The sequence below is a fragment of the Paroedura picta genome, chromosome 3, assembly GCF_049243985.1.
Source record: "Paroedura picta isolate Pp20150507F chromosome 3, Ppicta_v3.0, whole genome shotgun sequence".
NCBI classification, from domain to species: Eukaryota; Metazoa; Chordata; class Lepidosauria; order Squamata; family Gekkonidae; genus Paroedura; species Paroedura picta.
In genome coordinates this window covers 112944347-113016435 of record NC_135371.1, presented here as the reverse complement: position 1 = coordinate 113016435, position 72089 = coordinate 112944347, and the positions used below count along the sequence as shown (strand labels likewise).

General features: G+C 44.6%; 1 long non-coding RNA gene across 1 annotated transcript; it reads right to left on the bottom strand.

Annotated features, from left to right (window-relative positions):
- Nucleotides 1–42035: 42035 nt before the first annotated feature.
- Nucleotides 42036–53706, bottom strand: LOC143831286 (uncharacterized). Its single transcript, XR_013228790.1, has 3 exons — nucleotides 53653–53706; nucleotides 53107–53156; nucleotides 42036–42096 (listed from the first exon to the last, which is right to left on the bottom strand). It is a non-coding gene; the product is annotated as an uncharacterized LOC143831286 (long non-coding RNA).
- Nucleotides 53707–72089: the final 18383 nt, after the last annotated feature.

The window sequence follows — 72089 nt, the reverse complement described above, 5'->3', positions numbered from 1 at the left end:
TTTCTCTATTGATTATTTAGGTTATGTTAATACTAACTATAAAGATGAATATAAATATATTGCATGAAGCAAAGGAACATCTGAATCTTGTGAGCTGGGATACACTGCACTTTGTCAGACCATATTGATTTTTTTTACAACTACAAGCACATTTTATTGAAATTATTAAAATGTTGCATTAAATAATTCTGAAGGATAAAATTCTTTGCTTTTGGGCATTAGGACACATGTGTTTAATATGCAATAATTTCATAGTCATTTGGCTTTTCAAAAATGCTCTGAACAGCTGACAGAGCATATGGTTTATTCGGTAATGTTTCTATTAATTATATGCAGATACAATTCAGAAGAGTTAACAACCTATAATGGTGAATCTCTGAGTGATCACAACTGAATGACAAGGAGGCCAGTAGGGATGGTTCTGATATATGGCTAAGCAAATGATCACAATGTTTCTATATTACTATTATTCCATTTAAAGTAATAGTCAAGGAACTTAGAATTATTGGTGGGGGGGAGGGCAGAGGTATACTGAAAAAAATAAAACAAGTATAATGTGCTTATTAAAAAATCTCCATATCCCTAGCTGATTAACTGTAGATTTTTTTCTGTGATTTCTTTCTGTGATTTGAATGCAGAGTTTATTTAAAATAAACTGTGATTTCTTTCTGTGATTTGAATGCAGAGTTTATTTAAAATCTAACATTTTTAGGGACCTATCCAATGGAGACCATCTGTTGTCCCAGTAGGACAAGAGGATGTATGACATCAAAAAAACCAGCATGTAGGGCTGGTAAGTTTGAGCATCTACTACAACTCATAACCAAGACGTGGATCTGATAGCACCTACCAGAGATGTAGCACCAAGCAAAAGAACATGAGAGATTTCCCTCAGAAACTTCTGTTTGTGCGATCAGATCCCTGCAATATCAAAGGTATCTTGGTGAAACCTCAAGACCTGGAGCCAATACTGTCCAGAATGACTAAAATATTAAGTGGAAGTTATATAGGTGATTGGTAAGATTGTGTTTTTAGCATGGAAGCAATTGTAATAATTTCTTATTGTGCAATAACTGCACCCTGAAAAGTAATAGCCATAGAAGAGCTTTTACTTTGGTCAGGTATATGATGTTACCTTCTGCAGTCCTGGCTGGGAAGTATAAACAGATACCCTTTTATGAAAGACTATGTCCTTGTAACTCAGGACAAGAAGAAGATTTAGAGCACATCCTTATGAGTTGCCCCTTCTATGTTAGGTCTCATGCCAAGTTTATACTTCCTTTGGTAACACTAATGCCGGGGCCAATAGCTGTGAACAATATAGTCATAATTAACAAGCTAACAAGTCAGATGAATCACCAGGAGTTACTAAATCAGTAGCCAGTTTCTGTCTCATAGTTCTTAGAGTTTGTGGAACTAGCTGGGTGTGCCTTGTGAATGAAGAATCTGTTTTTTAAATCTATTTTAAGATCTATTACCCCCTTCAGGGATCGCTGCCTTGTTGTGGCAAGGGGGCTTGCGTAGTTCAGTGAAGCTATGAGCTATACCATGCAGGGCCACCCAAGACGGACAGGTCATAGCTGAGAGCTCTGTCAAAAGGTGATCCACTGGAGAAGGAAATGGCAAAACACTCCAGTATCTTTGCCATGAAAACTCTATGGACAGTTCCAATAGGCATAACGATATGACGCCGGAAGATGAGCCCCTCAGGTCGGAAGGTGTCCAATATGCTACTGGGGATGAGCAGACGGCTAGTACAAGTAGCGCCAGAATGAATGAAGCGACTGGGCCAAAGCCAAAAGGACGCTCAGTTGTGGAAGTAGCCGGTGGCAAAAAGACAGTCCGATGCTGTAAAGATTTTTATTCCGTAGGAACCTGGAACGTCAGATCCATGAATCAAGGCAAGCTGGACGTGGTCAAACAAGAAATGACAAGACTGAACATCGACATTTTAGGAATCAGTGAACTAAAATGGACAGGAATGGGTGAATTTAATTCAGATGACCATCAGGTATACTACTGTGGACAAGAATCTCGCAGAAGAAATGGAGTAGCCTTCATAATCAATAAGAGAGTAGGGAAAGCAGTCTTGGGATACAATCCCCAAAATGACAGAATGATCTCAGTTCGAATCCAAGGCAAACCATTCAACATCACAGTGATCCAGGTCTATGCCCCAACCACTGCTGCTGAAGAGGATGAAGTTGATCAGTTCTATGAAGCCCTACAACACCTTCTAGAAGCAACGCCAAAAAAATGATGTGATTATCATCATGGGGGATTGGAATGCTAAAGTAGGAAGCCAAAAGATAACCGGGATAACAGGCAAGTTTGGCCTTGGAGTACAAAATGAAGCAGGGCACAGGCTGGTAGAATTTTGTCAAGAGAATACAATGGTCATAGCAAACACTCTTTTCCAACAACCCAAGAGACGACTCTACACATGGACATCACCAGACGGTCAACACAGAAATCAGATTGACTATGTGCTCTGCAGCCAAAGATGGAAAAGTTCTATCCAGTCAATAAAAACAAGACCAGGAGCTGATTGTGGTTCAGATCATGAGCTTCTTGTTGCAAAATTTAGGCTTAAATTGAAGAAAGTAGGGAAAAGCACTAGGCCACTCAGGTATGAACTAAATCATATCCCTGACGAATACACAGTAGAGGTGACAAATAGATTTAAGGAATTAGATCTGATAGACAGAGTGCCTGAAGAACTATGGACGGAGGTTCGCAACATTGTACAAGAGGTAGCAACTAAAACCATTCCAAAGAAAAAGAAATGCAAGAAATCAAAATGGCTGTCTGAGGAAGCTTTACAAATAGCTAAGGAGAGAAGGGAAGTGAAAGGCAAGGGAGAAAGAGAAAGATACACCCAATTGAATGCAGAATTCCAGAGAAAAGCTAGAAGAGATAAGAATGCCTTCTTAAATGAACAGTGCAAACAAATAGAAGAAAACAATAGAATGGGGAGGACCAGAGATCTTTTCAAGAAAATTGGAGATATGAAGAGAACGTTTCATGCAAAGTTGGGTATGATAAGGGACCAAAATGGTAGGGACCTCACAGAAGTAGAAGAGATTAAACAAAGGTGGCAAAACTATACAGAACAACTATACAAGAGCGAGCTTAACATCCCTGATGACCACGGTGAGGTAGTTACTGACCTGGAGCCAGACATCCTGGAATGTGAAGTCAAATGGGCCTTAGGAAGTCTGAGCAACAATAAAGCTAGTGGTGGTGACAGCATTCCAGTTGAACTATTCAAAATCTTAAAGGATGATGCAGTAAAAGTGCTACACTCAATATGCCAGCAAATTTGGAAAACTCAACAATGGCCACAGGATTGGAAAAGATCAGTTTACATTCCAATCCCAAAGAAGGGCAATGCCAAAGAATGTTCAAACTACCGCACCATTGCACTAATTTCTCATGCTAGCAAAGTTATGCTCAAAATCCTACAAGCTAGGCTCCAGCAATATGTGGACCGAGAACTTCCAGAAGTACAGGCAGGATTTCGAAGAGGCAGAGGAACTAGAGATCAAATTGCCAACATATGCTGGATCATGGAGAAAGCTAGGGAGTACCAGAAGAATGTCTACTTCTGCTTCATTGACTATGCTAAAGCCTTTGATTGTGTGGAGCACAACAAATTGTGGCAAGTTCTTAAAGAGATGGGAATACCAGAGCATCTTATTTGTCTCTTGAGAAATTTATATGCAGGTCAAGAAGCAACAGTGAGAACTGAACATGGAATCACTGATTGGTTCAAAATTGAGAAAGGATTTTGGCAAGGCTGTATACTGTCGCCTTGCCTATTTAACTTGTATGCAGAGCACATCATGAGAAATGCGGGATTAGAGGAGTCACAAATTGGGATCAAGATTGCAGGGAGAAATATCAACAACCTCAGATATGCAGATGATACCACTCTAATGGCAGAAAGTGAAGAGGAACTAAAGAGCCTGTTGATGCGGGTGAAGGAGGAGAGTGCAAAAGTTGGCTTGAAACTCAACATCAAAAAAACAAAGATCATGGCATCCGGCCCTCTCAATTCCTGGGAAATAGATGGGGAAGAAATGGAGATAGTGACAGATTTTATTTTCCTGGGCTCCAAGATCACTGCAGATGGGGACTGCAGCAAAGAAATTAAAAGACGCTTGCTCCTGGGGAGGAAAGCTATGGCAAATCTAGACAGCATCCTAAAAAGCAGATACATCACCCTGCCAACAAAAGTGCGTTTAGTCAAGGCTATGGTCTTCCCAGTTGCAATGTATGGCTGTGAAAGTTGGACCATAAGGAAGGCCGAGCATCAAAGAATTGAGGCTTTTGAACTCTGGTGCTGGAGAAGACTCTTGCGAGTCCCTTGGACTGCAAGGCGAACAAACCGGTCAGTCCTAGAGGAGATCAACCCTGACTGCTCTTTAGAAGGCCAGATCCTGAAGATGAAACTGAAATACTTTGGCCACCTCATGAGAAGGAAGGACTCCCTGGAGAAGAGCCTAATGCTGGGAGCGATCGAGGGCAAAAGAAGAAGGGGGCGACAGAGAATGAGGTGGCTGGATGGAGTCACTGAAGCAGTAGGTGCAAACTTAAATGGACTCCAGGGAATGGTAGAGGACAGGAAGGCCTGGAGGATCATTGTCCATGGGTTCGCGATGGGTCGGACACGACTTTGCACATAACAACAACAACAAGATCTGTTAAATCAAGCGATTTTTAGATATTTTCCAAATTTACGTTTCCACTTTAATTTGCCTTCCTATGCTAAACCTTTAATCAATTTTTAAACAATTTATTTTTCCTTTGTATTATGTGGTAAGTTATACCAGGCATTCATTGTTTCCTACTTCTCCTGTACTGCTTTGGTGTAAACACGTATATTTTGTATTGTATTTTTATTGCTCTGGTGTGATCCTTAACACTATTTTTGCTCCCTTACATTTCGGAAACAGCCTCCCGGGGGGAGACTATCCGGGGCCCTGTCCATCCATGTCCACCCTGACTGGCCCTCCCCCTCCAGCTCCCACCCTCCCTCCTTGCCTGCTAGAAGCCTTGTGGCTGTGGCCTCCATTGTCACCCATGAGGAGAGAGGCAGCGATAGGGCTTTGTGTCCCACAGGTACACTCCTGCTGGGAGGGAGCCGGGGGGGGGAGTTTGGAGCCTCACTGTGGGCTGCAAAGCCCTGTTGCTGCTGGGAGGTGGGCTTTCCACTCCCTTTAGCCCGGGAAGCGCCCTTGCTGTGGCGAAAGCACTTGCTGGGCCAAAGGGAGCACCCCGCGGCAGCGCCGCCGGCAGTGGAAAGGGCCTTTCCACTCCCTTTAGCCCACTTTGCAGGCCAAATGGAGCCACAGCCACCCTCTCACGCCCTCCTGCCTGCCGCCCCTTTTAAAGCCCATTTTTAAAATGGGCTTTGATACTAGTTCTGTAATAAACTTTCTGCTGCTGCTGCTACAGGGTAATTATTATGATACTGTAAATTTCTCAAATACTTTAGTGTAATCATTCCCAAAGAGTTCTATAGCACAAAGTACTGTATCTTCTTATTTACTAGAAACTTTTATTTATAATTCTTTTTATTTTATACATAAAAGTATATAGAAAAGAAAAATAGAATAGAAAAAGAGTATACATGAATCCATTGTAATATATCCCCATTCCCCACCCCATGACATCCTTCTGATATCTCAATCTTCTGATATCTCAATCTGAATTCATTTGGCAAGATAATCCATGTAATAGTGCCATTGTTCTCGAAAGACTTCCAGTTTCTGTTAACAATGCAGGTAAGTTTCGCCATTTTGAAAAGTTCATTCATTTTGGCAAACCAGGACAATAGAACTGTAATTTCTGATATTTTCCAGTTTTTAGCTAACGCCAATCTTGCTGCTGTTGTAGCATAGGGGGAAAAAAGCTTTTCGTTTGTGGCGGGAAGTTTTCTGGACATATGCTTAACAACATATATTCTGATCTCATAGGAAACTTAGGGCCATTCCACACAATGACCAATGTTGCTAAATGTTTGCAGTATGCAGAGACACTATATTTAATAGTGGAATTTCATCATTCCGCACACCTTCAATTCTAGTGGAATATTGAAATCCCAGTAGCGGTCTATTCATTCCACACAGGTTTCCGGTCTTGCCGGAATCGCAACAAAGGAGGCGATATTTTTCCATGCTTCTTCCCGCCCCTGGCCGTCAGTCGAACAGAACAGCCAATGAACTGTTCTGTTCATGCTCCCAAAAAGCCCTGAAAACACCAGTAGCAACAAGTATTTGTTCATTCAATGTCTCAAGACCTTTTTTGCTGGCGTAGGAGCTGGCACTTAATCGTTTACATGCTCTTCAAGTAAAAAAAAAAAAAATACCTCCCCCACGGGTGCAATTTCCGGCCGAAATTATGGCCAGTGTCGAACAAGGTACTGTATTGTGCTCGGCAACTTTAAAGACAATTGCAGAAGGGAGCTTTGTTTAGTTGTTAAGCATTTCTGAATTGCTTGTGGAGGGACTTCAGCCGGAGAAGCCTCACTTATTTGTTGCTTTCGCCAGTTTAAGGGGGGGAAAATGATGATCGCGTCTCCAGAAGCTCGGGGGCGAGAGCTAGGGAGGGACATTCTTTCAACCACTGTTTTGAGAACGCACATGTCTTTCACTGATGTGTTGCAGCTTGTGTTCAAAAGTGTAGGGTTTTTTTCAGGGGGAATACACTTTTCTGAATTTCCCCCTAAGCTCTATAAATTCCAATTGTTGCTGGAGTTTGGCGGGAGTTTTGCAGTTTGTTTATGATGTCATGCGGAACGTTAAATTAATAGTATTTACAAAAGGTAAGACTTCAGCTACATTTAAGTTGTGTGGAATGGACCTTAACATTAAACATTTCCTCTAATACACCATTAACTTTAATCCAAAATTTTCATATTCTTTCACATCTCTACCACCTATGAAAAAAAGAGCTTAGTTTATAATTATATTTCCAGCACACATTATTATAGCCCTTGGGTATATTACCAATTTATTTGGGTGTAATGTACCATCTGTAAAACATCTTATACCAATTTTCTCTTAAAATTTGACTGTTGGTTAGTTTAGGAATTTTAACCCAACTACGTTCCCAATACTCCACTGTAATATTAGTCTCAAAATTTTGCATCCATTTGATCATACATATCTTTACAGTTTCAGTTTCATATTTCAACAACAATTTATATATTTGACCTTGAAGATGTGGCTTATTAAAGCTTCTTTAAGAATTTTTAATGAAGCATTTTGCTCTTAAATGCAATGTTTTGCATTGTATTATTTTAATTTGTTGAAGCAGAGACTAATCTGATTATTGGCGGTATGAAAATCATACAATTGTCATGGTTGGAACTCTATATGTTTAAGGCACAGATTTTCCTTTTACAATTTTCTTTGTCACAGTAAAAAGCTGGGTTCATCGTGGAGTCAGTTGGATTCCAAGCCTAGCTGGTGAATAACTCTTTGTTTCATGGGAGCATTACTGTCCAATGGAGCAGGTTTACTAGAGCAAAAGGCACAAACCTAAACGTGGAAGAGGGATTTGAGGCATCAGAAGTTTATTCTTTTAGATCAGTTGACAGAGGTTCCTGTTTTTATCACTCTCACATTCTGCTCCTATGAAAGCTGCAACTAGGGAAAATTGATGTTACAGATGGATCCATAGATAGAAACTGATAAAGCCCTTTGGGAAAGAGGGGAGGGCTGCTTAGGTACCCAGGCCACAAAGCTGCTATTTAGCTCTTGAACTACAAGGAAATGTTCCAAACAAGCTTTTGAGGGGAATGGCTTTGAATTAAGGGATGACCCTTCAGCTTTCAAGATCTCATTGTCAGGGTGACATGCACTGAGAATTTGTCTGTGTAGCCAATCCATTATGCCTCCCGATGGACTGGGAACACTGCACCCTATTTAACCTTTTTTGAGTTTTAAGATCTATTTGATATTGCCTTGCAGGGTGGGATGTCCGGGCTCCAAATAAATACGCTCACACGTATTGGCATGAAAGGCCACAACTTTATTTATCGCAACCCTGCGAGGGTTGGCCTGGCAGAGGATTGGGAGCCGGAGCAGTCAGCCGACTGCCTCGTTTTCCTTGGCCAATGGCTTACCCCACCCGCTTGTTCCCCTCCGGGAATGCGGGTTCCCCCAGCCATTGCGCCTCGCTAACCGGGAGGTGTCCCACCCTGGACGCCGGAAGAGGCGCAAACCTCTCCAGCACCCATCCAGGGCCACCTGGCTCTGTGAAAATCTGTGCCGAGCCCAGCCGGGCCTGGCACCCGCTCACATTCGCCACCTCTTTAATGAGGTCCCTTTCCTGGGGAGTGGGCCACGCAGGGCTTACTCCCCCTAAAACCGGCTCCGGCCTCTGCCAACCCGCCACCAGAACGACGGAAGCCTCCATCGTTCCCGCCAACCCTCCTTCCATTCAACCACCCCCACAATGTCGCCATTAGGTCCCCCAGCCAAATATCCATGCCCTGGCTGGACAAATGGACCCCATCCGCCCTATACTGGGCCGCCGGGCAACCTGCCAAGGCCCTATGATCAACCACCAGCCCCCCTAAACCCTTAACGTAACGTGCAACAACTTTATTAACTTTTCGCACTGTCAAATTAACTCGATTTGGTGCTCTGGCCCGCCGCCAACACCTCCTCTCCACTATGCTGGACCACATCAGCACTGTTCGGGGCAGCCGACGAACTAGGAGGGACAGGTCTTGCTTTATCCAATTCACCAGCTCCACGCTCTTGGTAGCTGGCAGATCGTTACCACCCAAATGGATGACCACTGCTTCCGGGGGGCCTCTGCTCCACACTGCATCCGCGACCACGTCCACCAGCTCCCTCCAATGCATGCCACGGCGCCCCAACCAGCGCAGCCGGACTCTATCTTGCAGGCCCAGGTGTCTCCCCCAGTCGGATCCAGCCGCATAGCGTCCTCCCCAGAACACGTAGCTGTGCCCACACACCAGCACCGAACAATGCGTGGAGAAGGATCCTGAAACAAATCACACGTTAGGCACCAAACCAGGTTGCACGTACCCCTTGTACGCCCCAGACTTCCACCGTCCCAACCGCATGATACCCTGGGGTGAAACCCCATCGCAAAACGCCTGGGTGGCCGCCCCAATCCGGAAGGAGTGCGTGCCATATTGACGTGGGTCCAAACCCACCCCTTGCAGGCACAGCCGCAAAATTGCGGCAAACTGGTATCTGGACAGGCAGGTGCCATCTTGGTGTATAAACAAGCACCCCGGCACCCTGGGCCGAATCAACAGATACTCCTTCATTGCTCCCACCGGGCAAACCCCCATGTCCGCCGCCCGGTCCAGGTGTACCAGCTGGCCCTTGCCCTTTTGATCCGTCTTCGCCCTGGGCACCCAAATCTTGAGGCCGTCCCCCCAAAAAGACACGTCCCCCAATGTCAAAAACCCAGCCCCGCGCTGAGACCGGGAGGAAGCAACGACCTCCGAGGCCCGGAACGCCCCCGCGTAGATCAACGTGAATGCGGCCCGTGCCAAAGCCCCTTCATAAGCATTGTGGCACACTCTCGCGGTGCACTCCACTATTGCCCGGAGCACCTCCCTGGTGATAGGCCGTCTGGCGTCCCTGCTGCTGCAGTCTATCCTTCCCCACCCCTTGACTGCTTTGCGAGCCAAAAATGATGTGCCCGGGTCCCAGCCACCACACAGCTTGCTCCAAAATGAAAGCGCCGCTAAATGCAGCCGCATAGTTCTGACGGAAAAACCGTTTTCGCGCATGCCAGCCAGATATCTCAGTGCCAAAGTCTCCTGCATGGGCCAAGACTCCCGGTAACCAGCTGCCGTGACGAACTCCAAGTAGCTCCGTGCCGCTCCCTCATACGCTTTCCGCGTGCCAGGCGCCAGGGAAGCCAATGCCCCTCGGAAGATCAATCTTCTCCAAGTCGCCACATGCCCTCCGGGAACCTCTCCGGCGTTAGGCGTGCCTGGGGAGCCAAACGACGAAACCTGTCTTCCTGACCCCTGGAAAGCGCATCCGCTAACTCATTCCGTGCGCCTGCCACGTGCCTAGCCCGGAATGAAATGTTGTTCTGCAAACAAGTGAGCACCATGAAGCGTACCAACCTCATAACCCGCTCCGATCTGGAGGTTTGCCTGTTCACCACAGCGACGACCGCCTGGTTGTCACACCAAAAAAGGACCTTATGGTTGGCGAACTTCCCTTGCCAAACAACCAAGGCCACGACGATAGGAAACAGCTCCAGGAACGTCAAGTCCCTCCGGATGCCATCACCCCACTCCGCCGGCCAACGGCCAGCCGACCACTGGTTGTTGTAGAAAACCCCAAACCCGGAGCCCCCCGCAGCATCGGAATGAACTTGCAGTTCCCCGCCCACCTCCATGGCAGATTGCCACAGGGAAACCCCGTTGTGCTGCTCCAAAAACGACCTCCAGACCCGTAGGTCCTCCCTGATACCCTTAGTGATCCGGATATGGTGCCCTGGCCTGCTAGCCCCGGCCATGGCCCTGGCCAACCTGGCACAGAAAGCCCTGCCGGGCACTACTGCCTTGCAGGCGAAATTCAAATGCCCGTGTATGACCTGCAATTCCCTGAGTGTGCACTTGGGACGCCCCATGATCCCATCTATGAGGCCCCTCAGGACCGCTAGCTTCTCCTCCGGGAGCCTAGACACCCCTTGCACGGAGTCCAGGGTGATCCCCAAAAACGTGATCTGATCAGTAGGACCCTCCGTCTTGGCGGCCGCCAATGGCACCCCTAGCTCCCCGGCCAAGTCCTGAAAAGACTGCAGCCTGTCCCCGCATTCCGTGGAGCCCCGTGCGCCCGCAAACAAGAAATCATCGAGGTAGTGCGTGATTTCCGCGAAACGCAGTCTGTCCCTAACGGCCCACTCCAGAAACGTGCTAAAACGCTCGAAGGCCGCGCATGCCACTGCACACCCCATAGGCATAGCCTTGTCAACGAACCACTGGCCCTGAAATGTGAAACCCAGCAGGCAGAAGTCTCCCGGAAAAACCGGCAACAGCCGAAAAGCCGACTGGATGTCACACTTCGCCATGAGGGCACCCTGCCCGCATGAGCGCACAATCCGCACCGCTTGATCGAAGGAAGCGTACCGGACTGTGCAGAGACCCGGATCAATCCCATCGTTCACCGATCCGCCTTTCGGATAGGAAAGATGGTGAATTAAGCGGAATTCCCCAGGCGCTTTCTTGGGCACCACCCCCAGCGGGGAGACCCTCAAATTGTCGAGAGGCGGGGCCGCGAACGGACCAGCCACCCGCCCAGCAGAGCATTCTTTCTTGATCTTTTCCCGTACTACCTCTGGCATGTCCCTGGCGGACTTAAGGTTGCGACAGACCGTGGCCACCCTGTCCCCAGAATAAGGGATCCGGAAACCTACCTCGAACCCAGCCAGCAAGAATCCCGCTGCCGCCTTGTCCGGGTACCTCTCCAGCAAGGGCCGCAAGGCCGCCAGTTTTATAGGCGTCGGTGCCATGCCCAAGCTGAGCCTCACGGGACCCTCAGGCGGATTTGCTGGTGGAAGGACCGTTGCCCCCCGATCCTCCATCCTTCCGTCCGGAGGATCGGGCCCCTCGAAAGGGCTGCTGTACATCACTCCCCTTCTGACAGCTGGACCCCGGGTGACCCCCACCACACCCTTCGCAGGTGTGACTGAACCTGCACTGCTTCCTCTTGCAAGAGCGCCTGTTATAGTCCCAGCAGGGTAGCGACACCTCTCGCCTACCCCCACTCCGGCGTTCCTTCTCCTGCTGGGCCTTCACACTGGGGCCCACCTTCACCAACCATGTATCATGGTGCTTTGTGTCCCATCGGGCCAGAGCATTGTGAGAGGCGAGCTCCCTGAAGCACTTATCGTACTCCAGGGCGGCCTCGTCCCCCGCCAACTCCCTGGCCTCCAGGACATGGCCCAGGTACCTGTTCAGGTGCCAACCCCGCTCGGGGTAGGCAGCCGTGATCAGCGCTGCGTATTCCGCAAAGCCTCTCAGCCAATTGCCGAAAGTACGCTCACCCTTAAACGGCTCCATTTTCTTTTTATCTTGCCTCCTGCCCGTGTCCCCGTTTTTATTTCCCGTCCGCACAAATGCGAACAAATCCACATAATAACCTTCAAGGGCCCGTTCCCGCAGCCTCTTAGGCAGGTGGATGCCCGGCGGGGACTCAGCATCCGTATAGCTGCCCGGTGGGGCCTTCTCTACACCTTCCCATTCCGCTGACGCCAGCAAAGCGCTGGCCGCCTCCCGCCGCCTCCGCAGCCAGGAAGGGAGGCCAGGCACGAAGGCCCCTTCGAGCCAATACCTACCCTCCTCATGAATATCATCGCCATCATCCTCGGACGAAAACTCACCCGAGGACGACGTGCTGAGGCGGGAGCCCCGTCGCCTCTGGCCGGAACCCCTTTTGCGCCTCCGGTTCCTGCCCCTCTTCCGCTCCTTGCGCTCCCCAGCGGCGGCTTGGGAGCTACTGGAGCTGGCCCGGCTTCTCGATCGTGATCTGGAACTTGAAGACCTGCTCCCAGCAGCACCAGCCCGTGACATGTCAGCCACCGCCCGAGAATATCCCCTCCAAAAAAGCACAGTTTCAGCATTGGAGGCATCTCCCGCCCGAGAGGGCCCTTCATCCCCCGAGCCAGCACCCCTGCCCCGCCTGGGTGCCCTCGCCCCCTTCTCTCCAGAGCCAGGAACGGCCCTTCTCTTTTTCGGTGGGGGGGCAACCCCTTCCACTTCAGAGGAAGAGCCCTCCCCTGGCCCCTCGCCCCGGTGACCAGCAGCCCGCTGCCGCCGCCCCCGCCGCCTAGCGGATGCCTGCCGGGGCTCATCAAGTGTTGGGGTGCCCTCTGAACTGGAGCTGTACCGCCGAGCCCTCGCCCGGCTGCTCCCCGCACCCCCGTGGCTCCCCGCATTGCCAGGCCGGGCTCCTCGCCTGCGTACAGCACGCCCCCGGCCCCTGCTTCGCCCCCTGGCGTCGTCCTCTGGGGTCCCGTCCCCGCGATCCCTCGGGGTCCCGGGTGCATCCCCCCCAACGCCCGCGGCCCTGTTCCCGCCCTTCTGCGTTGGCACTGCCCCGGCCCAAACCTCCCGGGCCCGCAGAGCACTCGCTCTCTGCCCCACCCTCCGGCCCGAAGCCAGCACCGGCGTCTCCTGCCGCTCGCCCCCTCCCCTCCTCCCGAGGCTCCCTGCCCTCTTCGGGCCCATCCCGCCCCCGGGTAAAGAGGGAGTGAAACGAAGGCCCTCAAACTACCCCGACCGGGCCTCGACCGTCCCGGCCGCGCCACGTGCCGCAGCCGACGGGGGAAGCCCCGAAGCCGCGCGGAGCCGATCGCTCCGAACCGCGCCGTCCGGCCGCGCCCACAAGCTCCAGGGGCTCGCTCCAGCCGCTGCCGCCTTCTGGCCGCAAGACCCCGCTTCGGCGCCGCGTGTCTTCTTCGCGGAGCCTCCTGAAACACGTCCTGCACCGGCTGCGTCCCAGGCCGAAAGAGGGCCAGCCAAGCACGAGGCGCTCTTCTGCGCCTGCGCCAGCCCTCTTCAGCCTATCCCAGCGCTCCACGCCGCGGCTAGCGGCGCGTGCGCTCTCCACCCTTCCCCTTTGCGATTTTCCCGCCCGCCCCCACCCGCCGCGGCAATGGCGGCCTCGGCTTAAGCCGAGCCGCAGATTTTGAGTGCATGGAATTTCATCAGTTACAAGGCTGTTTTTTGAAAGGATTCTGGATGCTTGCACACAATGCTTGGGTTGATTAAGTGCTTACTTTTCTGCAGCTATTTTCAAACTAGTTAAATCCAAAATCATACTGAAGAAAATGGATAAATATCTTTTGATGGCATATGAAAATTAGGTAGAATATATAAAAATATGTATGATTTTTAAAACTGCACTGCTATACTCTGTCAGATTTTGGACAAAAATGTTTATCAGTTGTACTCGAAACAGGAAAGTGTTATTCATCACACCACAATGATTTTTGTAATACTACCTTGATATGTAAAGTGCATGTTGTTCGATCCCTACACCTGAAAGTTTTAAAGTTCATGATATGCACTTAGCAATATTAGCACAAAGCTCAATCACACTACAGGAAAAAGCTGACCTGTGGTATAAGCATTGTATTTTGATCACTGTCTGCCTACAAACTGAATGTCCAGAAATACCGCATACATTGTAGACATCTTACTGCATATTAATTTGCAAGCCCCATAGGGGACAGTCTCTTTATTCATACATATTAGCAGATGCAGTAGCATATGGGTCATCTGCTCATATTTATGGTAATTCAATCTAGATCAGTTTTCAATAAGGTAACATTAATTCTTGGGTTTCCCCCCCCCCCCCATTACATCCCCCGTTTAAGGACAACAGAGCCCAACTTGTATTCCTAGCAGAAGAGAAAAAAAGGCTACATCTTCAAATGAATTTATCATTTGGCATGTGTGGTGCAGTCAGGAGATTCTAGGATTGTCTGGCAACTAGGCAAGAGATCTTCAGAGATATTCTGCATCATGACCCTAGAATTCCTTGGAAGTCTCTCATCCTAATGCTAAGCAAGATCTGACAAGATTGGACTTACCTATGCTATCCAGATCAGGTGTCCAGAAGGAACACACATTACATGAACTTGGATTTATCAGTGGTAGAGCTTTAGTGAAAGAACCGCAGTGTGCCACAAAGAAAGCTTGGCATATTTTTTTATTTATGGATTTACAGGTGGGCAACCAAGGCAGCTAAAAACATAAAACATAAATTAAAAAAAAATTATAGGAGTGGGGGGGATGACAGGCTAGAGGTTGCCTGTTCCATATAGCTGGACCACTATTCTTATAAACGTCTTCCAACATAGCTGCTAGGCTACATGAGTGAGGCTCACTTCCCAGACAGTGTTAACATTCCCTGTGCTCAAGTCCTCAGGAATCTGAGACAATCTACTCCATGCTCTGTTACAATATATGCCTTGAGGCAACACTTTAGCATGATTTGGTGTTCTGATCAGCTTCTCACCAGGCTGAGTTCTGCCAGCAGCAAATTTTGACAGTCATTCTAATGATTCCGAAGGCTTAATCTTGACACCATATGATCCTGGCCATTCTGGAGCAGTGGAAAAAAGTGCCTTGCTTACAGGAAGAAAATTTCCACTCAGCCCTGATGAGACCAGCTCATGCCAGTACTGCCTGTGGAGAAACACTTTCCACTTCAGGCTACATCCCACTATTGGGAGTTTGGGGGCTGCAGCTGTTGACAGCATAGAAAACTGCGTGGAATCAAGAACCTCTCACTGCAGCTCTTTCAATAAAGCGTGTATAGTGGTTAAGAGTAGCAGCCTCTAATCTGGAGAACTGGGTTTGATTCCCTCCTCCTCCACATGCAGCTAGCTTGGGTGACCTTGGCTAGTCATAGCTCTCTCAGAGCTCTCTCAGCCTCACCTACCTTACAAGGGTGTCTGTTATAAGGAGAGGCAGAGAAGGCAATTGTAAGCTACTTTGAAACTTCTTTGGGTAGTAGAAAGTGCAGTACAATAAAACAGCTCTCCTCCCTTTTCTTCTAATCAGGTGGGCTCAGGAGAATGATGTGCTGCTGAGCAGATACCTGGGATAACCACTATCATCCTCTAAAAAGATGCCAAGTGGAATGACATTCATGAGTCAACAAGGCAGTTCTGTGACAAGTGTGCACTTGATCCAGACGCAAAGAAAAAAGTTGCTACTGGCCCCCCATGAGCTCTCCCTCCCAAAATGTGCATGCTTTGTGCCCGGCTCACCTGGCGGTGGGTGGGGCCAGGAGTCTTTTTAAGGCTGCAAGCCACAGCGGAAACCCTTTTTGTCTTGTGACGCCCAGACCCTGCAGCCGCTTCCCACCCTCCCTCCCTTCAGTTTCGGTGAATGTACGGTGTGTTCTGCTTGTTTACTTTGGTTATCGGGGGCTCTCCTTGTCACAGCTAGCGGTGTTGGTGAGGGGAGGATCCTATTTTGGGGGAGCCAGAGCCTGCATGCCGTGCTCTGATGCTATTGGGAGCTTACATAAGAGGCTGGGTGTACGCTGAACAGCAGCTCCTCAATGGGGGAGGAGCTGCCTCGCTGTGCAGGTGATGGTGGGAGCCCTAAAAGAGGCTCCATGAGCTAACATCCATAGGGACTCCACTAGGACCACCCTCCCATGGGGCCCAGCACGCCTGGTGATTGGGGTGTGCGTGTCCACAAGTGTCACTCGGGTCCCCAGAGTTTCGGCCTGCTAGAGCATCGAGCTTTGAATGGGGCATGTGCCATTCGTGGCTGGGATCCGTCCTCTTGGTGCTCCAATGCTCACGTTCACAATAAAGCTATGGCCAGTTTTTTTTTGCCAGAAAGAAATACATTGTTTTTGGTATTTTGATACACTGCATGGCCTGGAATATTCCAGCCTGCTAGTTAATGCATAATGCGAATGAAGAGGGAATAATATGCGGGCCAACTTTTTGGACAATTGGGTCTATGGAACTTATTTTTCCCATAGTCACAACTAGCTGTGGAAAAAGACATTTTTAAAGTCCCCAGCCTGTCTGGACTCAGGAAGACAGCACAGGGAAAAGAGGAGCTTCTTCGTCCAACCAGACCATTTCCCCAAGCTATAAGTGTCAGAAAGATGAAATTTGACCATCTTTGGAGCTGCATGTCAAGCATTTTCTGTATGTGCTGCTTCAAAATTGGAGAAATTACCCTATCACAGCTGTTTTAGCAGGAGTCCCTCCTCACCTGTGTCATAATCCCAAGACCAGCTGGGCTTCTGGGAATTTTTAAAAAATGTCTTTCATCACAGTTCCTGTATGACTATGGGGAAACATTGAGACTGGTTAAACAAGTAATATCACTTTGGCTCTAAGTTGAGCAGGAAAGGGGGGGCACATGGAAAACTTGCAAGTTAAAATGTTCTTAGAAATCAAAGCCCAACATTGAATGTCCTGCTGTACAGGATCTATATCTGAAAAAACCTTTCCCTAGTTAAGGGGACAGGGGCATTCCGTTGGCTTAAACAAAGCCACAGCGTTATTATTACTCCACGGGTGTGTTGGCACAGCAGGGAGAGGGAGCATGACTTGCGGTCGGCAGACCACAAGAACCTCGACCCCAGGAAGCCAAGGCGCTGAGGTGTACTTGCTGCTGCTATCCTTGCAAGTCTTCCAAGGCTGCTCCTGCTCCTTGGATGGTGGGAGCAGGCTTGGAAGGCTTACAGTGGCAGTGGTGCTAGAGCAATGAGCGCACCTCAGTGCTAGGCACCTCTCTGGTACTGCCGCCACTGCTGCGGTCCATCTACTGATGTATTCTCTAGGGTGGAATAACAGATGTCACATCAGTCTACATTTCTGTTTGAGGGAACACACCAGTAGAAGTTCCACATCAACAAGCTTTGCCAGAAACTGAAAGGAAATAAATGGAGAGGGAGTGGAATGTAGTATTTAATAGGTTGGAAAGCTTTGATAAAGTGAGATAAGTCCTTAATATATGACTACTGTATACTATGAATTAATAGGATGAGGAATCCCCACACACATTTTTGAATTGTAGAAACCTGTTTATTATTTCCTGCCAAAATAAATTGAATTATGAAAAATAACTCTGTAACTTCTGTGTTGTGCTTTGTAGAAATGATCTAAGTTTGGAGCAAAGTGTCTGGTTCCTTTATTTAATCCCAGATCAATCTTAAGGTCTTGGTAATAACCTTTAAATCCATACATAGTCTGGGCCCAGTGTTCCTGAGGGACTGCCTCTCTGCCTGTGCCCCTCAAAGAGCACTACACTCAGCCAACTCCAACTGGCTAGTGATCCCTGGCCCCAAAGAAGCATGTCTGGCCTCAGCCAGGGCCAGGTTGTTCTCTGTCCTGGCCACCACCTGGTGGAATGAGCTGCCAGAGGAGATCCGGAGCCTGTCAAAGCTAGCACAGTTCCACAGAGCTCTTTTGCCAAACATTTGGTTGAGGCCAACAAACTGACAACATCTATTGGGCCCTCCTGAACCCCTCCTATTTATTTATATTAATTTTTATTAACCCCTGCTCCCAAGACAACTAGCTCATGGTGTTTTACATTCAGTCATAAAACCCCAACAGAATACAATAAAATACAATATAATATTGGTATTGAGTTCCCCTGTATGCCCCTCCATCCATACCCCAGCAACAATGACTACTACTGCCCCAGTCACTACCCTGAGGGGGTGCTCCTGCCCAGATGTCCAGCACAAAAGGCAAGAGAGGGATCCAGTCTTCTTGGCCTGGCCTCAACCAAATGGCTGGTAGAAGAGCTCTGTCTTGTAGACCCTGCAGAACTGTCAGGACCCTCATCTCTTCTGGGAGCTCATTCCAGGAGTTTGGAGCCAGGACTGAAAAGGTTCTGGCCCTGATAAAGGCTAGGCATACCTCCCGGGAAAAAGGAACAACAAACAGATTCAGACCCACAGAACGGATAGTTCTGCAGAGAGCATAAGGAGACAAGCAATCCCTCAGATAAGGAGGGCCCAGGCCGCAGATGGCCTTAAAGGTAAGAACCAAAATCTTGATCCATAAGCTAACAGGTAACCAGTGTAGCTGCTTCAGCACAGGTTGGATATGATCCCTCCAGGATGACCTTATTAGGACCCTAGCAGCTGCATTTTAGACCAGTTGCAGTTTCCAGGTCAGAGATAAGGGCAGATCCTATTCAGATAAGCCCACCAAACACAACAAGGGGCCATCCCAACCTGACCAGTCTGTGGGGTTATGGTCAAAACATTAAATTAGTTGATTGAAGTTATATTATGCCATTGTTGAATGATGCAGTTACTGAATTTATGTTGTATCTGTTATTGGACCTCATGTTCTCTGTGAACAGCCCTGACCCGCAAGAGATGGCAGTATAAAAATGTAATAAATAAATAACATTTATGGTCTGCTTGCTTTACTGATCACTATCAAAATTCTTTGTATGACAGTTATATTATATTTTATGTATCTCTTGAATCACTGTGTATATAAACTTCTTAAATGATAATAATAATAAATTACAACCAAGGAGTATTACCAAAGAGTTAAAAGATATGGTAAACAAAATTAAATGGAGGCCGCAAAGTAAAAAAACTTAGCACATCAGCCTTTCCAGTTCTCAGGTATAAAGTTAGTGTCATTGGAAACAAGCAGAGGCCATAGACTGCAAAACTTTCAAAATCATGACAATATTACTTCCTACAACCTACTTGTTAAGAAAATTAAGTAGAAGTAAGTCTTGAAATTTAAACAAGTGTTTAAAGAAGAAAAATGAGCACTGAATGACTACAAGAAAAGCAAATAGAAGCTTTTTGTTGAAGTGTACACGGTAGACTTCTTTAAAGTTATAGAAACTAAAGAAGTGTCAGGTCTCCCCAGAACCTTGACTTAAAAAGCCCAAGGGGATGACGCTTGAGGAGGGTGGGTTTAGGGAAGGGGAGGGACTTCAAAGGGGTATAATGCCATACAGTCCACCTTCCAAAGGAGCCATTTCTTCCAGGTGAACTGATCTCTGTCAGCTGGAAATAAGTTGCAATCCCAGGAGATCTCTAATTACCATGTGGGGATTGCCAACCCAAGTGGTGGCAGGACTTCTTGATGTTGCTTCAACTGAGCCCATATACTTGAGGGAACCCCCTTTCAAAGTTTCACTTTTTCTGAAATACTGGCAGAATCCCCAGAACTTCAGGAACAGTAACCCTGGACACAGTTTCTGCTGTACAATTAAAGAAAGAAAAGATGATCCAGGGCTGACTACAAATGTAGTCAAATATGCAGGGTAAACATTCCAGATAAATAGGGCTGTCAACATCCAAGTGGGGCTTAGAGTTCTCCTGGAATTACAGCTGATCTCCAGAGTAGTGGGATACATTTGCCTGAAGAAAATGGCAGGCTCGGAAGGCAGATTGTTGTTGTTGTTGTTGTTATTGATAAAAATAAAATTTCTATACCACCCTCCCAGAACTGGCTCAGGATGATGCACATCAACAGTTGCAATAGTTAACATAAAATAACATAACATGGAATAACATAGTAAAACATTAAACAGTTTAAAATGTGCAACCAGTTGTAGCATCAATTATTGCCACTCAACCCAAGAACTGGTTGCTATCAGAAAGTCTTCCAAATTAAGATGTATCCATGGAGGTGTTTTTTTTTTGGGGGGGGGGGTGGCTATAGATGTTATGAGGCCATTGGTTCCAACCAAAATCTTGGTGGAAGAGCTCCATCTTGCAGGCCCTTTGGAACTGTACTAGTTCCAAGAGGGTCTGGATCTCCTCTTAGAGCTCATTCCACCAAGTAGGGGCCAGGACTCTGAGGGCCATTCCGCACTGGGATCTATGTTGCAAATTGTTTGCGGAACGAAAAATCGCCATTTTAAATTGTGGAATTCGTCGTTATGCATACCTGCCTTTGTAGTGGAATCCAGTTGCGTTTCTATCGTTTCCCACAGGGTTCCGGTCTCGGCAAAAATCGCTAGCCAGGAAGCGCTATTGCTGAGCTGTGTCCCGCCCCTGGCCATCAAGCAGCCAATGGGCGGCCGTTATCATGCTCCCAAACAGCCCCTTTCCCTTTAAGGAAGGTTTAAAACACACACACACACACACACACACACACACACACACACGTTGCTATGAATATGCGTTGATTCGTTGCAACGGAGAGACTCATCCAGCTAGCAGGTGGTGTTTGAGCTGCCGTTTCATCGTTGCCACGCTCCCCCTGAGTGAAAAAAAAAATCCCCCCCCCTCACGGGCGTGAAAACAGTGTGAAAAATAAAGGGAAAATAAACCAGCAAACGGGCCTCTGTGTTGCTTGTGCTTGGTGACTTTAAACAGAGGGACTGCAGCCGGGGAAGCCTCACTGGGTAAATGAAGGCTTGCCGGTGCGTTGATCTCCACTCGCTCGGAGGAAAAAAAATGGCGATCGCTTCGCCGGAAGATCAGAGGAGAGAGCCAGGGGGAGGGACTTTGCAGAAACCGCAACAATGGTAACGCACAGAACTTTCCTGCTAGTGTTGCAGATTGGTTGCAGGAGTGTAGCACTTTCTGGGGGGTGAATCCACTTTTTGGGATTTCCCTGAAAGCGCTAAAAAGAAGCACTTTTTGCGGATCGGTTTCAGGAGTGTTGCAGATTGTCAACGATGTTGTGCATAATGGCAAAACTGTAGTGATTTCAATTAGTAACCATTGTACTATTTTGGACGAATGCGGAAAGGCCTTGAATGTCCTGGTCCTCATTGAGGCCAGACTTTATTCCTTGGAACCAGGTTTGGTTGGAGTTTGCAGAGCAAAGGACTCTTTGGGGGACATAGGCAGAGAGGCATTCCATCAGGTACACTGGGCCCAGACCATGGATGGCCTTATGGCATCACAACCCTGCTGAGCTCTTCAGTCCTACATCTCCAGAATCTTTTCCACTGTGAGTTACAATAAAATGAAGATTTTCCAATGTGTTAAGGGTGATATTCAGTTGTATGTATGTTGGTTGCCTAAATCATGGTACTTCAGATGGATATGCCTGCAGTGGACTGTGACTAATGGGATAAACCAAGCAGTTCTAAGCAAAACAAACATGGAAAAAAATGTCAGTGGCTACAAAGACTTAGTAAGCTCAGAAAAGAATAAGAATAGGCATTTATAGTTACTGCCTTGGTCGTGAGACTATCGGCACAAGGAGGCAAAGAGCCTAAAAATAATGCCTTAGTTTGATTCCTTTGGTCCTTTGCTAATGCTGCAGCATCGTTTCTCTGAAGCTGCATGTCCCTACCAAAGTCCCTCTCCCTGCTTCCAGCTTCATTTAGAAACAAATGCCACTGCTGTAGAACAAACTATGCAAATAGCTTCTCGACTACGTCTGGGTTGCAATCCTCTGTACATTCATTTGGCTGTAATTCTCATTGGAATTTACATTGGAGTAATCAGCACATGCCATTTTTTAAATTGTTGATTTAGGATATTTATTGTTTTATCATTCAGAATACCAAAGCTTTTGTGTAGAATAGAAATATATAGATCTTGGAACCCAGACCTTCACTTCATCCTTGGCCTTAAGTGGAAAGCTTCCAGGTCACGGTTTCTAAATAAGCAGATGTATTTTTCTCTCTCTCTTTCTCTCACTCCTATCACTGAGGTCAGGAAAAGCGAATGGGCAACAAGATAAAATGGATTCAATATTCTGGCATGTACGGAAGAGACTACTGGAATCACAGATGCAGCAGATTAGCTTCGTAATATTACTATGCCATTATTGCTTAATAGTAGTGTTTAACTCATTGCTATGTAAAGCAGTTTCCAATGTCTTCCTGTAAAAGAGCATTATACAAAACAGATATCTATTCTGTTCACTAATCTAGCCAATCATCTCGTGTGCTCAGTAACGACAGACATATTGTGAATAATATTTTTTTTAGTGGATAAAAACTCTGCCATTAGAATCTCATTGCAAATAACAGGAAAAAGGCATAGCAGTTTCTAGTGGAAAAACACACATGCACACCACATATCAAAAGATGGCATATGCATATAGGCGAGCAATCACAAAGTGGTGCAGCAGAAAGAGGCAAAGGACATGAAAACATTTGCTATCTAATTCCCTAGGCAGCATGTACCAGCTGGTTCTCTGAAAACTAAATGTAACGGAATATGAAATAGACAAGATGGGAGGGGGAGAATGATGATTAGAAATCTATAATGAACCAGCTTCCTCAAGTGATCAATAAATTACTGTTTCCCCTTTTCTGATGAGCTCTGGGTGTCTGCTTGTTTAAAAGCTGGAGCACACTAGAAATTCATAATCTGTCCAAATGGAAGCAACTGTTTGTGCCATCATCAGCAGAGAGATATCAGGTTGTATATCTTCACTTGGCAAGAGGTGGCAATTTAATCTGACAAGCTTCCTGCCAATGAGGACAGCTTTAGGAGTTCAACTGCTGTGGTAAAGATTTGACATGTCATTGAGCGATGTTGTGCAGAAGCTTGACAATAAACTGGAACTTGCTAATGCATTTTAGGATTGCTGTAAAAATTTATTAGAAACCAGAGACTGTAAAATTACTATACTCCTCAAGAACTGTTTTCATTGCCTTACTGAATATTTATGGGATGCTTAATGCACTGCACATGTTTAAAAATTTGTTTCCTCGTGGACTAAAAAGTCTATTATAATGCACGCAAAATTGCAAGAAATTCAATTAAATACCTGAGAGAATAACAAACAGCGCAATCCCATTCTTGACTTGTGCCTGCAGGGATAGGACCAGAGTTGCTCTGAAAACCCCATGTATAGCCGGAACACAGCTTTATGTTGGTAGAAGAAAATTAGACCAGCACCTTCATGCCAATGGGAAGTTAGTGGTAGCAAGAACATTATATTGGCAGGATAAAACCAAAACAGTTCCAGCCAACTTTCCTCTGACCTTTCCAATTCCTTCCACTGACACAAAGGCTACAGGGAAAGGTAGCTTCAAAGCAAATCACACCACCGCCCGGTATGTAAGACCCAATGACAGAATACAGCCCACATACGTAAAGACACAGACATGAAACTAGCTAGTGGGAGTGCAGACTGAGTGATACGAACAGGGAACATGCACTTTAATTACAGGCATACAACAAGGACAACAAGAAAGAAGGGCCTTTCCCCCCAGGTACCTGCTGGAGCCTGGGCAGGGCATATGATTAACACATATTCTCTCCAAATCTTGGCATGTACTTTAGCTCAGGACTTCAGTCACCAGTGCTCACTGGAATCCTTACCTCTCTACTACTAGGGTTGCCAGCTCTGGGTTGGAAAATTTTGGGAAGTTATGGGTTGGGAAAACCTGGAAATTTTGGAGGGGGGACTGGGGGAGGTTGGGTGCAATGTCATAGAGTCCATCCTCCAAAGCAGCCACATTTTTCCAGGAGAACTGATATCTGTGGTCTGGAGATTAGTTGGAATAGCAGGAACTCTCCAGGGTCCATATGGAAGCTGGCAACCCTAACTGCTACATCTGGTGTTGCAAGGTCAACATATCAAATAGGTGGGTATAAACGAGGGGAAACTAGAATTTAAGGGAGGCCCTTCTATTTCATTCATCCTCCCAATACATTCATAAACCAAAGTCACAGAGGGTCACACTTGATCACTGCAATGAGTGGAAAATTCTGTACTGATTTAACTACTGTTCCTAGTACATCATGATAGGTTTACAGTGGGTGTATGTATCAGAGCACATATTTTGGGGCACAAAAATTGCCAAATGTACGTATGCTACCAACAGTGAAAGTAATGACAGCACAGCCACTAGTGCTGCATATCTGACACTCCTTTTTATCTGGACAAATGTTCAAGAACACAGAAATATGTTCAAGGGTCTGCTCAAGCCCTGGATGTAATTGTGCCAGTCCCTCTAGTCTAACTGAAGAGCAAGGCACCACTAACGAATCTGGACTAGTTCCCATCCAATGGTGAGATCCTTATTGATAAATCTATAAGCAGGCTCTACCCTTCCCATGCAGGCATGTGTCATGTAGATTGGCCATGTAATTAAAAACATTGCCTCATTATTTCATTTGAGGCATACTGGCACAATCAGATTAGTGGTACATGGAACAGTTCAAACAGCAACTTCATAAAACATTGCTTTTCAAAGGGTAGTTCTGGACCCCAAAATGGTCATGACTCTTTATTGTTAATTATTATTATTATTAATTCAATTTATATCCCACCACTCCCAGCAAGCTGTCTCATGGTGGGTTACAGGTGTAACTAAAGTTAAAAACAAAACATTAATTACTCCATTAAAACTTCCTCAAAACCCCATGGCAGCGGCAAAGTTCTGTTATCATTACCTGCCTTCTGGTGTCCAAGGAGTCCCTATGTGCTGGCTCACCACACAAGCGATGGTCATCTGGTAGAGGCTCTACTAGTCTCTTGTTCTCCTTCCTCTTCTGCTGGGGGGGGGGGCTCAAATCTACCTGGTCTGGCCTCAACTGTAGACCTGGTGGAAAAGCTCCGTCTTATAGGCCCTGGGGAACACCAGAAACTCCTTCAGGGTCCTCAGCTTTTCTGGGAGCACATTCCACTAGGTCAGGGACACGACCCAAAAGGCTCTGGCCCTGGTCAAGGCCAAACAAACTTCCCAGAGGTCAGGAATCACCAACAAGTTACTACCCACAGAGCATGAAGCCCTGGGGGGGGGGCATAGGGCGATAGGCAGTACCTCAGATATTTATTTTATTTTATTTATTATATTTATGTACTGCCCTCCCGGAAGGCTCAGGGGGGTTTACATAGGAACAAAGAACAATACACAAATCAGTCTATAAACAAGTGAATACCATACAATAATAATACTAATAGTTGTAACCATATAACAATATAACAGTATAAACAATATAAACAATACAACAGTGCAACAATACAAACAGGTCCAGAGCATGGGTGAAATTCGGAGCAGGGGCCCTCCAATAGCTGTTGATTATGTCTGGTCTCAACCAAATGCTTGGCGGAAGAGCTCTGTCAGGGCCCTGATCTCCTCCGAGAGCTCGTTCCACCAGGTGAGGGCCAGAAGAGAGAATGCTCTGGCCCTGGTCAAGACCAGGCGGACTTCTTTAGGGCCAGGGATCCTTAGCTGGTTAGTAGCGGTAGAACGCAGAGCTCTTTTGGGGCATAGGCGGGTAGGCAATCCCTCAGGTACACTGGGTCCTGACTGCATATGGCCTTGAAGGTAATTACCAGAACCTTTACTCTGATCCGGAATTCAACTGGCAACCATTGCAGTTGGTGGAGAATGGGCTGGATGTGAGACATCCACGGTGTTGTTGTGAGGATCTTGGCCGCTGCATTTTGAACCAGCTATAGTTTCCGGGTCAAGGCTAAGGGCAGGCCTGCATAGAGCGAGTTACAAAAGTCCAGTCTAGAGGTGACCATCGTATGGATCACTGTGGCTAGGTATTCCGGGGCCAGGTAGGGCGCTATTGGCTTGGCGGAGATGGTAGAATGCCAGCCACGCTACCTTTGTGATCTGGGCTTCCATTATGAGGGAAGCACCCAGAATCACGCCTAGATTCCTGGCGGAGCAAGCCGTAGAGAGCTGTACACCATCCAGGGCAGGCAGATGCGCTTCCTCACATGGGCCCTTCCTACCCACAGGACCTCCGTCTTTGAAGGACTGAGCTTCAGACGACTCTGCTTGAGCCATCTCTTCACTGCTTCCAGGCAGCTGGCTAATGCTTCTGGGGGAGAGTCAGGGCGGCCATCCATCAGGAGGAAGAGCTGGGTGTCATCTGCATATTGATGGCAACCCAGCCCAAACTTCCATACCAGTTGTGCGAGAGGGTGTATGAAAATGTTGAATAGGAGAGAGGACCGTTCCTTGTTGGACTCCACAAGTAAGTTTCCAGCGGTCTGATGTTTTCTCTCCTATTGCAACCCTCTGTCCACGATCCCAGAGGAAGGAGACCAGCCATTGAAGGGCTGTCCCTTGTATTCCGGCATCGATGAGGCAGTGTGTGTTCTAGACCAGAAAAGGCCTTAAAGGTTAAAACCGAAACCTAGAACTTCAGGCTGCAACTAGTAACCAATGCAGCTGCCTGAGCACAGGATGGATGTGGGCACTCCAAGGTATTCCAGTAAGGAGCCTAGTAGCTGCATTCTCTCTCATGGGTGTAAGACCAGGAAGGATGAGGGGAAGGAGGACTTACCTATCCCTGCAAGACATGTAATGAAACAGAATGAAATACAGCCTGATACTTAGTGATACCATATGTTTAGAAATACTAAGCAACAGTATTGCTTTATGTACTTACCATAACGTTTTCCTCAAAAGTTGAAGCTCCCGATATAGACATCATGGAGTAGACAGTGAGGCTGGTATATTCCAGCTGGAAGTTTGAGAAGTGAAACCACCCTAATACTGCCTTCTTGTCTTCCTGTATCTCTCATCTCTCTACAGCCATCGTGGGCAATGTTGCTCGGAGCCAAATATATTCCCCACCTTTAGTGCCATTCAGAAAGCAAGTGAAGACTATAACTAGAGGAGCCATCCTTGTGGAGACTCCCTTGCCCCTGCTTGTATATTTTATATGGGAGAGCATGGACAGGGTACAATGATTTCATCATGACATTTTGGACATTGCCATGTGTCAATTGTTCCTGTACGACCCATTTGAGGATCCTTTGTCAGTGTGGAATATTACGTGGCATTAGAGTTTCTAAGGCTGACTGAGGCTAATAGACATTCTTTCTAATAATCACCAGGGCAATGGCATTCCTCAAGTATTTCTTGAAAGACAAATTCTGAACAATGTATTCCTTTTTACTCATTCAAATTCTGCAGTGTATTAAATTTGTACTGCTTTGCAAAGCAAATTATTTTCCGCCACTTGTCATTATGCATTGAAATGTTGTATTCTTTCATATGTATCTATTAAACCAATAATTCTGTGAAATTCAGATACTTTTATACCCACTTAATAGATGACAATCATAGATATATTGTGAACTGTGCTTCTCAGTCTTTGTCTCTATAACACTAATTGTCTACCAGGACAACATCCTCAAAAGTTACTTGCTACAGTACTTAGCATTCTTTCATGTAAGCGGCAAAAACTGTCCCACAGAAGTCTTTATTTCTTAGAACTATTTAAATGCACTTGCAGATACAACTCTCATGTTTCTAACAAGCCTTCAAATAATGCATAGACAAACACTACATCAAATCCTTTATCGGTAATTTACCATTCTCAAGATGGCTCTCTGTGTCAGTTATGGACAAAATGAACCACATTGCCCTGTTCCCTGGGGCTTCTAAAAAGCCAAAAGCACTGAACAGCAGAGCATGAAATCAACATTTAAATGTTTTCAATACAGACTATTCATTTCTTTCTGAGAAAGAAACACCTTTTGATATTTTTCCCTCTCTAGTTGTTAAAGGGAGATGTGCACACACTGAATAACTATATTAGAAAGCAAAGAAAGGAGACTGATTTACATAGCATTTGGGAAGCTTTTGATTTGTCTGAAATTATATGATAAACAATGGACCATGTCTCCAATGCAGCAGCTCTTCGTAATGTCAAACTTAAAAGGAGCAGTCATGGCACTTTCTAGAAACAGAGAAATGTGCATTCTTTTCCTTGAGATATTTCCTATTGATTCTCTGAATAATTGCTCAAAACAAGCTCAACTTGTTTTCTCAACTCGAAAAATGCAAAATAATTTGGAATATCAATAACGGATTCACTTCACAACACCGTTGTTGATGGTTTATTGATTCCTAATGACATTTTAATTCTTTGCATATTGACTAAATTATAGAGCTGTTACAATGATTCCACTGCATTTTATCTAATTTGTCATTAATGGGTTACAAATTATTTAATTGACAGCTCAGTCCTCAGTTCAAGTAGCACTGAAGCATATGTTACTTGATTTGGTATAAGTCTCCCAGAATGAAGGCGCTTTGTGGACAGTATTGAGTTCAAATCAGTGGCATAAATGAGCAAACATTTAAATGAGCAATGGAATTGCATATGTCGTATGCTAATTTGTTGCTCACCCTTTACCTATATGTATAGACTGGTAACCTCCATTTCACAGCATCTGAAGAAGTGTGCATGCACACCAAAGCTTAAACCTTGAATAACACTTTGTTGGTCTTAAAGGTGCCACTGGACTTGAACGTTGTTCGGTTGCTTCAGACCAATGCAGCTACCCTCCAAAATCGGTATTTAGACTGAGTTTAGCATACCACTGCTACATTTTACACAAGAAGTGATGAGAAGTGGTAAGATGTTTGCTAGAGCCATTCTAAATTTGAAAAAAGGTAAAGATTAATCACTGAGATGTATTTATTCCATTTCTAAAGACATGGTAATGTAATATTTCAAAAACTAAAAATACTGAGCAAAAAATAGCAAGCTGTGAGATGATGCCAAAGTTTGTTAGTAACCTTAAGTGTGGTCTAGTGATGTGCCCAAGCAAGCCTTCAACACCTGTACATCAAGCTTTGAGGCTATCATTGACTGCACATGGATTTCTCTTAAGTGGTGACTTAGTCATTCAGTGACCATTGCTTGTGTTGCAGTGGCCTGTGAGGCTGAGCATTCTAGAACTGCCACCTCAATCAGAAGTCATCAGTATAAGGCCATATGGAGATAGAGGGGACCATCTAGAGAAAACCATTGATCCACCAGTGTCAAAAGTAGCTTTCCCCTTCCCCCTTCTTTCTGCAGCTACAATAATGATCTTCAGAGTATTTATTATTTTATTTATTTATTTTTCACATTTATAAACTGCCCTCCCTGAAAACTTAGGGCAGTTTACAGGGAACTGAGAACTGTACAAAGAACCATATATATATAAATAACTATAACATTAATATTACTAACTGATGATAACAGGGTAACAAAACAACATTAAACAGTAATAATACAAACAGGTCCAGGAGCAGAATGCCTTGATGGATTTCTGGGGAGGAAGGGAGGAGCAAGGGCCCTGCAGATGTTGTTGGTTGTGCCTGTCCTCAACCAAATGCCTGGCGGAAGAGCTCCTTTTCGCAGGCCCTGCAAAAGCTCCGTCAGGGCCCTGATCTCCTCTGGGAGCTCGTTTCACCAGGTGGGGGCCAAGACAGTCTGGCCCTGGTTGAGGCCAGGTGGGCTTCTTTAGGGCCAGGAATCATTAGCTGGTTGGTGGCGGCAGAGCGTAAGGCTCTTTGGGGTGCATAGTTCAAGGAGGCAGTCCCTCAGGTACACTGGGCCCTGACTGCATATGGCCTTGAAGGTAATTACCAGAACCATTAGCCTGATCTGGGTGTAAACTGCATGGAGCTTTTATTCCAACCCCAGGTCGATTCAGTCCCTGCCCTCTACACAGAATGCAATTTCCGTTTGGATTTGGGGCAATTTAAAATTTCCTTCTGCAGCAAGAAGGATTGATCCGGACTGACCCTACCTTTATTCTGCAATATCTTAGAGTGCTTTTAACGCTCAGGGTCTTTACGCACTGGGATATTTGTTGCAAATTGGTCACTGAATGAAAAATCGCCATTTAAAATAGTGGAATTCGTCGTTATGCATACCTGCCTTTGTAGTGGAATCCAGTTGCGTTTTGTAGCGTTTCCCACAGCTTCCGGTCTCAGCAGAAATCGCTAGAAAGGAAGCGCTATTGCCAAGCTCGTCCTGCCCCTGGCCATCAAGAAGCCAATGGGCAGCCGTTAGCATGCTCCCAAACAGCCCCTTTCCCTTTAAGAAAGGTTTTTTTTAAAAAAAAACAGACCCATTGTAACGAATCTGTGTAGATTCGTTGCAACGGAGAGACCCATCCAGCTGCCTAATGTGTTTGAGCTGTCGTTTGATCATTGCCACGCTTCCTCCGAGTGAAAAAAAAAAAATCCCCCCCCCTCTCACGGGCCCGATTTTCGGCTGAATTAATGTGTAAAAATTAATGGGAAAATACATCAGCAAACGGGCTTTTCAGTGGTTTGTGCTTAGTGACTAAAGGTGAAGGACTGAAGCCAGGGAAGCCTCTAAACAGAAAGAGGCTCGCTGGTGCGTTTATCCCCGCTCGCTCGGAGAAAAAAAAAATGGCGATCGTTTCGCCGGAAGTTTGGAGGACAGGCTCAGGAGGAGGGACTTTGAAGAAACCGCAACAATGTTAACGCACAGGTCTTTTTCGCTAGTGTTGCAGATTGGTTGCAAGAGTGTAGCGCTTTCCGGAGGGTGAATCCACTTTTTGGGATTCCCCTGAAAGCGCTACAAGGAAGCGCTTTTTGCAGATTGGTTTCAGGTGTGTGGCAGATTGTCTACGACGTCGTGCGTTATGGCAAATCAATAGCGTTTCCAATTGGCAACCATTGTGCGATTTTGAAGGCGTGCAAAAAGCCCCTCAATATTTCAAGATTTGGATTAGAGAAAGCAGGCTATTTTGAATCTGGGCTCTCCTCCGTGGTAGAGGACCCGTGATTGGCCACAGGTGGTCATGTGACAGACTTGCCTTAGAATCATAGAATCATAGAATCATAGAATCATAGAGTTGGAAGGGGCCATACAGGCCATCTAGTCCAACCCCCTGCTCAACGCAGGATTAGCCCTAAGCATCCTAAAGCATCCAAGAAAAGTGTGTATCCAACCTTTGCTTGAAGACTTCCAGTGAGGGGGCGCTCACCACCTCCTTAGGCAGCCTATTCCACTGCTGAACGACTCTGACTGAGAAAAACTTTTTCCTGATATCTAGCCTATATCGTTGTACTTGAAGTTTAAACCCATTACTGCGTGTCCTTTCCTCTGCAGCCAGCAGAAACAGCATCCTGCCCTCCTCCAAGTGACAACCTTTCAAATACTTAAAGAGGGCTATCATGTCCCCTCTCAACCTCCTTTTCTCCAGGCTGAACATTCCCAAGTCCCTCAACCTATCTTCATAGGGCTTGGTCCCTTGGCCCCAGATCATCTTGGTTGCTCTCCTCTGTACCCTTTCAATTTTATCGATGTCCTTCTTGAAGTGAGGCCTCCAGAACTGCACACAGTACTCCAGGTGTGGTCTGACCAGTGCCGTATACAATGGGACTATGACATCTTGTGATTTTGATGTGATGCCTCTGTTGATACAGCCCAAAATGGCATTTGCCTTTTTTACCGCTGCATCACACTGCCTGCTCATGTTTAGTTTACAATCCACAAGTACCCCAAGGTCTCGTTCACACACAGTGCTACCTAGAAGCGTATCCCCCATCCAGTAGGCATGCTTTTCATTTTTCTGACCCAGATGCAGAACTTTACACTTATCTTTATTAAATTGCATCTTGTTCTCATTTGCCCATTTTTCCATAGTGTTCAGATCTCGTTGAACTCTGTCTCTATCTTCCGGAGTATTTGCCAGTCCTCCCAATTTGGTGTCATCTGCAAACTTGATGAGTAGTCCCTCCACCCCCTCATCTAGATCATTAATAAATATGTTAAAAAGTACCGGGCCGAGCACCGAACCCTGAGGTACCCCGCTACTCACCTCTCTCCAGTCTGATGAAACACCATTGACAACAACTCTTTGAGTGCGGTTCTCTAACCAATTCCCTATCCACCTAACGATCTGAAAATCCAGATTGCAGTCCTTCAACTTATCCATCAGAACATCATGGGGAACCTTGTCAAAAGCTTTACTAAAATCCAAGTAAATGACATCAACCAAATTTCCCCGATCCAGCAAACCTGTTACTTGGTCAAAAAAGGAAATTAGGTTGGTCTGGCAGGACCTGTTGGAGACAAATCCATGCTGACTTCCTTGGATCACCAAATTGTCCTCCAGATGTTTGCAGATCGCTCCCTTTAATATCTGCTCCATTATCTTCCCCACAACAGAGGTCAGACTCACTGGTCTGTAGTTTCCCGGGTCATCCTTCCTCCCTTTTTTGAAGATCGGAATAACGTTTGCTCTTTTCCAGTCCTCCGGGACATCTCCAGTCCTTAAAGAGGTTCCGAAGATGATGGACAAGGGCTGTGCAAGTTCTCTGGAAAGTTCTTTGAGTACTCTCGGGTGCATTTCATCTGGACCAGGGGATTTGAACTCATCCAGTGCAGCTAAATGCCTCTCGACCACCTCTCTATCCATGTTAACCTGCCACCCAGACACTATTCTTTGGCTACAGCCATCTCTAGATGTGCCTAAACACTTTGACCTGTGGGAAAAAACAAATGTAAAATAGGCACTAAGCCTTTCTGCTTTCTCTGCATCTTCCGTTAGAGTTTGTCCATCCGCACCCAACAGCGGGCCTATTGCCTCCTTTACTTTACGTTTGCTCCTCACGTAACTGAAAAATCTTTTCTTGTTACAATGGGCTTCCCTGGCCAATCTTAGCTCACTCTCAGCTTTGGCCTTTCTGATGATTGATCTACAGTGCCTAGTAACCTGTAGGTACTCTTCTTTAGAGCTCTGTCCTTCCCTCCATTTCCTGAACATTTCCCTTTTCTTTCTTAGTTCCTCTTGAAGTTCTCTGTTCATCCAAATAGGCTTCTTAGAGCTCCTGCAGTGTTTTCGTATTTCTGGAATAGTCATTGATTGAGCATGCAATAGCTCTTGTTTGAGTAGCGCCCACCCTTCACATGCTCCCTTCCTTTCCAGCATTCTCGTCCATGGTATGACACTCATCATGTCTCTGAGTTTATTAAAGTTTGCCCTACGAAAATCCAACATCCGCGTCTGGCTACAAGCTTCCTTGGCTCCCCATCTCAAAAGGAATTCTATGAGGACATGGTCACTTCCCCCTAGGGTCCCCACCTCCTTCACCTCATCCACCAACTCTTGCCTGTTGGTCAGTATTAAGTCCAGTATGGCTGAACCTCTTGTGGGTTCATCTACCATTTGATAAATGAAATTGTCAGCCAGGCAGGTCAGAAACTTGCATGACTGAGGACGCTTCGCAGAGTTTGTTTCCCAGCACACATCTGGGAAATTGAAGTCACCCATGATGACAAGGTCCTGCCGTTTGGATATTTTCTCAAGCTGCTCACAAAGTGCAGCATCCACATCCTCTCGTTGGTCAGGCGGTCGGTAGCAGACACCAACCACCACACTGTTTGTTTTCCCCTCGCTTATTTTCACCCAGATGCTTTCCACTGTAGATATGCTCTCCTCCACTAGAATTTCCTGACAGGTAAGCCCTTTCCTCACATACAGTGCCACTCCTCCACCTCTTCGATCTATTCTGTTTTTTCTGAACAGTTCATATCCATCCACCATTACATTCCAGTCATGAGAATCATTCCACCAAGTTTCTGTGATGCCTACTAGATCATACCTTTCCATCAGCATGAGAAGTTCCAGCTCTTCCTTTTTATTGCCCATGCTTTGGGCATTAGTATAAAGACATCTGAATCCTTTTACTTTTGGTTCCCTATGAGCTGGCCTTGCCGGTTGGGCTGCCTCCGATAGTTTTCCTTCCATACACTCCCTATGTTGATCGTCTCCTTCCCCTAGTGGCTTTAGTTTAAAGCTCTCCTGATGAATCTCCCCAGGTTCCTGCCAAACACATTCTTCCCCAGTTTCTCCTTAAAGGAGAAGCGCCTAATTTCTCTCAACTTCTGTAGATCCTGCATTTTTTCTCCCTTCTCTGCCTTTTTTGATTGCCCCCCCTCCAAAAAAAGAAAGAGGCTCCCTGCTTGGATCCTCTCCCACCCACCCTTCAAGAAAGGAAAGAAAGAGGCTTGGCTCCCCCCCCCTTCTGAACTTCCCTAACCACGTGGGGAACACTTTCCTGTTTCGATGGGGAGGGGGGGAAGAGGAAGATCCAAGTTCAAAGTGATCTGAATTCAACAGGATTGACAATGCAATAAACAAAGTAAGTGCAGATTCTGCCCTGGAATTCAACTGGCAACCATTGAAACTGGTGGAGAATGGACCAGATGTGGGCCCCATGGTGTTGCTGTAAGGACTATGGCCGCTGTGTTTTGGACCAGCTGTAGTTTCCAGGTCAAAGCCAAAGGCAGGCCTGCATAGAGCGAGTTACAGAAGTCCAGTCTAGAGGTGACTGTTGTATGGATCACTGTGGCTAGGTGTTCCGGAGCCAGGTAGGGTGCTAGTAGCTTGGCTTGGTGGAGATGGTAAAATGCCAGCCACACTACCTGTGTTACCTGGGCTTCCATTGTGAGGGAAGCATCCAGGATCACACCCAGTATTAAAACTATTTAGTATTAAAAGGTCACTTATTCTGCATTGCACCAAATCTGAATTTAACCCATTTTAGAACTGTATTATTTGAAGCAATGTGATAAAATATATAGCATTAACTATAACTATTTGTGTAGAGCAGAAGCAGGCACTTTGCGATTAAGAAAAGCAGGTGGACACAAGTCATAGAATCATAGAATAATAGAGTTTGAAGGGACCTCCTGGGTCATCTAGTCCAACCCCCTGTGCACTGTGCAGGACACTCACAATCCTATCACTCATCCACTGTAACCTGCCACCCCCTTAAGCTTTCACAGAATCAGCCTCTTTGTCAGATGGCTATCCCATCTATGTTTAAAATTTTCCAAAGATGGAGGACCCACCATCTCCTGAGGAAGCCTGTTCCACTGAGAAGCTACTCTAACTGTCAGGAACTTCTTCCTGATGTTGAGTGGGAATTTCAATTCTCAATAAAGCTATGTATTCTTTAAACAATCAGTGCTCTGCTGCTTTGCATATTTATCTTGCCAACCAGATTCTGGGTGAAACCTGAAATCAAACTTTGAAATCAAAAGTAGATAGACAAAGGAAGAAGAAACAGAAAATGACAGTTTGCTACAACAGAAAATCTGCCCCAAAAGGGACAAAAACCCAACCTGAATGTCAAGTTAAGAACCCAATGGCTGAACAAACAATAGAATAAAATACAGCTATTTCTTATCTAATGTGCATAATTAATATTAAAAACTGCATAAAAAGATATCATTAAAAACATTTTTACAGCATATTTTTACAGCATATTTACAGCAACCAAAAAGATATTGCACATGCAGTTCCAATGCATAACATTAATGGTTACATGTGTTATATCAAGAGACCAAAAAGAACAAACACGTTATCAAAAACATGTGTAACCATGTGAGACACCCTGTGAAGTGGGTGAGGCTGAGAGAGCCCTGATATCACTGCTCGATCAGAACAGCTTTATCAGTGCTGTGGCAATCCCAAGGTCACCCAACTGGCTTCATGTGGGGCAGTGCAGAATTGAACCTGGCTCGCCAGATTAGAAGTCCACACTCCTAACTACTACAACAAACTGGGAAGGATGATGCAATTCCACATTGAGGATTTTATTAGCAGGTTTCTGACTCTGAAAGGGAGATGGGAAGGAGGGGAGTGGGAAGGAACAATAGTGATATAACACTACCAGCTTGGTGCAGTGGTTAAAAGGTTTCTTGCTGTATAATATTTTACATCCGTGTATTGTTTTAATGTATTTTTAATTGGGGTTTTTTATATGGACAACTTGTACCCCACAAGCTGGTCCCTGGGAGTGGTGGGAAAGATGATGATGATGACGATGATGATGATGATGATGATAGCAGTCTCTAATCTGGAGAATCGGGCTTGCTACAGTACAAGAAATTGGTTCTTATATGCTGCCTTTTTTCTACCTGAAGGAGTCTCAAAGCAGCTTACATTCACCTTCCCTTTCCTTTCCCCACAACAGACACCCTGTGAGGTGGGTGAGGCTGAGAGAGCCCTGATATTACTGCTTGGTTAGAACAGCTTGATCAGTGCTGTGGCGAGCCCAAGGTCACCCAGCTGGCTGCATGTGGGGGAGCGGAGAATCAAACTGGGCTTTCCAGATTAGAAGTCCATGCTCACAACCATCATAATATTATATTATCATCATAATATTATAGCAACCTATCAAGTTCTCTGAGATCCCAAGCTTTCTTTTTTTAAAGTAAATTTCTAGCTTTTCATTGAGACGATATGTCTTTTCTTTTATATATTTGCAGTGGAAGTGACTAGATATCTTTAAAAAAAAAAATGAAGCCTAAAACATTGATTGTGTAATGTTATAATTAATTGCTGTTTTTTTAAAGCCCTCTGGTGGCAGGAGCAATGGCCAGTTGCAGAAGCATATGCTACGTTATATAGTTTTGGCAGTCACAGCAGCGATGGGGATACCATACAAACCTATTCCCATGTGGAAAACTCCACAGAGTTAAAAGCCAGTACATAATGTTAACACAGTCAAAATGGTATACACATCTCCAAATGCTCTCTGGAACAAAACGATTTTCTGTGCCTTCCTGAATGTGGCAAGTGAAAACACCTGCCATACCCACAGGTCTGCATAAAATGTCCTCCTGCTCTAAAGATGAACCGGATTCCAATGCTTGGGACCAGACTGTTGACAAATGGAGCATATTGGTTGAGGTTACCACCAGGGTGTCAGAGGAAAACAACTGGCACTTCAGACCATACAGAAGATGGGGTTTGATGAAATTTAAAGGGGCATCTATGCTGTTTTGTTTACATTTAGGCCATGTTTATCTTTGTTCTCCCCCACTCTGATAATCTAAACTGACAGTATATGAGAAACAATGTTGACCTAGTGACCATATGCCGCAGTCATACATGCGTGGAATATTCCACTGCAGTGCTGTACTGAGGATGTAATTAAATCAACTATCCTGGTAAACAATTGGCATGCTTCCTCTGAATTCCATTCCACTGTAAATATATTTCAGCTGCTGTGTGTGAAGTGAATATTTTAAATTTATAACAAAAGAGCATAGACAAACTTTTATCTCACAGAAACTACACAGAGAGGGAAGAAGTTGGCATAGTGATTTATTTCCTAGTGATTTATTTCATCTTTGTTTTTGCCTTGCTTTTATTATGTGTAATAATCTTCTTCAGGCAGCAACTGTAAGCAGTCCTGCTGTCTACTGTAGATGGAAGCTGCGAGCAATGCTTTGGATATCCCTGAGACTGAAGCCTGAGGTCTGGGGTCCTCTAATTAGCAAGCACTCTTGCTGAGTAGAAGGGAGAGTATGGAAAAGAGATATCCCATTCCTACTTGTTTCTTTGGCGAACAAATAGGGATACCTTGGGTATAATTGGACTGGACAAACCGAGGAAAATCCAATGCTCATGGGGCAAGGTGTGATTAAAATGCAGGGAATGTAAATGTATCAGCATATAAATAAAGCAGCAGCTAATTAATTTTAAGCATGGAATTAGCTCCTTAGGTGGGCTACAGAACTCCGGTAGTCCTAAAAGCCTGAGGTCTATGGCTCTTTAATTAGCCAAAATGTTTTGTCAGGATTGGTCTGAGACCTTGGGGTGCCTTGCAAGGAAAAGCTGATTAGTTCCATCCTAGAATTTTAGGGGATGGAGTGTGGGTGGAATGTTTATCATCTTTTAATTTTATTTCATATAAACATCCAACATCTATTTTGCAAGGCTGAGAAAGGTATAAGTCTGATTAGGATAGCACTGCCACATGAGATGCCTAGAGATGCTGGTGGGAATACATATAGTAGGATTCAGATCTTCCATATGGTGATGTTCATTGCCAGTTCTAGCAATTTCTTGAAGTTCTTCTTATGGAATCTTTCCTTGCAGTCCATAAGATCAATTTAACAACCCATACTACATATAGTGATGGGGTGAAAAGAATCTATACATGAAACCTGTTTTTTTTTAAGTGCATGACCTGAAAAGATATTTACAAAAAAATGACAAGAAGAATCCATACTTTCTACGGACACGTACAATGCAACATTTTTCTAAATTCATTGCATCTCTTTCTGCTGCTGTAATGACTTGTATTGTTTCAACAATTAATAAAAAGCTTGCCAGGACTGAATGTATTTTCTAAATACACTGCAACACATTCTGCAGTATATTAATCAATCAACTTGTATTGTTCCAGCAATTAATAAAAAAAGGTTGCAAGGGCTGAATGAATAACTATTGCTTACAGGGAAGCAGCTTATTATGAAAGCACTATAATGTGCAGACTGACCTTTAATCAAAGGGCCAAATCACAAAAATCCATTTGGTAAAACAAAAATCAAACTGAAATCAGTATGTAGTTAAATGTCTGCATCACCGCATACTGGCTCAGCTGTTTTATCCGGAACTCTTTATTCAGCACAGGTTTATACTTTACAGAAAGCTCTCAAAATTAACATGCTGATACACATCAACTGGGCTCCACAGTGAAGTAAGCAAGCAATCAGATTATTTTTGTGTTTTACACACCCATTCCATTACAAATGAAAGTCTGAAACATAATGAAAATTTATGAAGATTACACTAAGTTGGTTTCTGGTTTCTGGAGAAAGCCAGCTTGTTGTAGTGGTTAAAAGAGGTGGCTTCTAATCTGATGAGCTGGGTTTGATTCCCTGCTTCTCCACATGAATGCAGCTGGGTGTCCTTGGGCTCGCCACAGTCCTGGCAGTGCTGTTCTCACAGAGCAATAATGTCATGGCGCTCTCAGCCCTTCCTCCCTCACAGGGTGTCTGTTGTGGGGAGAGGAAGGGAAGGTTGCTTTGAAACTCATTCAGATGGTGAAAAGTGGGCTATACAAACCAACTCTTCTTCTTCTTGAAGCTTGTTGGTGACAAATTGGAGCTTGAAAAACTCCATGGGCTTAGTCCAGTCTGCCTGGCATTATTTGAACCATATGTGGAAGAAAATTAACTGACTCCACAACTGTAAAAAAAAAAAAATATATATATATATATATATATATATATATATATATATATATATATTGTTAACTAGACTGATTTTTGTCTTTGCAACTTGGTTGCTACATTGTTTCCCTCCTGATCATATTCTGCCACAGAATGTCTGCTCATGCCATCGAATACCCTACTAGAAGAGTCAGGGGGCTGAGGAGGGGGGGCTGTTCCCTCAAGCTTTCTGACAAGAATGCAGAACAGAGCTGTTCTGAAAAATTTGGGGACAGCCAGAGCCTAGACAAAAGGGAAATATCTTGCTGGTAGGGGCATAGATCATTTATAGTCTTGTCTTCAATGTGTTATTTTAATGTTTAATACAATACAATGCTATAATGCAGGGACAAAAGGAGTAGTAAGGTTTAATGTAGCTTTCTCCATGCAATTACCTATCCATGAAGTTCCTTTTCTTTCTTTTTCCTTTTGCTAGACTTTGGCATCTCACACTAGTATTGTTGCTTAATTCTTCCCTGGTTTCTCCTCACCCAATTAAGTTTTTGAACATCTATATCTATCTTTAAACCGCTCGGGAGCGGTATACATATTTGGTTAAGGGCTAAGTGGATGGAGAGTGGGCAGAGCCAGTCTTGGTGAGGACCGACAAGAGGGCAGACAAGAGTTCTAGCCAGTTGGGTGAGGGCCCGAGCTCTAGACAGTTAGGTGCCACGAAGCCAATCATTGGGCCAAAGTTCTGACAGGGCCCACCCACCCAGGGGCAATCTGGAGACATCACTGCCAGTCTGCCCCTGACCACCACAGGGAGAGGAGGTCAATAGGGCTGCCAAGGGGGATGAGAACGGAGGCTTGGACAGGCTGTGCCAGCCCTTTTCGCCCCAAGGCTGTCCTGTCATGTCCAACTGTAACTTTGCCTCAGAACCCTGACAGAGCTGGCAGGAGGCTGCAGAGTGCTCTCCCTCCCCCCTCCAGGCCTGCTGGGAAGGAGCCTCTGACAGGCCCTGACTGCGGAGAGGGAGGTATTTCCAAGAGCAACACAGGGGAGTCTGAGGGCATGGGTGATGGCATTCCTTCTGAGGACGGGGAACTTTCCCCTTCTGCCAAACAGTTGGCTGACAGGGAGGCCACAGAAACACCTCTTCTCACTTAAAATACTCCTGTGACCGGCCATGATGCTGGAGGGAAATAACAGCCAAGCAACTCTCTGAAGATTTGAGACCTACCATACAGGGTTGTTGTGCAGGAGGAACTGGAAGCTGTTGCAGAGGTTCTTTTGCCTCCTGTTTCATCTGCAAAAGAACCCTGTGCTGTAGGCCTCAAGTGTTTAAACTCCACAACAACCTGCGTGGGAGACCTTAAATGTTTCTTCTCCTGAACCATGTCCAAACTCCATAGGAGCCCTTTCTGCCTGGGCAGCTGATCTTTATACTCTGCAGATGAGCTGTAATTCCAGGAGCTTTCTGGGCCCCACCTAGAGGTTGGCTACCCCTGGGTCCCAGTGAAGAAACAAATATAGAAAAATACAGACGCACTGGGAAACCAATATGGCAATAAAATATCCAAATTGGACTTATATAGAGTCGTCTCTCTTCTGTAATTCTTTTATTCTTATTTCACTCAAGTCCCAACGTGTTTTGCCTTACAGCTTTTTCAAGGGACGGTTTTTATATTTAAGAACCAACTTCAACTTATTAAGGAATCTCTTGATAGAGTATAAGGTCATAAAATAGCTAAACATAGCTTGTGGCGAGAGTGGGTGGCAGGTGGCCACAGTTCCACCTTACAAGCATGTTGATGTTTGGGTGGCAGTGGACAGGCTTTGGGACAGCTGTGGGGATGGGGGGTGGTCCACCTGAACCCCCCAGTTGTACCAGGCAATAGCCCATGGAACAGCATGCTACGATGGCCAGTCCGTGGCATCTCCAGTAAGAGTAATAGGAAAGACCTTTGGGTGATGGTGATGAAACCCTGGAGAGTGACTTGCAGGCTGAGAGCCAGTTTGGTGTAGTGGTTAGGAGTGCGGACTTCTAATCTGGCATGCCGGGTTCAATTCTGCGCTCCCCCACATGCAACCAGCTGGGTGACCTTGGGCTCGCCACAGCACTGATAAAACTGTTCTGACCGAGCAGTGATATCAGGGCTCTCTCAGCCTCACCCACCCCACAGGGTGTCTGTTGTGGGGAAAGGGAAGGGAAGGCGACTGTAAGCCGCTTTGAGCCTCCTTCGGGTAGGGAAAAGCGGCATATAAGAACCAACTCTTCTTCTTCTTCTCCACGGTGTTGCAGTGAGGATCCTGTCCGCTGCATTTTGAACCAGCTGTAGCTTCTGGGTCAAGGCTAATGGCAGGCCTGCGTAGAGCTTAAAATACTCCTGTGACTGGCCATGATGCTGGAGGGAAAAAACAGCCAAGCAACTCTCTGCAGATTTGAGACCTACCATACAGGGTTGTTGTGCAGGAGAAACTGGAAGCTGTTGCAGAGGTTCTTTTGCCTCCTGTTTCATCTGCAAAACAACCCTGTGCAGTAGGCCTCAAATATTTAAACCGCCCTGAGCCCTTGGGGAGGGCAGTATATAAATATAATAAATAAATAATAAGACGAGCTGTGATGGCATCACAGTAGTTTTAAAAAGGCATAACATCTGAAATTCATTTTGTGATTCTGTCCAATAAAATATAATTTATTAAACTAACATTTAATTAATTCTAGATCATCTAAACCAATGACATAGTATATATATCTACAATCCATGGCATCTCCAGGAAGGATCAGACCTTGGGTGATGGGAAAGACCTTTGGGTGATGGTGATGAGCCCCTGGAGATGGGCTGGCAGGCTGAATAGTGATCATGATGGACCAAGGGTCTGATTCCGTATGTCAACTTCATGTGGATGACTTTCCTCTATCATGAGAAGCCTTTTCCACTAGAAAAAATAAAATTCCAAATGTTGCCTCTGCCTCTGTCTCAGTCCTAAGACACAGTTGTTATTTCCTGAGGATATGAGACTTGAAGATATTCAAGTCAGTCTGAAAAACTTCAAATCAAGGAAGGTATCTCAATTTAAGATTATTTTAAGCTAAAGAGTTTTAAAGGATGCCCAAACCCATAAACCAAATATCATTGTAGTATAATAACATCATTTGAATTCAGATTCGGAGGGGGCAGTACTTGTAGAGGAATGAAGTTGGGTTGAATATTAAAGAAGAAACAAATTATAGATTTGTGCATTTCCAGGTGTTAGGCCAGTTGTGGAATATACAAGTGTGTCAGTACCTTTAATGAATATTTGCAAAGCATCCGCATTGTAACTAATGTAAGCCCACCCATTGTAAGCCCATCCTTCATGATTTGGAATGGGCTACATCTTTCACAGACTATTTCGGAGAATTATCAGGGGGAAAGGCCTTTTTCTGAGAATTCTGTAAATCTCACCCTGCTGCATGGCAAAACCTTGTCCTCATTTTTTAGCCTGGTAAACTGCAGAAATGAAAGTAACTGAAAGGAGAGATGACATGGAGTTATTATAAACCTAATCAAAACTCAGAAAGAATTTGAGCTCTGCTTGTAATGGTTTGGCATTTACAGTTCTGGAATTAGTTCCTTAACTATTTTCTGTTCCTGATTCCAATATATAAAAGGACACAAGCCAACACTGACTTAAGTGCACTTACACTAAAGGGTCATCTCATAAGATTTGTGCTTACTATTCTTATATAAATAAATGTAAAGGGAATTTATTTATTATTGTATTTATATACCACCCTCCCCAAAGGCTCCGGATGCCTAAGTATCCAAAATGCTGGTTATTCCGTCCTGACAATGTATACTCTTAGAAAAACAAATAGAGCAAGCTAATAAGCCATCCAAACGAACAAAAAAGTTCAGAATACATTCTGGACTTTAAACACCTGCCTAGTGGAATCAAGGCTTATAAAGTGATATTATTCTGTTATATAAAGTGGCTAAAATGGTGCCTGTGGCAGAAACACTTGTGCACAAACCCTACACCAAGCAGCCAATATTCATTAGCTACATTTGTGGAGTGCCATGGTTGAAAGGCAAACATAAGAAGTCTCTGCCAAGGGCTCATTTCTCACTTCCTGCCAATCATACTGCAGTGCCTTTATTGTTAATTAGAATGCCAAAACTGTGGAGCAAGGTTTTCATTCCATAATTTTTGCTTTTAGCAGCCAAATGATTTGCTTTGGCTTTCAGCAAAACGCCCATCCAGGTTTTACGACGCAAGCTTTGGTTGCTCTTCTGGATAGCAATTCAATCTTCCCTTTTGTGTAACAACATGGCTGACAGAATGAGATGGTGTTAGGCGAATGGTTCAATTGTAGTCCAAAGGGTTTTTGTACTCTTCTCAAGCCACTGGCATAACACCTTGCCAGTCATTTCCCATAAATAACTAGGTAGCAGTCTGACACTTTAGCTTTTTTTAAATTATTGTGAACTTGGCATGTATCTGTTCATTTGATGAACAGGATGCACTCTTCTTTGGAATTTGGAATTGATAGTCATTCCCTCCTCTGTGGGCCAATCATACATTATACTTTCCTGCACAGACCTTAGTCCCCAAGTAAGAAAAGAGTGTACATAATTTAACCACTCAAACATCCCTCCATGGCTGTTTCAGCACTTGAAAGACACATGGGGCAAACAAGAATACCTGGTCATGCCAAGCTGTGTATATTTTTCAATCACATGTGTTAGGCTTTTAAATGGTGATGACAGCCCTGGGTCTGATCCAAGGATTCCATTACATCTAGTTTGGCTCACAATGATACAGTTTATCAATCTCTGTGTGTCCCTGGCAATCATGCTATAGTCTACTTTTGCCTGAGGTCACAGTATAAAATAGATTTTTTTCTCCTTAAACTGCCTGTTAGATTTCTAAACTCTGTCTGAAGAAGTGGCAGTTCAATCCCTCTCGTTTCCTCCACCTACTTCCTACTCCCCCCTCTCATCTCTCTGTCAGGATTCTGATGCAACTAATTAACTGCTTCTAGTGACTGCAATAGGCAAACTAATAAAAGGGGATGGGAAGATCCGAGAAAAGGGCAGATCTTAGTCTTTCCCACATTCTGCAACACTGATTTTAGAAACATTTATATAATATCTATATCTATATCTATAAAGAACAAGATAATTTTAAAAGAAGACAAAAGAAAATATAGTGCTATATAGCAAATCACATATATTAAAAATCATTATACGCTACCAGATGTAGAACAGTAAATATTTCTTCCCAAACATCCCATTCATTACATTCCACAAGACATTCTCTACAAAATGCAATGGGATTAATTTCATGGTAACTACATATTCCATGCTACATAATTTGTCATTTCTGCATATCAGACACAGCTTCCAATATATCAAAATCCAAAAGTTCAAAAGAAAACCTATTGTATAAAGATATTTTTTTAAATTCAAAATCCACTTCCTTCTACTTTTCTATTCAAACCTCATTTCACATCTGCATTGTCATCAGCAGTGAGGATACAGTAGCCCAGCCACAATCTTTTTCCTATGCATAAGCTCTCTCACTGTGCCCCAACGTCACTGGACTCAAATCAGGTGTGGACTGAATTTCTGAGCATGCATCTCCTCCTTCCATACAGCCTATAGCAATTAACTCAGAACAACCTGATTGGCTGCCTCCTAGGAACCATTTCAAGTGACACATGACCCATCACATGTCCTAGCTTCTGTGACAATTTCCTTTCTTGTTTCAGTTATCCTTTCTGCTGGTGCAGTGTTGTCCAGCCTCTAGACTTTACCCAGAAGCTCAGGACTAGGCATGTGCAATTCAGGTTGGAGAGTCCAAAATGTACCTGAATAAATGTAGATTCAAACACTTCTTCTTCTTCTTCTTCTTCTTTTTTTTTTACTAATCTGGTCCAAATTGACCTTCCCTTGAAGTCAAAGCACCCAAATTTCCAATTCAGGCAAAACTTGGCCATGCAGATATCAGGCAGTTTAAGGGGACCAACATTTTCCTTTTCTTTGTAGGCCTGCCCAAGTTTCTTAACATCCAAAATGTGTTCATGGTCTTTTTTGATATGTATTTCTTGTAGGCAAATGATGTCTGCTGTCTCTTTTTTAAGTTAGTGAAATTTTTTTGATCATTTTGTTGGAGTATTGAGGCTGCTGACATTTAGTGAGAGGATTTTTAACTTAGACATACTATAGCTTATAGCTCAATCTGCAATGATTTACTTACCTTTCCGTGTAATTGAATGCTAATCGTTGTTGGGATCCTGCAAGGAGAGTCTGTCAAAGAGTATTTGGGGTTCCTGGATAGAACATATTATCTTCCTTCATTCTGGCAGAATAATTTCTAATGCAAAAGGTATTTTCCAGTAGTATTGTATTTCCTTCTGGATTAATTTTTTTTTCTTAAAAAGTGGAAATCTGATCTTTTCCAAAAGGTATCAAATGGTAGATCTTGAAAGACTGCTGCTTCTTTACCTTGAACATGAAGAGGTTTGGACATGTTCTTCTTTAATATTAGCTTCAAAGCCTGTTCCAAAGAACGGGCCCTGAAAGGGCCCTCTCCCCTGGCCCCTGGCCAGGCAGCTTAAGGTAGGTTTGAGCTGCAGCTCGCAGCCAAATCAAGTGGGGTGGGAGGGGGCTGGCCAAGTCGTTAGCAGCCAGAGCTCCTTAGCACGCTTTCAGCAAGCCGGGAGTCCCTTGTGAGCAGGCCCAGCCTAGCAGGCCAAGAGGCCCTCGTTAGGAAGCCCCCCACCACAATCCTTTGCCCAGGGCTCTCTCCCGTTACCGGCTGCTGGCTCCAGGCACTGAGGCATCTGAGAGCAAAGAGGCTAGAGTCCAGGGATGGAGGGCAGGAGCCGCAGGGGCAGGGCAATCAGGACAAAGCTGGCTGCACCCTGATTGGCCCTATTCCAACTTGGACAGCCAGACACGTCCCACACCCTAGGCTGTTTCAGAATATATAGAGGAACAACAATGGATAAGGATGGTGTTTCTTATGTGTCTTTTGTCAATGGTCACTAAGATGTCTCTGGGGAAGCCTTTCCTTGCTGAATATAATTGAATCAATGCTGATCCAAGTACTTGTCTGGGAATGAAGAGTGGGAGTGTCCCCATTCTCATTCCTGCAAAGGGACTGTGGGGACTCCCTGGGGCATCAGGACCCAACGGCAACAATGATGATGGCAGGAAAAACCCAGGTGACATACCTGACTGTGCAGCGAGCCGACCAGATGCGCTCACATTTTCAGGCCCAGGAAGTCATGCCATGGAAGCCAGGGAAGAACCATGAGGGCAGACAAGGAAGTAAGAAAACTTAGACTGAGAACCACAGCGACTCCAGAGGGAAACTACAAGTACAACGATATAGGCTAGATATCAGGAATAAATTTTCACAGTCAGAGTAGTTCAGCAGTAGAATAGGCTGCCTAAGGAGGTGGTGAGCTCCCCCTCACTGGCAGTCTTCAAGCAAAGGTTGGATACACACTTTTCTTTTTTTTTTTTATAATGATTTTTTTTTATTTTCATAAAGATAGAAATATAATCATCATTTGAGAATATACGACCCCACATTGACTCCACAGTGATATAAACTTTTGTCATTTCAGTTCCCATGCTCTCCAGCCATTTACTTGTTCACTATTTACAGTTTCAGTCTGTAAATATTTATTTAGATCTTCCTGCACTTTCCAGACTCACAGGACTGATGCTGGTCTGCCTGTCTGTGGCCCAGAATACAAACAGTTGCTGGTAAGTGCTGGCCATATCCCATAGCCCAGGAGGGACACACCTGCAATACTCCCTTCCAACTGCCAGCAAAAATGGCTCCTTGGAAGGCTGGACTGAGGCATTGTACGATTTTGAAGTCTCACCTCCAAACATCCAGGAATATTTCCAACCCTGGGGTAGCCAACCTCCAGGTGAGGCCTGGAAAGCTCCTGGAATTACAGCTCACCTGCAGAGTATAAAGATCAGCTCCCCAGGCAGAAAGGGCTACTTTGGACAGCATTGTGGTAGAGAAGAAACATTTAGGGCCTACCACATAGGTTGTTGTTGAATTGAAAAATTTTAGGCCTACTGCACAGGTTTGTTGTACAGATGAAACAGGAGACAAAATAACCAGTTTCGCCTGCAGAATAATGCTGTGCAGTGGCCTAAAATCTGCAGAGAGTTGCAAAAAAGAAAGGCACATGGCTTGGCTGCATCTAACCCCCGGCCAGAACAGTATTTTAAGTGAGAAGGGGCTTTTCTGTGGCCCCCCCTGCCATCCAACTGTTTGGCAGAAGGGGAAAGTTCCCCCCTCAAAAGAAATGCCCACACCCATGCCCTCAGGCTCCCCTGCATTGCTCTCGGAAACGTCTCCCTCCCCTCAGTCAGGAGCTGTCAGAGGCTCCTTCCCAGCAGTCCTGAAAGGAGGGGGGAATTCCTGCCAGCTCTGTCAGGGTTCTGATGCAAAGTTACAGTTGGACATGACAGTTTGGACAGCCTTGGGGCAAAAAGCGCTGGCACAGTCTGTCCACCCTCCGTTCTCATCCCCCTTGGCAGCCTTACTTACCTCCTCTCCCTGACTCTCCAGATTGCCCTTGGCTTGGCTGGGTTTGGCGGGCACTGGTTTTGGCTGGGCTTGGCGGGCACTGTCAGAACTTTGGCCCTGTCAGAACTTTGGCTTTGCACCCCCTAACTGACTGGAACTCTGGTCTGTCCTGGTGAGGGCCCTCGCCCCTGCCCATTCTCCGCCCACTTAAGCCTTAGCCTTTTATGTTTATACAGCGAAAGCTGTATAAAGATTTGCTTTTTTATGTATTGTTGGTTTGATTGATATGTCTCCGATCCCTTTGGGGCAGGCTCAGGGCAGTTTACAATATAACATATCTGTAACTATAATAAGAGTCCTAATGACCTTTTGGTCAGCCAGTCGGAGGGAGAGCCCTCTAAGGCCCGGCCTACATGTGCTGTGGGAATTTAGAGGAGAAATCCCTCCAGTTGGGGGTGACTTGAAGATTCCTTGCAGAAAATTTTAATTTTGGACCTATTTTGGCAGGATGAAACAGCTGGGAGAGGGAGAAGAGAAACTTTAGTGTTGGTTTCTGAGACCCATTTTTGGGTAACAGTTAAAGAACCAAGGCCACTAATCTTGATAGCTGGGTTTAATCACCACAGGCAGATGGCAAGATGTCCTTGGGAAGTTCTCTAAGAGTTCTCTGAGCCCCACCTCTCTCACAGGGTATCTGTTACAGGTAGAGGAAGGGAAGGTGATTGTAAATTGTTTTGGGACACCTGAGGCCTGCTGGGTGACCTTGGGATGGTCCCAGTTCTCTCAGAGCTCTCTGAGATGCACCTCCCTCACAGGGAGTCTATTATGGGGAGAGGAACGAGACAATTTGAGACACCTGAGGCCTGCTGGGTAACTGCAGGCCATTCTCAGTTCTCTCAGAGCTCCCTCAGCCCCATCTCTCTCACAGGATATATTTTATGGTGGGAGGAAGGGGACACAATTGTAGATTGCTTTACCTGAGCCCTGCTGGGTGACTGTAGACCATTCCCAGTTCTCTCAGAGATTTCTCAAACCCACATCCCTTACAGCCGTCTATTGTGGGGAGAGGAAGGTTTGTAAACTGCTTTGAGACTCCTTTTGGTAGTAAACAGCAGGGTACAAAAATCCAGCTCTTCTTCTTCTAAGGGACAACAGTGAAAGAAGCATGTGGGGACATAAGTATTTGAAAGGCTGTCATTTGGAGGAGGGCAGGATGCTGTTCCCATTGGCTGCAGGGGAAAGGACACGCAGTAATGGGTTTAAACTACAAGTACAACGATATAGGCTAGATATCAGGAAAACATTTTTCATAGTCAGAGTAATTCAGCAGTGGAATAGGCTGCCTAAGCAGGTGGTGAGCTCCCCCTCACTGGCAGTCTTCAAGCAAAGGTTGGATACACACTTTTCTTGGATGCTTTAGGATGCTTAGGGCTGATCCTGCGTTGAGCAGGGGGTTGGACTAGATGACCTGTATGGCCACTTCCAACTCTGATTCTATGATTCTATAACATTTTATCAAGAGTAAAAAAAATGGAGACAGAAGGAGCAGGGCAGACATCTGTTTATAATGTCTTCTCCATGTGGATTAGGGCAAGGGAATGTATCGGCATCTGTGGCCTAATTCACACAAGAAGGGAAATGAGGTTGAACGCAGAACTGGGAGGAATTGGTTGCCATGTAATCTTCCCCTAAGAAGAGTCTCTAGTCTGATTTGCTCTTCACATATGTGACGACATGGCGCTTGAAAGCTCATCTGTAACCACTATGCCAGAATTGCCAAAGGTCAGTCCTTTCCCATACTCAACAAACATCCTAAACCACAGGTTCTTGACACCCATCACTCCCACACCTTCATTTGACACCAGGCTTCCACAACCCCCCACAAAACACACACATTCCACCCCATGCCTTTACAGACTGGACAACCCCTCCCCTTCCTCTTCCCACTACCAAGCTCCAGCACCCATTGTATTCCTTGATACAATGGGCTTTGCCCCTAGTCTTATCCATTTGGTGCCTCTTAATAATTGTTAAACAGCCTTGGGGGACGAATGGTCCACCCTCGCCAGGGCCAATCAGGGTGCACACCAACAGGGAGGTCCCTTTCAAAGCCCGTTCTTATGAACGGACTTTGAAGCTAGTAAACATATAAAATCACAAATAATAATTAATTAAGAAAATGTATTAAGATCTGCCTGGACAGTATAGGTGATGTTTAATATATATATATTAAAGTGATCCCTTCACTCCTTCCTGCATGGCTCCAGCCTGAGTCAGGACTGCAAATGTGTGCGGTGTGTCTTCTAAAAATGGATGGAGATTGGCTGTCTTCAGTAGCAGCTAGATGCAGTATCAGGACTTCCTTTTCCCCCTGCATTGATCTTTTAGGTTAGGAATCTACTTTCTTTGTGGCAGTGAGGACAAATGGTGGTCAGCGTCTTCTTCCCAATCTTTAACATATTGTTGCCACTATTGTTGCATATACCTAACAGTATAAATGTGCAGATTCCTTTAAAAATGTGTTGCTGATCAATTAGTTCTAAGTATTCATAAACTGACTTTATTGTGTCAAATCTGTGTAACAATCTTTTCTGAAGTCTTCCATTTTAAAATTTGGTGTCCAGTATCTTTTATTTACTTTCCCTCTCTAACTTGCTTCCTATGAATCACATGCATAATTCTATAATCAGACTGATTATCTCCCCTCTTGTAGGACAGCCTTAATAAATGGTTGACAAGCAGATGCTGGGGCCTGATCTAGCTAAAGCCTGTTTTCCGTTGGCAGAGTTTAAATATGTAATGGTAATACAGCACTGCCTGATTAAAGAATACGTAGCTTTACTGAGAATTGAAATTGCCTCTCAACATCAGGAAGAAGAACTATACAATTCTTGCATATTCTAACATTTTCAGTAGGAAAGTTAAGCATTAAGAGTGAAAATCCCACTACTGCAATTAAATAACATGAATATTCTGGTTTTGGTTTTTGATTATAGGTTTATCCTTTAAGAACCTCGTGACCACTAAATGGCTACTAGTATCATTCAAACTACTGGATAAGCAATATTGTTCCATGTACACTTGAACTACATTTAAATATTTTATACTGGCTTAATATTAATCATGAAAGTTGGAAGTGCAAAGAAGAAAAAATAAGGAAACAATGATAAAAGAGTTCCCAACAATAAAAACGGGGGCATTTCATACCATGTCTGTTGTATCTGCATCTGCACTAGGTCCCCATCTTCCCCTTATATATGGTGCACTTTTTTTTTACAAAATAGCAACAAACTTTATGGTGTTTTCCACCACTCATTTTAGTGTTCTCATAAAAGTTGCTTTCCCACTATACCTGTAAAAGTCGTAATTTGCCACAGGCTGAGTGGTGTTATTTGTACCATTATTTTAGGTTTACCATGATTTCTTATGAGCCATTGGGCAGATTTACTCCCCAAAGTGATTCCCTGTGGATTGGAGTGGAACAGGACTGACTTATGTGTTGGGAGCTTGCTAGAGGGACTAAACTTGTTTTTTTTCCTATCAGATCCTATTTCACCCTAATTGCACATTTCAAGGCTAATAAATTTTAAAAAGAATGCCAGCCACACTAAAGCAACCCATTCCACCATCCTAAACAATCTCAATAAACAGACAAAAATACCATTTCACAGAGATGAGGCATCACCACAATTAGCAGTCATCCTATTGTTCTGAATGTATCACTGTTCCTAAAAGACGTATGGATATAAATAAACATGAGGCATGCTCTTTTGATGCTGGTGATAAATGAAAATCCAGAATCATTCAGACTATGATGTCTCACCTTGATGCTCATTTGAGAGTAAATCACTTTATCTGATAAAACAACTCCCAGAAATATTAATTAAACCTTTCTGCTAGACCTGGCAGTCTCAGAATTAATTTTGAAAATTAACTAATTTCAATATTAAATATACACTTGCTTGATTTCCAGATTAATTGAGAATCTATTGTCCATGTGCCTTGATGTGCTGGCATCTGTCTCAATTAAGCCTGAGAGAATGTAATCTTGGTATTGGTATTTATCCTTCTTTAACTCATGAAGTATTTCCCTATGGCAAAGGAAGCCTTACTTGAGGTTCAGTAACAACAAAGATTCCAAAGAGTTGTTCTAAGACTCTCCTCTGGATCCTATAGATAACTCTAGCATCTTCCTTTTGTGAAGTTTAATGTTAACTTGCTACATATAGACTACATTGCTACATATAGACTACATTGCTACATTTATGAAAATGCACTGGAAACCAAATCATCATCCTAATTCATAAACCTTTTAAGTATATTTTGTGGTCTGAATGAAATTTGGGGAATTCAATTAAGATTTCTGTGATAGCATGATATGATGATGATGATGTGGTTAATGTGAAGCTTCTAATATACTTATCATCCTAATGTACTCTTCAATCTGCTTGACACAGCCTATGAAAACGAAATAAGAATGATTAAAGTCTGGTGCTTCCGTAGCACGATTGACTTTGCAATGATTTAGGCAATATTATCTCAATTTCATGGACAAGCAATAGAAGTGATGAGATTTACACAAGGCTACACCATTTATAGATGGGGCCTGTTGACATAGTAGTTATTATTATGGTATTAGTGGTAGTGCACTGTATAAAGATATGGGTTTACTCTAGGCTACAGTTGTGGCAAGGAAACTATGCTAACTGTACTTGAATGTCAGGGGTGCCAGTCAGTTCCTCCTGCCTTTCCTTAGTAACTTAATTTCTACCCACATTGATCAATATGGTTATATATTACAGGAAACACCTTTCTCTCTATGGTGTTTCTTTTCCTTTCCCCCCTTGAGCACCTTTCAGATCAATATATCCAATGTTAGGGAAATTGGTGTATTTTTTCCATCAAATGATATAGAATTGGACAATGGCCCAAGGTTGCATTACCCCTACTGAACCTTATCTGCTTCTATTATTTAGTTAAATCATTTACCCCAACTGTGTAGCTTTGTGTACATATGGGAACAACCATAGGGTGGTGAAAGTTACAGTGATGATAGCTTCATTGAGGTTGCTACTGTACTCCTTTACAAGCTGGAAGACAACTGCCTAGTGAAATTGCTATTCAATTTCAATAATTGGAGAGAAAGCATTCAACCCAGTTTTGGGTTGAGATTGGAACCTACTTTCATTTTTACAGTTGCTGAATGTGAAGAGACAAATCCCAGGCCAATCAACTACCAAAAACACTATGGTATTAATAAACATACTCCCTTCAAGAATGGATAATGATCAATACAGTAACACTTTGCATAGTAAATGGATCAGCCTTGTCATAGAATCATAGAATAATAGAGTTGGAAGGTGTCCGGGCGAGGCCTGTAGCAGAGTTAGAGATACTTACCAGGTGGGCGAAACGGTGGGCGACAGCTCTTCGGCATCCTGGAGTCAACGCTGTGAAAAGAGAAGAGAAAGACATGAGAAGAAGAATGCAGAGCGGATCGATCATAGGCGAGACGAAACGAGTGGAGCAGGCAGCGAGGATTCATTAGACGATGCACCCGGACTTGTGAAGATTCAACAGTTGATATTGGGACAGAAGGAGGGAAGAGCGCTCCAGAAGGGACATACTCAAGTAGAGGAGCGTTATCCGGCTCAGGGGGGTGGGGAGAGGGGACTACCCCCTAGAGGAAGAGCACGGCCGAGAATAAGGAAGTCGCGTGAAGGAGGCAGAGGCGAGTTTGCAACCGTATGCCTTGGAAGGTGGAGATGGGCAACGCCCGGGACCGTAAGCAAGGGCTGAAGAGGGCGTGAGCTTTATAGAGGGGGAGGAGACTACACGGGGAGATATAAGGGTGGTGAGTAAGAAGTACGGGGTGGAATGAATGGGAGAAAAAAGTGTGGCAGTGGTTTGGTGTGTGTATAGACGGTGATTAAACAACCTACTTACCTGAATCTGGAGTCCAGTGCGGTCGTGTTGCTGAAAGGAGGTGGGCGGAAACCTGCAAAAGAAGATAAGAAAGAGGTGTACCCCAAGGGCGGAAGGAAGGGCACTTTACAGAACGGACCTCATGTATCATCTAGTCCAACCCCCTGCACTATGCAAGACACTCACATCCCAATCGCTCATCTACTGTAACCTGCCACCCCTTTGACTTCACAGAATCAGCCTCTCCGTCAGATGGCTATCTAGCCTCTGTTTAAAATTTGCCAAAGAAATTCGTCCTCAAGTTATGGCTTCTAGGCAGGATAGTATCCCATTTATCGTAACTGAATCTTGTGCTGATGGATTATATCATTATTTGTTAGGTTAGATTTGTATACCACCCTCCCACATAGTGGCTCAGGATGGTGAACATCATCATCATCATCCAGGCACCCAAGATGTTCTCCATTGGACATTTCTGATGGGCAGTGCTGATTGTGCCCAGTAGATGTTAACAGTTAACTGGCCTCAACCCAAAGCCCAGTGGAAGAGCTCTGTTTTGTAGGCCCTGCAGAACTGTGCCAGCTCCAACAGGGCCCAAATCTCCTCTGGGAGCTCGTTCCACCAATTAGGGCCAGATACTTTCTTTGGGCCAGGAATCACTAGCTGGTTGGAATTAGCTGAGTGTAATGCTCTTTGGGGTACATAGGCAGAAAGATGGTCACTCAGATATGTATAGTCCATGCCACATATGACCTAAAAGGTGAGTATCAAAACCTTAAACTTGTTCTGGAATTCAACTGGGAGCCAATGCAGTTGCCAAAGCACAGGCCATATATGAATCCTTCAAGATGTTCCCATGAGGACTCTGGCCATTGCTATCTGGAACAGTGGCAGTTTCCAGAGCAGGGATATGGGTAGGCCCACAATACAATGAGTTATAGAAGTCCTGTCTAGAGGTGTCTGTGGCATGGATAACCATGGTTATGCTCCAGGGCCCAGTAGGACATTATTAGTTTAGCTTGTTGAAGGTGGAAAAATGCCAGCTGCGCTACTCTTGTGACATGCAGGGGTGAGTGGATGGATGGGCAAAAGAAAGAAAGAAAGAAAGAAAGAAAGAAAGAAAGAAAGAAAGAAAGAAAGAAAGAAAGAAAGAAAGAAAGAAAGAAAGAAAGAAAGAAAAAGGGAGAAAAAGAGGCAGAGAGAGAGAGGCAGATAGGAGAGAGAGAGATTAAGTAAGGAAGTAAGTAAGCTAGTAAGGAAGGAAGGAAGGAAGGAAGGAAGGAAGGAAGGAAGGAAGGAAGGAAGGAAGGAAGGAAGGAAGGAAGGAAGGCAGGCAGGCAGGCAGGCAGGTGGCATGAAAGGGTAAATGGCAGGGGTGGGAAAAAGGGGGGATGGATCCGTTGGGGAAGGGGTGCGGAGAAGCGGTGGAGGTTAGTGTTGATGGGGGGGCTGGGAAGTGAGCACGGGCAAGAAGGGGCGTGGAGAAGCAGCAGCGGAGGTTAGTGCGAGCGGGCGGCTGCTTACCTGCCTTATTGGCGGACAGCCGCAAAATGGTGGCTGCCAACCGAAAGCGGGCCAAGTTGGGAGGTGGGCGGGTCGGACAAGTGGAGGGCCAGCCAGCCAATTGGGCCCTCCGCTTGTCAGTCCAGGGGCAGGGGGCCAATCGTTGCCCCCCCATCCCGGACCAAGCCCACCCCCAGACCCCTTAGCCTTTTATTTATACCGCTCCCGCAGAGCAGTGTAAAGATTCCAACCAAGTTGTTTTGTTGATATTATAGCATATAGCCTTCCTTGTCCACATGGCTACTCCTCTCTCTCATGTGAGAAAAACACCCTATGATTCTATGTGGGGAAAAAACAGAAGGCCTGCATCTAGCTACCAGTGAGTAACTGAACTTCAATAAAAGAGCAGACGTGATTAAGCGGGGCTGCCGATTGACACCATGGAGGGTGACACAAAGAGATACAGCAGTCCTGTGGCCCAGCATGAGCGTGCCAGGCTTGGAAGGTGGTTTCATGGGTGCCTGTTTCATGCACCATGTGAGAGGAGCCTGGCCTCTCCACCAGCAGGCCACATGGTCAGCTTCACTGTTCCAGATGGCTGCATGCAATGAGGCAAGCTGAGAAGGCCATGAGCCCCTGCAGAGGGGCAAAGAGTTGCCGAGAAGTGTAGGCTTTTGGTTTTGGGGCTCACAGTTCACCTGTACCCACCCCTCTCCACTTGAGCAGCGGTGAGTGGGGCTCATTGGGGGGGGGTAAATAAATAAAACATCCCAGGAGGGGATGACCTTGTGGTTCACATGCATGCCGGCCAGGGCAGGGCCATGTGATACAGCATGGAGACTCCATCCCCGGGGGCATTGGCCAGTGCCAGTGATGGCCTTAGAGGCCTGAGGGGGGGGGGGTACACTGAGCCAGGGTACTGCATGCTCAAGAGGCTTGGGCTGGTGTGGTGCCAGCCTCAAGTTGGGTGAGCTCACAGAGGCAAGGGGGAGAGCGGGGTGCACGGCCTCATGCTAGTAGGGTTAGGAAGGTGGGGCGGCATGACTCATGGAAAAGATCCTGGCCCCAGGACCACATGAGCTCAGAGCTGGGTCCAGGCCCAGGTATCAGGAATGGGGGGGGGGGTGTCCGCAAAGGGTTTCCAGTGTCTCTTAGCAGGGCATCCCAGCATCATGGCACTCCAAAGAGAAAGGGTTCTCTGAGAGTGGGGCAAGAGAAGAACCCCAGTGGAGGGGTAGGATCAGGCAGTGTCCTTAACTCAGGCCAAGCAGGATATGAATGCGGGGGCAGTGGCAGGACATGGCCTGCCCTACAGGAGGAAGGAGGATTTCACCTTGCCAAATAGGATCGGGCAGCAGGAGGGCTCCAGGCTCACAGGCAAGGCCTGGGGAGTCTGGAGGTGGCAACCAGATGCAGGCAAGGAGGTGCAGATCCACTGTGAGAGGTACAGTAACTCCCTTGGGATACTCTTTTTGGGATGGGTATGCACAAGCGGTGATGTGACTTGCTGGGGGAGGGTGGCCCAAGGCAAAAGCAGTGGCACTAGCACATCTGGTTCTATGGGAGAGGACAAGAGCTCTACATCTGGGCAAACAGCTTACAGGTCTGGGCATGGGGGAACTTGGAGAAGGAAGTGGCAGATGGAAAAAAAACAATGTTGTACATCACGATACAGCCCCCCTCTGGTGAGTCCTCTTCCTGGGATGAGGGAGAGAATTACCTGAGAGAAGGCTGGTACTGGCTTGAGGGAGCCTTCATACCAGGTTTACCCACCTGTCTTCATGAATGCTGGAAGGAGATCCACTGCCTCCTGGATGAAGAACTTGTGGTAACTGATCTGTGGGAACCCACCGGCTGGAACACCGACTTGGATGCCCCAGCGGGCAAACACTTGCCAGCAAAAGTCAGGGAAAGGGCCCTCAATGAGTTCTACGTGGATATGTTTGAGCTGATCAGGGGTCAAAGCAAAAGGGGGACACAAGCAAGAGGCAGGAAAAGGGCAGACAAGCCACTCTGTGAAAGGTCCTTTGCCAATTGGTTGAGGGAATATCTGGTATACCATGCATTAACATTGGCAGCTTACCTGGAGTGAGGGAGGCACATTAGCTGGCACTTATCTCATGTGCTGGAGGCCAGAGAGCTGGCCAGCGAGGAAGCCTCCCTTGAATATGATAGAGAATTTCATGAGCTGGCATCCCATAATGCAATGGTGAGAATAATGAGGCATGGTTCATGTGGGTGGGGCCAAATGTGCACCAGCAGAAAAAGAAGGCAAAGTTGGGGCAATGCCAAGAAAATGGTGAGCCTCATTTGTTGGGACTCCAACATAGGAGGTTATAAAAGACCCAAATGCTGTTTTGAGCATAATTGCAAGACCTGAGAAGGGAGCATGCCATGCCAGCCTGTGACCAAGGGAGTGGCACGGGTGGGCCCTTTCACAGGAAAGAGTGGCAGGTCAGGAACCAGAGCCCCTTCTGAAAGCACAAAAGCAGCATGAGCTGTATGAGTTCCTTCAGGGTTTGGATCCCATGCCTATCAGGCTGGGGGTGCTCCAGCGATGGCTGCACCACTACTCGGACTGAAGAGCTAGGGAAGACTCGAATAAGGGTTTTTTGGAGGAGTTTCATATACCCTTCACTGGAGAAAGGGTGGCTATGTCATGTGGTAACCTGCTGTCTGGCCAGAAGAGCCCAGAAGTAGTTGCAGAGAAGGTCAGGAAGGAATGTGAGCCTGGGCGCACTGCTGGCACTTTCCCAGAACCCTTGATGGGGAATTTGAGGTTGTACCATTAGGGGTGGTCCCAAAGAATGTCCCTGGTCAGTTCAGGTTAATCTACCACCTTTCTTACCCCTGGGGATTATCTATGAATGACACTACTTTGTTGGAATTGTGCACCATGTGCTATGCATCATTCAACCATGCAGTGTCCATAATACAGGGAACATGGCCACGGAGCTCTTCATGATTCCATAACTTTTTAACAGGAATTGGTTTCAGTAAATAACCATGGCAGTTCCACATGGATTCCCCTGAAGGGTTAAGTTCTGATGGAAAGAGCTGTACTTTAAATCTCCAACTACTTTAATAATTATAATAATTTTAAAACAAGTAGTAGTCTTACAGCAACATATTCCATATCAATTGTTCTCATAATATGTTGACTAATTGAGCTGCTCTCTACAGGGATAGCTGGATAGGGTTTTTAAAAAGTATTACTGTGAAATAGATATTGGTAGGAGATTTTCACTTAATGCAGTCTTAATCCCCAATCCTGTGTGATTTTATACTTATTTTCAATATTTGCATTAAATTGTAAAGAGAAAAGCCCAGTATTATATATGCAGCAAAAGCATTCCAGGACCCTGCAAGCTACTTAATATATGCTGTACTCCCTCCTTCCCACAGAACATGTAACATTATTTTCAGTGGAGAACATATATGAGGGTTCTGGGATGGCTGTTTATAAAGATAGTGGCATCAGATTTTTACAGGACACATTCCTCCATCTAATCAAGTGAATCAGATCAAAGAGGTTCATTTTGCAGACTCCCAAAGTAGATACATCATGATTAGGGTGAGCATGAACCTGAAAGTGGGGGTTTGTGGGAGTTCATGGGTTGGGGGAGTCATGAACCTCAAACCAAGAATTTTCACAAACGTGCTGTTCACAGAACAGTCAAGTTCATTGGAGATATGTGGGTTTATGTGGTGGGCTCTCTCCCACTGTGCTAGTGATACAAAATTCACAGTGGAGACCCCTGAGTGCATCACCTAATTGTGGACATGATTTCAGGGTGTGGGGCACCCCTCTTCCCTTTGCCCTGGGAGGTGGTCACCCACCTACCTCCCCACATCATACCTTTAGACTGAAGTGGTCACCCACACTTCTCTCCCACATGCGGATTTAAGGTTGGCAGATATGGAATTGTGTCCCATGAGACACAAGACTCTACTACCAGAACCTGAGACTATACCCATGCAGAAGATGTATGATCACCCGCAAAATAGGGACAGAATGCAAGATGAGACAATGTCACATGGTGATAATGCCACCCCTTTAGTTGGTGGGGTAGATTTGGCCCACATAGCTATGCAGCTGTCCCCCCCCCCACCTTCCCCACAGAGTCCATGTGCATCCCTTGCTAGTGGGTGAGTGGAGAGCCAAAGCAACATTGGTGGTAATGTGGCCAATGTGGTGGCTGCAGCCAATGCACCTCAAAGAACTGCCCAGAGTTCCTGGGGTGGGCGAGTGGTGATGCGCCTGCACAGCGCAAGTCCTGTCCACACCCACCTCAGGCCCTGATGGCCAGGCACCGCCGCTGCTCTCCTCGGCTCTGTGGCCCATGCCCCCACAGCCAGGCCTACCGCTGCCGTTGCCACTCTTCCCAGCTCTGTGGCCCAGGCCCCAATGGTCAGAAGCTGCCACTGCCGCTACTGCTGCTGCCCTTCTCAGTTCCATGGCCCATTAATGGGCTTTGAAGTGCCGCCCCAGAAATCTCTGAGGATTTGGAGATCTCTGAGGCAGTCAAAGTGGCTTCTCCTGGAGCTGAGGTGGCCTGAGGTGGAAAACGTTGAAGCCGAGGCAGCCTGATGTGGAAGCTGCTGAAGTCGAAGCAGTCCAGATCTGCAGGTTAATGCACATCCCTAGTCTCTACCCTTAGTACAAATGACAGTACAGGAAAACTTGTCTTTCTCATGATGTAATGAAATGACTATTCAAACAAGCCACTAGTTGCATAGCATTTTAAAAGCTAAGGGCCATTTCGCACGGCTTCAAAATAGCACAATGGTTGCTAATTGGAAACGCTACTAATTTGCCATAACCCACGACGTCGTAGACAATCTGCAACAATCCTGAAACCAATCAGCAAAAAGCGCTTCGTTGTGGCGCTTTCAGGGGAATCCAGAAAAGTGGATTCACCCTCCGGATAGCGATACACTCCTGCAACCAATCTGCAACAATAGCGATAAAGACCTGTGCGTTACCATTGTTGTGGGTTCTTCATAGTCCCTCCTCCTGAGCCTGTCCTCCAAACTTCCGGCGAAGCGATCGCCATTTTTTTTCCCCCGAGCGAGTGGAGATCAACTCACCGGCGAGCCTCCGTTTAGCCAGTGAGGCTTCCCAGGCTGCAGTCCCTCCTCAGAGCAGTTTAGTCACTAAGCACAAGAAGCCCGCAGAAGCCCGTTTGCTGATGTATTTTCCCTTTATTTTTCACACTGTTTCGGCTGAAAATCGCGCCCGTGGGGGGGGGGAGGGGGGATTTATTTTTTCCACTCGGAGGCAGCATGGCCACAATCAAATGACAGCTCAAACAGAGGCTTCCCCGGCTTCAGTCCCTCCCCTTCAGTCACTAAGTGACCTTCAGTTTCACACATTCCATTCAGCCGAAAATCGGGCCGTGAGAGGGGGGGGATTTTTTTTTTTCACTCGGAGCCAGCGTGTTAACGATCAAACAATCAAACAGAGCCAGCGTGTTAACGATCAAACAAACGGCAGCTCAAACACCCCAGGCAGCTGGATGGGTCTCTCCATTGCAACGAATCTACTCAGATTCGTTACAATGGGTGTTTTTTTTTTTTTTTTAAACCTTTCTTAAAGGGAAAGGGGCTGTTTGGGAGCATGCTAACGGCTGCCCATTGGCTGCTTGACGGCCAGGGGCGGGACGAGCTTGGCAATAGCGCTTCCTTTCTAGCGATTTCTGCCGAGACCGGAAGCTTGTGGGAAACGCTAAAAAACGCAACTGATTCCACTACAAAGCCAGGTATGCAAAACGACGAATTCCACTATTTTAAATGGCGATTTTTCATTCAGTGACCAATTTGCAACAAAGATCCCCGTGCGAAATGGCCCTAAGTCTAATTGTGGATTGAACCACATTGTTGTGAACCAGTTTTCAGTCAGTTTTCAGTATTTTATGTCTCTAGATTTTAATATGAAATGCTGTCATTTGCCTAAAGTCATAAACAATGTTTGAAATGCATTGGCCATGGATTATGCATTGGCCATGAAATGCAGATGGCCATGGATTATAAGCAGGTAGTATGACCTTTTGGAAGTCAACTGGCCATCAGGGTTAGCTGTCATCTATGGGGTGGGGGGTGGGGGTTACCTAATGGGAATGCAGGCGTTGGCCTCCTTTGAATTCCTGTTTCCCTGGCCTTGTTTCCAGAAGCAGCAAAAAGTAATTATAAGATGAATATCTAACAGACTGTAAGAAAGTTCAGATTTATCTTTATTTCATTAATCTGCAGAAATATATTCACTCATAAACAAAAAAAAAAAACAAGTCTCCCAAATACACTTACTAAAAGTAAATCTCAGGCTTGGCTTTTCTCTTTGCCATTCCTTTTAGAATTTCACATCGAGTGAATATATCTTTGATATGAAGTACATAATTATACAGATAAGATTAAATGAATAAATTGCTCTATTAAAATAGATGCAATCATACATGTTGATCTATGATATCCTAAGGATGCTTTCCAGGAAGCCGTCTCCAGAGAATAACATAGGGCTTACTTCTGAGGAAATGTACTTAAGATTGCTCTTTTAATTTTGGGAGGCAATAGAATTCTCTTCTACTTGTTTTGTGTTTAGCTGGCAAATCACAAAGAATTCGGAGGATAGTATAAAGTAAAATAGATGACAGAGCATCTATGCCATCATTCACAGACCCTCCTTTAGGGGAAGAAATGTAGTGACGAGCTTGAACTCACCTGGTGACTTCTTGGGCACCCCCCCCAGCGGGGACACCTGCAAATTATGCAATGGGGTGGGGGACTGGAATGGACCCACTATCCTTCCTGCTGCACACTCTTTATGCACCTTCTCGTGCACCACATCCGGCATGCCCCATGCTGATTTCAGGTTTCTGCTGACTATGGCAACCAGAAAAAGGGATTCTAAAACCTACCTCAAAACCTGTAAGGGGATACTCTGCTGCCGCCTTGTCAGGATAATGTTTTAAGTGTGGCCACAAGGCCACTACCGTAATTGGTGTAGGCACTTTGCCCAGGCAGGCCGAGGTGGTGTCCTCAGGCTGACTTGGTGCTGGTGGAAGGCCCACTGACTCCTGACCATCATTCTTCCCGGAGGATCAGGCCCCACAAAAGGGCTGCTGTGCCTCTCCTGCCATGGGGTAGCTAGATCTTGGGTAACCTCCACCAAACCCCTCACATGTGTGGATAAACCGTTTACATTTGCAGGATTGCCTATTTAAATCCCAATTTGTATATCATACACACACAGCTTCTGCATGACATCATTAACAGTCATTCTGATTAGAAGAGAAAATACAAGCTATTTGACAGCTGGGTTGTGTGAATTGCTTAGTCTTTTCTGGAGCCTGAAAAGCACAGCTTTTTTTTTAATCGATTTCTTCTGAATTCATGGAATAGTACACAACAAATGAGACTGTAAAAGGTAAAGGTAAAGGTATCCCCTGTGCAAGCACCCTTGGAGTGACGCCCTCTAGCGTTTTCATGGCAGACTCAATACGGGGTGGTTTGCCAGTGCCTTCCCCAGTCATGACCATTTACCCCCCAGCAAGCTGGGTACTCATTTTACGGAGCTAGGAAGGATGGAAGGCTGAGTCAACCTTGAGCCAGCTGCTGGGATTGAACTCCCAGCCTCATGGGCAAAGCTTTCAGACAGCTGCCTTACCACTCTGCGCCACAAGAGGCTCTTAATGAGACTGTACTTGACCTTAAATTGTCACCTCCACCGAGTTTTAAGCGTTTCTGGTACCTTTACCATTTTCTTACCCATTGGTATAAATTCAGTTGTTAGTAGTAGGAGGGGCACATAGCATACAAACTTTCAATTGGTCAGCACAAAATTATTACTGGAGGAAGAATCGTGTACTCTTTGTTTAATTCCCGTGCAAAACTCTCACGATAAATTTTACTACTCTTGTGAAATTTTTAGCTTCACTTGAAATTCCTAAGAGGTTCAGCCTGAGAGGGAAAAGCTCCAGAGTCACTTCAAATTTCACTTCTGGGGAAAATGTTCTGTACAATTAATTTTGGCTACCTTCACTTACATTTTCTCAGATTTTTCACCTGAAGATAAACTCCTAATTTGCTTTGTATTTCATTTTAGCTAAAATTGTTAATGGCAACTCTTTTTTAATCACTTTATTACAGTGATTTGTTTATCAATCGGTTTGTAACTTGTGTTTGTCTCCATTTTGCTCAAAAATAACTGAAGTTCACACAAAATGCTTTTGTTTTTATCTAACCATATAAAAGAACTGAAGTCTGAATGATGCATAAGCCATCAACACACAAGCAGAAATTATCTGCCTATTTCTCCAACACCTTTTTCACCATATTGCCTTCCATTCCACAATGTATGTTGCATTTGGAAAGGTTTCACTGCAAGGTACTTAAAATTATTTTGCTTCTGTTGCATTACCTATCTTGGCAGCTTCCTGCTTGCTTGAATGCCATTGAAAGGAACAGACAATAGGTGTGACTGAATAAATAAGAGGGATAATAGTGTAGTTGTCAAGCAGATAATTTCTTATTTGAGCAGTGCACTAAGCATTCACAAAGTAAAGTGCTAGATTAGTGTTAAAATAGCATTATTCACTTTCCAATAGATTCAAGAGCTGGCATGCCTTTTTATGGTGTGTTTCCCTTTATAATGTAATTCTATCATCATTTCAAAAGGCAGCATGAACCAAAATTTCTAGCAGTGACAATTTTAAGAGTGTAAGGTTGTAAAAGATCAGATGTTAGAGATACGATAGCCACAGCTTTAAGTGTCACTCTGGAATTAGTGTAGCAAAATGCCACTGCAAAGTTAAGAAAAATCTGGGAGGTATCTAGAGGTGCTGGGGGGTCCCAAAATAACATGAAAATGAAAAATAGAACTGATAAATGATAGTCTGATAGATAAATATGATATGAGGAACATTATCTTGAAAAATAATCAACAATTCTAAGTAGAGATATAAATCTAGACCTAGTTGTAAATAAAATAAGTGCATAGCATGCTTACTGCTTCCCATTCCATCATACTCTGTATATGGTGTCCGTACCCAAGTACCAAAGCACAGCTGTACATCAGCAGAACATCTTTATTATTATTATTATTATTATTATTATTATTATTATTATTATTATTATTATTATTATTATTCCACCGTTCCCTTAGGCTCACGGTGGTTTACAATAATAAAATTACAATAAAACCATTAAAACCAATCCATACTATCAATGCTGGGCAATAGGCGAGCACTAACTAACCCCCCCCCTCCAAACAGCCCCACGTTAGCCAAGGGACATCAGGTTGATAATATGGGAGTGAGGCAATCAGATCACTCAGATGAACCCAGGGAGCCCAGATTCAATGTCGGGACCGCCCTGGCCTCAACCACATGCCTGGCAGAAGAGCTCCGTCTTGCTGGCCCTGCGGAAAGCTGTTAACTCTGACAGGGCCCTTAGCTCCTCCGGGAGCCCTGGCCCGGGTTGAGGCCAGGCGAACATCCCGAGGGCCCGGAACCACCATCTAAAAAAATAACTAAAATAACAATTTTAGGTGCAACAGTGTATACTGATACTGAACTAAAGAAAAATCTTGGTGCAATTGTATGTTTGAAAGACTTCATAACATGCCAAATAATGTATCTGACAGCATATTATGTTATTTTATGTTATTGTGGGAGCCTTTTGATAGTAGTTAGCATTGTTAATTGCATTAAGGTACCATCTGTATACCCATCATATTTGTGTGAGTACATGCCTATCCAAGCTATCTGTATGTAGGTGGAAATATAGATATTGAAGTTGGCCTTGTGCAACTCAAGGTCTAAAGATAAAAGTTGAATTATGTTTGACTGTAGCTTCCTTCCTTAGCATGAACATCTCTTGAATGTCACAACACTATTATGGATTGTGGGGATAAAGTGGAAAATCTGGTTAGCATACTTACATGATAAGATTGATAGGTAAGAAAAAATGGGTTTATTATTATAGCCCCCCAAAGCACCATCTCTCTGCTCAGCCACGTCCGTTACCTTTCAAATAATATGAAAGTTTAGATTCATTTACAAACAATGTATCAATCGGAAAGGAGAGTTTCCACTCCATTTTTAGTTATAATTAACCTCCACATTCCTGGGCCTTCGATCTAGTCTTTTAGGGATAGATGGAATTGTGGGTTGAAACCTATGGGTTGCAAGTAACAGATAAGGAAAAAGAAAAGCCTGATTTCTGACAGAGTAAGCAGAAGAGCTATTGATATGAGACAGGTCATTAATGCTTAGAGAACAGCGTAGAAATGTAGATGCAAATTATGGGCTTGGTCATTAACCATTTGTATGTGTCATCAAGTTATTTTCCAATTTATAGCAACCCTAATGACCTCCAAATATCCTACCATTAGCAGCCTTGCACAGGTCTTAAAAAAGGAAGGTTGTAGCTTCCTCGATTGTCAATCCATTCAATGTTCAGTCTTCCCCTTTTACTGCTGCCTTCAACTTTTCAGAGCTGGTTTGGTGTGGTGCTTAAGAGTGGTGGTTTCTAATTTGGAGAACCAGGATTAATTCCCCACTACTCCATATACAGCTAGATTGAGCAAGTCAGAGGTCTCTCAGCCTCACCTACCTGACAGGGTGTCTTTTGTGGGAAGAGGAAGGGTAGGCAATTATAAGCTGCTTTGACACTCTTTCAGGTAGCAAAATTTGGAGTTTCTTCATAGCAGTGTTGTATTTTTCACTTAGTATTCTCTTCTCATTGTGTGACCAAAGTACAATAGCCTCAATTTAATCATTTTAGCTTATAGGGAGAATTCAGACCTGATTTGTTGTAGAAACCACTTATTTGTCTTTTGGCAGACCATGGTACCTGTAAAACTCTTCCCCAACACCACATTCCAAATGAATCAGTTTTCTTCCTGTCAGCTTTCTTTATTATCCAGCTTTCACATCCATAGATAGTAATGGGGACTACCATATGAATTACCTTGAACATGGTCTCCAGTAGTGATGGGTATGAACCGACGCATGACTTTAAATGCATCATGAATTTGGAAGAACATTTCCTGGACCTTTTATCTGATTGGGGTCAGGGTTTGGGCCATTTAAATCATCTGATTGTCTCCCTCCTTCCAAACAAAGGGAAGTAAAATGGAGGTTTTGAATGATTGGTAGCCATTTCAGCCTCAGTGTGGACAGGTGTGTGTGCCCCTCTGTAAAGCTAAAATGGTTGGCAGTCATTTAAAATCTCCATTTTACTTCACTCCACTTAGAAGGAGAAGAAAGTGAAATGGAGGTTTTAAATGACTACAAGTCATTTAAATGTCACAGCTGATGGACAGACCCATCAAGATGTGATGTTTAAGTGGCTTTTCTTCTAAACAGGGAGAAGTAAAATGGAACAGCCTAAACTGGCTGATTTGTCTTGTGGCTTCTTGGTTAGGTTGGGTTTGGGGTTTCAGTTCAGGAATATCCCAAACCCCAAAGTGAGTTGGAGTTTTCCAGTTCATGCCCATCCCAGTCTCCAGTGGCACTTCTGAATATTTTGTAGTTCCTTTGTGATTGCCTTTCAACATATCAATTTCTTTCTGCTTTCCTGGTTGCAGTCTTCTTTAATGAAATGCTGGATAAATGTTATTTGTTCCATTCCATACTTGGTAACTGGTTTTGCTGCATCAGGTATTCCATTCTGCATCCTTCCAATGATTACCTTTATATGAACTGTGCACATGATCAGGGCCAGATTTTCCTATAGGCTAACTAGGCTTCAGCCTAGGGCCTCAAGATCAAGAGGGGCCTATATTCCACATTTTTAAATAAAGGTTAGTACCAATCACAACATGTTTCATTTAACATATTGATATATATCACAATAACGATGTATTTTATTATATCTCATGTAATTTACAAACTTAAAAAGGGAAGGTTAGAGGGCCACATAAGTGGAATAGCCTAGGGCCTCTTTTCATGTAAATCTGGCCCTGCACATGAATCAGACTTCAATCTATGTGAGTATTGTATGTAATATGTATTGCAATCCATACTTTCAGAGCAAGTCATGAGAGAATGATGCCTAGATATGTATCAACTGTAAAAAGGTTTGAGTTTTGTTTTGTTTATAGGTATTAAAGATTTTTCACATAACAAATCATATGGGATAATGTGATGTTCCCAAGGGGCAGGGGATCATCACATACTGCATTCCATGGAGTTTTGAAAGCACCAGCTCATACACTGCTTTCTTGTACATTCAAGGAGACTATTCCAAGCACCTGAATGTATAGACTGCTACAGTGCCTTACAAGAGAAAAACTCACAATGCTGTAACTTGCCCCTTTGACTAAGAACAATACCTCTCCCTTTCTGGTAGTGTTGGTGGTTATGGCAGTTGCTGGTGATCTAAACCTCACCTTTATTCAGGTACTCATTGCTGGTTTTATTTCTAAAGGGAATGCACATTGGCACATATACACATGGACACAAGTTGTATGTGTGTTGATTGTCACATGGGAACAGGGCTATAGATTCCATGTGAATGTTTGTATGGTGATATTTATGCTAGGCAACTATGGAATTCAGTAATTACAATGTGGAAACAATGTTAAAATGTGTTACAGTTAATTACGCTGAACACAGATCCTGATTATGTAATATTAATGCTATTTATTTTCCTTGTTTGTCATCTTAGACAATCAAGTAAGCCTCCTCTATGATTTCTGTTTCTAATTTTTATAGTAGTTAGCTATAAAGTGTTCCTGCCATGGAAATACCAAGATCCCATCTATCCACAGTTAAGCACTTTAAACAGTTCCATTAATTTTGGTGAGAGACAGCTGAATCATATATTGGAGTCTCCCATTGAAATGAATGGATTCTAAAAGTATTTAATGTTGAATCCTGTGCTTAATAACTTGGAACTTCTTTTATTGGCAAAAGATGTATATGCTTTCAACCTTGACAAAGGCAACCTGAGGCAGAACATGTTTAGCTGTTTCCAAAATTAGCTCATTCTTCACCCTGCTTTCAGCATTAATTCTGAACAGAAAGTGCTCTGAACACTATAGGTCATTATATAACAAGCCCAATTGCTTGTGAAATAGTGACTAGGAATTGTAATATCCCAAGAAGGTCATCTTAACAAAGTGGACACAGTTCAGGATAGTAGCGCTCATGCCTTACTTGTTCAAGCAATGAATAGTGTACTGAGAAGCAGTGTGATAGTTGCCTCTATCTTAGTATATTCAGTTGAAAGGACTTATATCTACAAGCTGTGTAGAACCAACCAGAAACCCTTCACAAATGCACAGTTCTTGATCTTGTAAGCAGGGCCTAGGAGCATATAGGTATGAGCATGGAAGAATCTAAGCATGTTTTCAAATGGACATGAGGATGTTAGGACATAAACAGTCCATCCTTGTCCATATGTTCTGCTTCAGTCTCTATGTGTTCACTGAGTGATAGAAGAAGAGACTGGTTTCCTTCAAATGAGAAACATCTGAATAAGGGGTTCATTAGGATGGGTAAAAAGAACCGTTTACACACTAGGAACTTCGCTGCCCCAGCTCCCATGCAGGAGCACAAATTGGGGGCAGATGAGGTGCACTGGGCCAAATGCTCTCCCATGTGGGTGCAGGAAGAGGTGAGGCAACCTGTGATGACTAAAACTCCAGCCTGCAGCCCAGCATGAAACCCCCAGTGCATAAACAGTCAAGGACAGATTTTGAAAGAGCTTTGCATATACCCATTGTAGAAACAGGCAGTTTTCATGTTACTGTGGGGATGGGTTTGGAGTCGAGTAAATAAGTTTGGAATCAGGCAATTAATGAAGTTGTGAGCTTTATATAACTATTTAAAATATATATTACTTTCAAAAGTACCAAACAAATAAGAAATAAATCATCAATACTTAGGGTTTACCTGAGCTTGATGGCCTGGACTAGTCAGATCTCAGAAGCTAAGTAGTGTTGGCTATGGTTATTCGGTCCATGGGAGACCAACAAGAAAGTCCACAGTGACTATGCAGAGGGAAGCAATTGCAAACCACCTAAGTTTTTCCATCGCCATGAAGTCTTTATGGGGTCACCATGAGTGAGTTACAGCTTAATGGCACTTCCCACCATTACAATACAATTTCTTTTCAGTGTTTCGTTTTTTGATTTTGATAAATACATCTAACACAAATGCAACTAACAGTTCATTCTTATAAGAAAAACACATGTAATTATGCAATTTGAAGCAAATCCATTGCTTCTGTTTGTCCACTGGGTGATGATATTGTTCAATTTAGTTCTTTTCATCAAGACGTTATATAAATGTTTAAATTATCATCCAGAGAGCCACTGGAAGACTAGTACTGTTTGGTCAACAATAGTTATTTCTTTTGAATGAAACCAACTACCACTGGGACTGAATGTCGGTTTTACATAAACAAGTTAAAACTGCTTTGCCATTCATATCCACTATCACATACCTACTTTTCTGCATTGGCAAACTCCCCCCAAAACCAGAACATGTTAAGAACAGTGAAAGTGACAAGCTGTTAAAATTAGTAGGGTACTAGAAAATGTCAAATGCATGCCATGTAAGCCATATTTTCCTCTGTAGTAATCACTGGAAATGTCACTGAAGTGAAGGTAAAATACAGGGCTTGGAAATGAACAATCTGATTCTGCATAAAGAAAACAATATTATTGCCACAACATATAAAGCATATTTACAGGCATCACTGGTATTTGCAATACCTATGGGAACTTAAGAATCATAAGAATTTAATAAGAGACTGCTGGATCAGATCAGTGGCCCATCCTGTCCAGCACCCTGCTTTAAAGAGGAGCCTACCAGTTGCTGTAGTGAACCAGCAACCAGGACACACTAGATATTATTCCTGCACAATAGTATCAACAGCAGGAAGGTACAGTACTGGTTGGAATATGGAATATTAGTTTTGGGTTTATGACATAGGAGATTAAGGGCAAAGTGGTCAGCAATGAAAAAGGGACAAAGAAGGTATAGACAGAGAAGAAAACTCCATTCAGACAGAATAGAATCATAGAATCATAGAGTTGGAAAGTGCCATACAGGCCATCTAGTCCAACCCCCTGCTCAACGCAGGATCAGCCCTAAGCATCCTAAAGTATCCAAGAAAAGTGTGTATCCAACCTTTGCTTGAAGACTGCCAGTGAGAGGGAGTTCACCACCTCCTTAGGCAGCCTATTCCACTGCTGAACTACTCTGACTGTGAAAAATGTTTTCCTGATATCTAGCCTATATCCTTGTAGTTTAAACCCATTAGTGCGTGTCCTCTCCTCTGCAGCCAACAGAAACAGCATCCTGCCCTCTTCCAAGTGACAACCTTTCAAATACTTAAAGAGGGCTATCATGTCCCCTCTCAACCTCCTTTTCTCTAGGCTGAACATTCCCAAGTCCCTCAACCTATCTTCATAGGGCTTGTTCCCTTGGCCCCAGATCATCTTCGTCGCTCTCCTCTGTACCCTTTCAATTTTATCTACGTCCTTCTTGAAGTGAGGCTTCCAGAACTTCACACAGTACTCCAGGTGTGGTCTGACCAGTGCCGTATACAATGGGACTATGACTTCTTGTGATTTTGATGTGATGCCCCTGTTGATACAGCCCAAAATGGCATTAGCCTTTTTTACCGCTGCATCACACTGCCTGCTCATGTTTAGTTTACAATCCACAAGTACCCCAAGGTCTCGTTCAGAAACAGTGTTACCTAGAAGCGTATCCCCCATCCAGTAGGCATGCTTTTCATTTTTCTGACCCAGAATAGAAGTGTTATGAACTAGAAGTAACCAGTTCTAAAGGCAGCTGTATTGGTCTGCAGTAGGACAGCTAGATATGAGTCCAGTAGCATCTTAGAGATCAACAACATTTCAGGGGTATAAAATTTAAGAGTCAAAGATTCTTTCATCAGAGGAAAAGCCAACTCAGGAACAAATGTACTTAACTCTCTCAAATTAGGTTACACACTCTTGAGAAGAAGGTCACAGTTCTGGAGTCATCCCTGTCACTAGTGCTTTTTACTAACTTAGGTTGAACCAATATAAGTTTTTAAAAACAAAGCAGACCTGAATCATTTAAGCCTCAGTAACTGTTGTAATAATATGAATTTCAGCAAGTTAGCAGAGTGCTCAAGGCTTAGAGTGCAGCAGAGGCCATAAAGCATGTATGTGCTAGTAAGAATCTAACAACAGAGACTGTTTTATCTTTGCAAACTAATATGGAACGCTTATTGTCAGGAAATCCATTCTAGACAGAACAGGATAGAGATGCAGGAATCCATGTCCTGCTCTCATGTTGCAAAATGCCAATATGGAAAAGTCAGGTAAAATGTGCAGAGTGGGGTGGCAGAATGGAAGACAGAGTTCCTGAGAATAACATTCTACACATCAAAGAGCTACAGAACAGAAGGTGAAAGGAGATTCTGTGTCAGAGCCTACCTAGCTCTCTGACTCTATTATAGTCCCCCTCTGAAGTTTGAGGCAAGGAGACAGTATAAAGTCCTTCATTTCCAAGAGTAACAACCAGGGTAGACTACTGTAATATGATGAAACATATCCTGACAGGCATTGGCAACTTTTGAACATGATCTGGGAATTTTAAGTGGTTCAAATAGCAGCAGCCAGGAAACTAACTGAACTTAGAGAAGCACTGTCAATGGGGTTCCTATTTGTTTCTGGGCCCAGTGCTGCTGCTGACCTTTAAATCTTTTAAGTGGATTAGAGCCAAATAATCAGATGGATTGCTTCCACCTTTCTGAACTTCTTTTATGTAAGCTGTTGGTGTCTCATTTAATAAGTCCACACTAGTAGATGTGAAGATATGGAGAATTCAAGATAGGACATTTTTACCAGTTGCTCAGATCTTATGCAATTCCTTATTTTCTGTGTTCTGTATGCCCCCTTTTATTGTGGTCTTCTCACTCTACTTAAAGCCAACATGCCTTTGAGATTA